The 55,540-nt window shown below is 39.3% G+C and overlaps 3 protein-coding genes across 5 annotated transcripts; all 3 read left to right on the forward strand.

Annotated features, from left to right (window-relative positions):
- The first annotated feature begins 12,472 nt into the window (after positions 1-12,472).
- Positions 12,473-14,783, forward strand: LOC134628674 (homeobox protein MSH-C-like). The gene is made up of 2 exons (XM_063475421.1): positions 12,473-12,960; positions 13,534-14,783. Exons 1-2 carry the CDS (start codon positions 12,540-12,542, stop codon positions 13,944-13,946), a joined length of 834 nt encoding a protein of 277 aa, XP_063331491.1. The 5' UTR covers positions 12,473-12,539; the 3' UTR covers positions 13,947-14,783.
- Positions 14,784-15,924: 1,141 nt separating this feature from the next.
- On the forward strand, positions 15,925-20,920 carry LOC134628675 (ATP synthase subunit d, mitochondrial-like). Its single transcript, XM_063475422.1, has 6 exons — positions 15,925-16,011; positions 17,273-17,403; positions 18,147-18,243; positions 20,244-20,315; positions 20,587-20,649; positions 20,736-20,920. Exons 2-6 carry the CDS (start codon positions 17,282-17,284, stop codon positions 20,865-20,867), a joined length of 486 nt encoding a protein of 161 aa, XP_063331492.1. The 5' UTR covers positions 15,925-16,011; positions 17,273-17,281; the 3' UTR covers positions 20,868-20,920.
- Positions 20,921-21,497: 577 nt separating this feature from the next.
- Positions 21,498-53,057, forward strand: pnpla6 (patatin-like phospholipase domain containing 6). 3 transcript variants are annotated; one of them, XM_063476602.1, is made up of 36 exons: positions 21,498-21,558; positions 25,549-25,637; positions 28,878-28,931; positions 29,271-29,358; positions 29,469-29,551; positions 29,688-29,779; positions 29,901-30,041; positions 30,553-30,712; positions 31,140-31,220; positions 31,647-31,775; positions 31,986-32,066; positions 32,511-32,646; positions 34,314-34,382; positions 34,859-34,959; positions 35,309-35,488; positions 35,970-36,047; positions 36,229-36,434; positions 37,521-37,652; positions 37,813-37,936; positions 38,168-38,281; positions 38,371-38,446; positions 38,961-39,110; positions 39,267-39,330; positions 39,625-39,793; positions 40,911-41,093; positions 41,475-41,593; positions 41,862-42,018; positions 42,142-42,258; positions 42,369-42,438; positions 45,386-45,502; positions 49,042-49,190; positions 49,551-49,703; positions 50,226-50,342; positions 50,470-50,557; positions 50,840-50,985; positions 51,334-53,057. In XM_063476602.1, the coding sequence occupies exons 2-36, from the start codon at positions 25,590-25,592 to the stop codon at positions 51,406-51,408; spliced, it is 4,047 nt and encodes a 1,348-aa protein (XP_063332672.1). In that variant the 5' UTR covers positions 21,498-21,558; positions 25,549-25,589; the 3' UTR covers positions 51,409-53,057. The 3 variants fall into 3 exon arrangements, with proteins under 3 accessions (XP_063332672.1, XP_063332671.1, XP_063332673.1); XM_063476601.1 differs by lacking the exon at positions 45,386-45,502 and adding an exon at positions 47,195-47,311; XM_063476603.1 differs by lacking the exon at positions 45,386-45,502 and adding an exon at positions 47,195-47,311 and having other exon boundaries at positions 32,511-32,634.
- Positions 53,058-55,540: the final 2,483 nt, after the last annotated feature.

Genomic DNA, 55,540 nt, shown 5'->3' on the forward strand with positions numbered 1-55,540 from the left:
CCACAAGAGGTAAGTAAAAAAAACAACAACAAAAACCAAGCTCATATGCACACTGTCATTTTGGTGAACCAACCAAAGTGAATTTTCCCAAGATTTTTCTGAGGTGAGATACAGTAACACTTACTTATGCTGGCTTGACTCTGTCGAGTCTGTCAATCAAAGAGTGACAGACTCGACATGAAAAGGTCCTGTGCATACATCAAAACATCCAAGTCAAGGAGAAGTGGGGACCCGTTGTAAAATAGCCAATAACACATGTTTCAAATTGGCCATTGGTTATAGATTGGTTTACAAGGCTGGCTGGTTATCGGCCCAGTGGCGTTTCCCTGTGTTGATAAAGCACCAGGGAGTTGTGGGTCAATTAGTTTGCCAAAGCAGAAATTCCTGCAGAAAGCCAATTAAAGTTGTTGGCCTGTAGTCATGAAGCACACTCTTCCTGTTGACGACTCACGCAGTTATTCTGAGCCCCTGGCAGCTCCACACTCTGCCAGTGTAAAACTTTATACTAAGTCCAGTACCATTAAGACAGCGCTTCAGGAGATCTCTATAGTTAGCTGAAATTACTTTGATAAAGTTAAAGCATGTGTGTTTGTGAGAGACTTCCATACAATGCAAATCAGTGATTGAGTTGCTTTATTCTGTTCCTTTAAGTCACTGGAAGGGTATACATAAAGATAAACACAGCATATAAAGAAATAAACAAAATCAAATAGGGTTACAAGAAGTTCAGCTGTTCAAAGGAGCATTTCGTAGACAGATGATTGGAGTGGAGGCCAAAGTGCTGCAAAGGATGACAGGAGATGATTGCAGGGAATCAGTTTTCCACTCTGCTCAGTCTGTCTTTGTCACAATCTCCTCTGAGAGCAAACCTATCTTCTGCAATGAGGAGGATAAACTTTTTAATCTTCTTCCCGTTGCTTCTGAGTGAAAAAAGTGCTCTCTGTCACAAGCTTTTAATATGAAGTCTTTTGTTCGCATACAGGCTGTTGTTTTGGTGACGTGACGCAAGCGGAGCATGACAGTAAACACTGGTTTGTTGTCGGTGGAGGTTTGGAGATCACCAAAGCCTGCACTGATGGAGCGTCTCTGTGAAGGGCAGGAAGGTCATCAGCTGAGTCATGAGCTGAGTGAAACAGAGAGAGGATATTACTAAGTAGCGCCGAGCTCTTGTTCTGTAATTCTTCTTTTATTACTAACAAAAGCATGAAAAAAAACCCCAAACCCACACCTGTGTAGCTGCTTTTGTTTACTGTGAGGTCCACATTAAATCAGCACAATCATCAATTTAGCAGAAAGTGTAAAACTTCAAAGGTGAATCATATAATTGGATCAGATTTAGTCACGCACCTATGAGGGGGATGTCAGTCTGTGTCTGTCTGCGTGTCAGGGGCCCGACATAAAAGAGAGTTGGGTCCTAGGATTTCTATCATCCCTGCAGCTACATACATAATCAATTCATGATTACTTATAAAAAGTCTATAGACATCAGCTGATCCACGCAGACAGGCACAAGAAGTGGCAACCCAGGAGAATACCCCTTTAAAACCCAATTATCCCGTGGAGCCGGTGTCGTTTCAAAGGCCAACAGGAGAAGATTCTGGCCCCCGATAAAGGACACATGTGTTCCATCACACTTAATTGAAGCAGGGTTTCCTGAAAAAGAAACAACCCTGGAGCAATATGACAAAACAAACAGATTTAAGGACATAACAACTGTATTTGTAATAGGAACGTTTTTCATGGTGCATGGAAATTGCTGTTGTGGGGGATATTTCTTTTTCAGAAAGACATTTTCTCATAGTCTAGCACAGCATGTTGAATGTGTGCGAGAGCTTTTCTTTTCTTTTCTTTTTTTTTGTTTCACTGGACATCATTCTGTCTTGGAGAGCACACCATGACGATAGGTTTCCAAACCTTCCCAAATTTGATTACAGGTCTGCAAAAACCTCAAACAATGCCGTGGCAAGCATGTCACTTACGGTCACAAGCCAAAGTCCTTCTCTGTTTTATTTTTCCTTCGCTTTCCCTTCTTTTCATCCTTATGATCTGAAGTTAAGAATAAAGACACAAGTCATGTGTTTTAACAGGAAACACGCACAACAAATTTACGGTAAAGAAAAAAAACTGCATTGGGAAAAAAAAAACTTGGATTCTGATTTATGTGTAGTGTACATTGGAATATGGTGGCTTTCATTATGGAATGAAAACGTTAAAGTAGCATTAGCACGTCTTGATTTGGAAATTTTAATCATTTTTTCATCTTAAAAGTTGGTCAAACTCTTCAAAGTCTGTTGCTCCCAGTGTATTCACATCATCTCTAGGATGTACTTTGCATTTACAATTTCTCATTTACAGGAATAATATTTCCTCTCTGGCACTGGGCCTCATTTTTGGAATCTGTCCCTTTACGTTTAAATCATGTGAACATTAAAGTCTTTCCTTGACTTACAAGACATGACATCTCTGGAAACATACAACCTAGGTCAAAGATGGAGCTCATTAAAAGATTGCACACGACCACAAATTCACTGAGAGAAAAAGGGACGAAGAAAAAAAAATGTTTAGTTAAGTCAGACTTCAGTCATTGGGGGGGGGGGCTGCTGTAACTGGCTGCTGCAGATGAGAGACAAAGACAGTTTTGTGCAGACCGCTCATTGAGGCTCTCCTGTCTTACTCAGTTTATCACAGAAAAATTGCGTTTGTTATCGACAATGGCTTTTAACAAGCACCACAAGCAATGAGGGGATATGACTATGAGGAGATAAAACCTCACAATAATGCACACTGTACTTTCCTCCCTCTGATGTTAAATTGAGACCACATTTTTAAAAAGGTCACATATAATTAAAAGCTGGTGGAGCTATTTGATCATAAACTGTTTTTCCCCTGTTCTCATTTTTTAATCAGCAAATCATTCTTTTCTCCTCATGGCTCAGGTATTTGTACTCAACCTTCAATTACTATTAAACAAACTCATCTAAACCACTCATAATACACACAATTCAGCAAATGAGCAGCACCTACAGAGTACAAACAAATCTCAAATTGAGTTGCTCAGTCTTCAGAGCATCTATAGCCAACACTCAGCCGGGCATAATTACAGCTAACTATTTGTCTCATTAACTGCAGTTTGTATCCCATTAAACCGAGCCAGGGAGACACTTAATGACCCCACAGACAAGCAAATTACAGAGTTATTATTGCAAACTTTAATTAGTCTTTACTAGCTGCCTTCAGATTTAGATTTTGTTATTTTTAAGTCTTACTTTTCCAAAGAAATCCATTAGACAGAGGTATAGCTTCACGAGACAATTTTACACATCCCATAAGTGCTCAATAATCCCGTTCACTTCATTTGGAGAGCTTTTTAGACCTCTGCTGAATTGCCCAACATCATGATGCAATTTGGGGTTTTTAATCGCCGTTTTAGCAGTTACAGCGTGGCTGTCCGATTTCCTGCAACAAAAGTGTGTAGTGCCATTAGTGCGAGTAATTCCACACAGCAGGCTTCCAGTTGTGGATGTGATCGGACCTGAAGAAAACAACATGCTTCACAATGGAAAACCTGAGCTAATGTCTTCGATCGTCCCAACTTTATTGTGTTTTTTCTGGGGCAATTACACTTTTTAGACATTACGAGGGAGAAGTACCCACAGATGGGATATAATCCCTTGGCTCTGTTGTTCAGTATGTTTATGCAAACTTGCTCTGTTTTCAGGTGTGTTTAGTGTTACACCATGTCATACTGAATACCGTGTCCCTTAAGATTTTCTAAATGGGGCTGGTAGAGCGCTGGAAAGTTATTGCAAGGTCAGTGGTGAGTCATGGACCTGATGGCAGGCCACTGGGGAGTGTGGTGTAGTGCTGGGATGGTTTGCTACTGTGTCATTGTTACATTAAGAGATGTCAGGGTCAGACCTTTTAAGTACTTCCACAAAGAATCCCCTTTTCTCTCTGGGCCGGCCAGCACAAGTCATCTTGTGGGCAACCACGCACCTATAGTTAAGTGTATTTTTACATATACCAAGTGCCATATGTCTGACGACATGGAGGCCAACCTCTCCATTGCGGCCCACTCCAAATTTCAGTCCAGTGTAGAAGTCAAACAAGCAAAGCCACGCAGCGGGTCAGATATTGAAAATTGTGCACTTATAGAGGGAAAAGCAAAACAGAGAGACTCCTTGTACTGTTTAAAACTTTGTCTTATATAAACGCAGCCAGAGCTGGGGTGATATCTGATAAAATAGATCAAAATTACATTATTGGCTTTTATAGCCCACTGAAAACATAGCCCAAAGGTATGCTATTTGGCAGAGAGCAGCTCGTAATATGTCTAAGAATTGTTACCATCTGGCTTGACTGCAGGGAATGCTTCTCTCTTAAAAACCTCAAAGTCAAAATGATACAAGTAAAATGCAGCATTCATAACCAGGTTGGCTTTTTATGGATGCCTGTCTACATTGATTTGGCTCCACAGTGTCTTGAAGATAACTTGCGCTATTTAGAAGTAATCATTTTTCTTTCTAAAAGTAGGCCTCGTCATATCGCTATAACGGTACAGAGTCCAGATAGAGTGTAAGATTTGAAACATGCAATTCCTGCGTTAAAGAGGGATTGTCTTTTGTGAAATTTGTTATTTTTGTGCTAAAAAGTGATTGCCAATAATCCTTTTAGTTACAGCCTGCATGGATGATAAGGAAGAAAACAGAGCACCTTTATCAGCTTTGGGTTTGTCTTCATTGGTGAAACCTCATGAAAAACACAAACGTGGAGTACTATATGCCTCTGCCTGGGCAGGAAATGTTGTCCTCTGACATTTTAACCCTTTTTTTCTGAACTACACCCTTCTAATTGCACTCCTGTACACAGTTTCAGTCCTCCCATTACCTTATTATGAGATTACAATGTCAATGTGGTCAGAACTGTGACAATTACAGTAAGTGGTGGAGTAATTTTCAGCGTTAAATGGGGTCTTTGTACTGCGTTGCCGCATATTCCCGCGGCCCATCGTGGGTTGAAAGGAGGCGAGTCAAATACATTCTCATGTCTACAATGAGGTGAGCAGGTACACAGATGCATGTGTATGAGCACAGGGTCATATAGGTTATTGATTTATATTAGCAAATGCATATGCACTCACAAGCTTCTGTGGACTAGGAATGTGGGTGTGTGTGTGTGTGCGCGTGAGGCCAGTGGCATATGAAACATGAATCCCTGTTTAGCAGTGTGAGCCATGGGGGAGACTGAAGGGGGAGGCTGTTTTCTCAATGCCTCCTTGACCTGTCACTAGTGATGATGTGTGTATGTATATGCATGTGCATGTGAGTGTGTGAGAATCCAGCAGACATCTACAGGGGACAGCCATCTTTCCACCCCCTCCATCTCCTCCCCCGCTGCCGATATCCTCTCATGCCGCCACCACCACCACCCTCCCTCCCTCCCCACCTCTCTGCCTCCTCTCCACCCCTCTCCTGGCGCCCTGGTATGAGAGAGAAAGCTGTTGTTAATAAAAAGTTTTCAAAGAATGGGATGAAAAGGGAGGTGAAATTGAGCGGCCCAGGCCGTATTATTTCTTCTCCGTATGGGAGCTGGCCTCTCGCGGTCTCTTCGACGCTCTCGGACCAGGAGGGGGTCGCCAGCTCGGTGACCATTACTGCCCCGGGGCCAAAGCAAATGATTTGCCTCTTTGAGGCTTCAAAGGGGAGCAATTACACTTAAGTAACCAAATGAATAGATAGCCCAGCTTGGCAGCAGTTTGGAGGAAACAGTGGAGCCCTTTGAGGGAAGAGGCACCACACCTTAGGAGTAATATGTAACAGCTCGCATCTCAGGGAGAAAAAAGAGAAGAAGAAAATAAACAAGTGAATATTCTGCCACTGAAATCTGAAGAAAAAAGGTGCTGAAACCTGCCCAAACCAAAACAACAACATCATTTAGAGTGGTTCACCAATCCAGCCGATAGCTCTTAAAGTAATTGTTGCCTTACAGAAATAGAGACCCAACCACTGGCCACTTTGGCTAGCATATCACATAAACACATACTGTATGCAGCATCATAATGTGGCAAATTTGGGAGAAATTAGATACAAAATTGTTATTTTTTCCTTTAAATATGCTGTGCTGCATTTCCATTCATTTGTTTTAGAGCGTTGTTTATCTGAAGTAAGCCTCAGAAAAAGGTCCACTGTCTGTGCCACCGAAACAGCGTTTGTTTGCGTGCTGCTTATGTTTGTTTTTTCCTTGGATGTTGTAATTGCCATTTACACAAAATTTCAAAAAGACCTACATCCAAGTGTGCTTGAGTAGACGATGCTAAAACAAGATATAAATCACCCTGGCGTTACACAATGAGCAACATTAATTGCAATCTTGAGAACCATGAATTGCAGTTATGTGAGGGGCACACACATAAAGTCAGCCTCTCCCCACTGATAAAAGGCTTGAAAAAGGCCCTATTGAGTGAAGTGGAGACTGGGAGTTTGGTAGGGGAGCTCACCTGTGGAGAGGAGTCTATAGCTGCATAGAAGGCCCAACAGCTGCCAGGGTTGTAAGTCTAGGCACCTAGCAGAGCTGCAGAATGGGAAATGCAAGAAGCTCTTTCAATCCACTGCCACTTAGTAACAGAAGGCATGTGCCAAACTTGCAGAATGAGAATGAAAACTCCCCCTTCGGAGTTCACTAAATATCAGCAGCGACTTTCTTTTTATCCCCTCCCCTTCTCTCCCCCTCCTTTCTTTTTCTTTTCTCCTTCTACTTTAGTCTATTATAATTCCTCCATAAAAGAACAATGGTTGACTGAAAGACCCCAAACCACAGAGATATACCAACAATCGGCAGGGAGAAGGAAAAAGGGGGGACTCGGCTGAAGTGTGGAAGCCATCAATTACTGAGGGCCTAAAGTTAACATCCCAGCAGGATATGTGCATTAGAATGCAGCTACGGGCAGCAGATGCCTAGCGGAGCGGTCAAAAGAGCATCTCGAGCTCATAAGAGGACATATGCAATGTGGGAGACTCGCCTCCGCTGCCTTGCCTTGGAATCTACAAAAGAATAGAAAATTAAATTGAATGATGATTGTAGTAGTGGCTGAAAAGGAGCCATTGTGAAGAACTAAATGGAATTATAGGTTTAAATGTGACGAACAACTGACATCTCACATAATAGATGCCATTACACATGGCTGTGGTGCAGTCTCAATAAATCACACAGATCGGCAGTGAGATTGTATGTGATTGCATTTGAGATTCACAACTGCGGGATTCAACAAGTGGCCCTGTGAGCTCCAGTTGGGTCAAAAACGCACCGTGATTCCTCCGTATGCACTGCCCTAACAGGATTTTCCCCTCTCACCACATCTCTCTATTCTGGCTACTCAGCAAGACTCAGCCCTCCAGGCTTCCTTGCACTGCTAATTTACACTAGCCTGCAGGCTACCTTCACAGCCAGGACAGTGCAATTGTATTTTCAGGCTCATTAAGCAATAGCGCAAAAAGGGGGAGCTCTCACCCCCCATCTACTTTCTCGTCCATGGTCTGTTCAGCGGGTGAAAAGGGGGTGAACAGAAGTGATAAAAGGTGGGATAAAGAAATGAGCGGGGCAGTTAATTATAGTTGTGAGACTCTATCAGGTTTACTGATGTTTACTACATGAGTGTGTTTGGGAGTTAAGTGGAGGAGGATGAGAAGAAGAAGGAGAGCGTGCACAGTTGCTGCTCTCAGTCTTCTGAGAACCAATCCGGCTGCTGGGTAGCAGCCCTATTCAGGACCGAGGCATGCTTATTTATTTGAAAGAGACCCCGCTTTTTAAACTTCCCACCCTCTCCTTTGTTCGACTTCTCATGGGGAGGACTTTGAAATTGTAATCTCAGGATATTCAAACACACATATTTGTTCTGACCTTTGGTGCCTGCAATAACATTATTACTATGAAACAAGCCTTGCCAGCTTGGATCTACAGTGCATGAAACCGCTTTTGACTGCAAAATCTTTGACTTACAATTAGATTCAAAGCAAGATTAGCTAGTAAAGAAAAGCTAGTGATAGACATTTTAAATAAAATAATGAATGGGGGCATTTTAAATCCACTACATTTACATGAATTTCACATCAGTTATGGGGGATGGTTTGCTTGTAAAACATACCGTACACTGACAGGAAAAAAATCTAAAGATTCTCACCTGGAAGCAATTGTCAAAAAGAAAATGTGACTGTGATTTAGCTTTGTGAGGAAAAAAAAAATTGTCATCCTTTCTGACATGAATTGTTTTGAACACTTACTGTTTTATTGCTGTGATTATGATTATTTTCCAGTTCAGCGAAATGTTATACATACAAATTGTTCCTAATTTACTATAATTGGACCATATGAGTACTTTAAATGTACCTGCGTTCAGCCATAAGGATCAAATAATCCTCTCAGTTACACTTCGTGGAAATAATTTGAAAGGAATTATCGATATTTCATCTTACCCTGCTTAAATATCAGCCGAAGCTTTTTTATTACATAAAACAGAAAATATAATATCTACCAAATTGCTGTAATTTATACAATAGTTACTGGTTTTGGCCTCTCTGGGATTTCAAGCCAGCAGTAAAAGAGAAAATTGATGCTGCTGCCTTAGTTTTTTTTTTTTTTCTTCTTCTTCTTCAGATATACTGCATCACAGCTTTGGCTGCTAAGAGCGTATGAGATTGTGGTGACATTCTTTGGTTTGTGAATGAGACCGCAGAGTAGCCACACAAAGTTCCTCGTCCCCAGTGCTCAACCTAACTCGCCCACTTGCATTGTCTCTAGACTTTCCTCAAGAATGTGGATTTCTATGGCCGATGGAAAGCCAGACGAAATTGCCAATTGCATTGTCACCTCTTGAGGTTTTTCTCCTTAACAATCTCTATTGGCAAGAGAGCTCAGGAGGAACCCTCTCAAAGAACACAACTGTTTTTGAAGACACTCGAGCGAGTAGTAAGCAGTGCTAGAGCTGCTGCTTAAAAATCTAGCCTGTATCAGCTCATGAGCAAGCATTAATTTAAAAGCCGAGTTCAAAATGCAAAATCCCATACCCACTGATGTATGAAATAAACCCTGCTGTTATTTGGTTTGAGTCAAAAAGAGCAGCTATAACACTGCAGGGCACTCCGTCCCCTGATTGCTTTTTTACAGTCCAAAAAAGAAGCCATGATGGAGGCAATTTGCTTCCTTTCCTTTAGCACGGCAAGAATATTTCTCTCATTACCCGACATTCAAACACAGGGCACTCTGATGCCACAAGAGGAAGTGGCTTTGGCAGAAAATGTCAAACTAGCGTTTAAGTGCAGGATTGAAGCCAGTCTGATGTGGACTGGATCAACTTGTTAAGTCAAATTAAAGGTCAAAGATATTTTCCGCAGCACGGAGCAACACAAATAACTGCTTTTTAAACTGCTGTTAAACAGAGAGCGCTGTGCTGGTTGCCGTATGTGAGGAAGCTGAACGGATTAAAGTGTTTGCAGAGGTAGAAATTTTTAAATAATAAATAGTTACCTCTTGGTTTCATGGAGAAATGATGACTACATCATTACGAAGAATTTTCCATTTGATTACATGAAGAGGGTAGCTTTGTTAAACTTCGGCTCAGTATTCCGGTTTTCTTCAGCTAATTTCAGACAAGAAAAGCCAGAGAAAGCAAGATTGGCGTGTTGGGATGTTGCTGAGAGTAACATGCTCCCATGTCTCCATCTGCTCCACACGCTGTCATGTCAGCAAAGTGTCCATCTCGCTGAGGCCTGTAGCTACAGGTCTTTGTGCCACTGTTGACACATCTCACAAGGATTGGGTTCCACGGCTCACTCACTCCTCATAAATGATCTGTTTGTTAGAAGGCCTCGCTACAGTGGGGAATAGACATATTATTGATGGAAGACAGATATCAACTCAACAGGAATAACACAGAATCTGAGTCCATAGGTTTTTGCACACTTCAATGTGTCTGTATATGTAAAAAAAAATGTTGAAAGAAAGGAAAAAGAAAACTGGTTTATTTGGCTCTATGATTAAAAAAAAGAAAGTTTGACATGAGAGTGACCTTAAAGGTCTACAGCCCTAAACTGTTTTCTCACATAGTTCATTGTGCCATCACCACTTTATGAACTGGATAAATGGTTTCACCTACACATGAGATTGTTGGAAACGGCCCCCCTACACATACATGTGAAAAAGTATTCATTTCTGGTGCCAGTTGAGGGGAAAGTGCTTCCCATTGCGCTTGCATCGACCTTGAAGAACAGATCTGCTTTCAAACTCACTAACACCTTCTGACACAGTTCACTCGCCTGCATGCTGTTACAGAAATGTCTTTTGAGGTAGGGGAGAGGGGGCCCAAAGCTAAATACACTGCACCAAACACCAGGGGAGGAGAGGTAAGTGTACTTCTCGTGTAGATTTATCTTTGGATGTACCTGTATCAGATGAATCAGCCTGTGCACACCACGGCCCAACTCTCATCCCCTTCTTGCACGACAGTATGGCAATGAGCAAGAGGGAAGGGGTACACATTTAAACACATCTAAACACAAACCAGCTGGGTGACAAGGGGCCACGGTGTGTGAGGAGACAGAGGACTAGTTTTGTCAGATAGGAAATGAAGGAGCAGACTCGACATCAGGATTTACTCAAGTTGAATGATTAAGCAGGAGTTGTGCCTCTTACCTGACGAGAGGTAAATTCTTACACCTGAGGGCGTTCAGGGGGTCAGCCATCAGTGATCTCAATCAAGATTTTTGTCAGTCGAATAATGGTTCTCTGTTAAATTTTTAAAGAAATGGCTGCTAATCATGTGAATTGTATTTAAAGTCAGATGCTGAATCCTATGTGAGGTTCAGCTGTGATACACGGATATGTACAGGGCAGGTCAAGTCAGTTTACATACCACTGTCATCCAGTTAAGCAACTAGCCTTGGAGGGGGGCTATTAAAGTAATTTGGGGGAGTAAAAGAGGATGGGGAAGTGGAGGGCTTAAGTTCTTGGACTGACCACTAGCTCAGTCCATCTTCACACTAATCCTCTTCTTGTGTATTTGATAGCATTGCTGACTGTGTGAGTTCTCAGTGGGGTCTTGTGTTGGCTTGGAGGCGCAGTGTGCTGCTGACATGTTTAATGTGATATCAGCTTGGACATGTCAGCGGAGAAGAATTTAGATGTTAATCTTTATTAAATTTAAGGGATTTATACTGTAGTTATTGTTGTGAGCAACAAATCAAACCATGAGGTGTCGCGCTACAAGTATTTCCATATTTATTCAGCTTCTAGCTCACTACACATTTACTGTGCTTTTTATTCTATTTATTTATCCTATTTAAAGCACCCCACTCAAAAATGGATTTATGACAAAACAGTTATAAACTCAGTGATGAACAGAAATTAACTTTATCAACTACAATGGCAAAAACTTCCAAGCTAAGAATACTCATTCAGTATCATGGGTATGTTTCTCATTTTATGAACATTTTCACATTAATAATAGTTTCAAAAGGTTTCTTTCTTTTTTACTAATTTATTTTTTGCTGTAGTTTTTTTTTTCGCATAACAAAATATGTCCAGATGACTGGAAAAATGAACCCAGACGTGAAACAGTTAACTGTCAGCGCCTGTTTCCACCCAGCTCCATGCACTGGACTATGAAATATTCGGAGGACAATTGGTTAAGTGGAGTTAACCGTTGCCTTTTCTCCCCGAGGTATCTTCCTTTTTGATCCTGCCGAGTCTGGCGCCTTGCAAAACACAACTTGTCTGGCTTATTAAATAGTATGACCTGGAGAAAGAAAACGCCTGTTGCTTCTCAACCGAGGCTATTGTTAAGGAGAAGAGCTCCTGACAGGCCTTAAATTGCTGCAATGCTGTGTGACCAACACTCATACCTAATCAATTTCTATCCTGGCTCCGCACTCTTTCTGATTGGAATTTCTGTTAAGCTGCTTCACTTACTTTTATTTCTATAATATACACTTATACGGGCAGGTTATTCATTGACAAATGGATTTGCTTTTACTATATTTAATTTGGGGCACGAAATACATTTTAATGTCTTTGATAAAAGTATGACTTTGATATCGACACGTAACTCATTAGCCCCTGCTCAGCTTTACAGTAAGAGAGTAATTAAACTAATAATACCGATGGAAGTGCTCTGCTAATGGATGTAAATGGTCAAGAGAGTCCTCCCCACTGGTTAATTGCACTAAAATTGGTCTAAGCTACTTTGTGAGAGCCATCAATAGTCCCGCACAGCATGGGGTCTGTATGATTAACGTCTCCTTCCTTTCAAAGCCTTCTTGATGTTCTCTTGGAAGGCTACAGGCCAATCAAAACCACACTCTGAGACGTCACGAGGCCAACTTGACGAGATGATTGGTGGAAGCAGGGAGGGGGGACAGCCCCTGTCCTTTTATAGACGACCCCGTCCAGCGCGTAAAAAGCTACTGGGCACCGCTGACAGCGCAAAGACGCACATTGGACACCGTACCCCTCAGCCACGTAATTCCTCTAAACGGGCCGCACGGAGGTGCATGGCCCCATCCCCTTGTATCATGATGAATCCTGTGCAGGGGTCGCCGTCCCAAGACGCCAAACAGCTTCATCAAAAAGAGGAGACGGATACGGAGGGCGAGGAACTGCAACCCAAAGACATGACAACCGAGAAAGGATACAAACTCCAGCGGAACAGCCTCCCGTTTAGCGTCGAGTCATTGATTTCCAAGAAGACCACCTGTCGGACTTCTTACTCGTCCTCAGATTTAGCTCTGGTCCTTCCGAAGCCCGTGGCTGGGCAAGGCGAACATCTCTCTCCAAGGACTTTTTACGCGGAGAGGAAGATATCGGCTGAGAGCTCGCAGGGTGTTTCCAGTAGCTCCAGCGAAGACAGTCCACAGTTTTGTGAGAAAGATCAGAGCACTTGGTTCCAGACGTCCTCTTTTTCTACACCTCCCCGTAAGTCCGTCCCTCCGCAGTTATCAGAAACAAAAATAAACTGCATTTATCCACCTCTCTATAGAAGCTGCATAACAAGTTTAACTGTGAGACGCCTTTTTGTTTCCTAGACACGCATGATGCGTAAATACTCTTTTTATTTGGTCATTTATTAGGTAAATAAATGCATAACAATGCAAATAGGTTTTGCATCTGAGCTCATGAAACACTCGCTTCCCTGCTGCACCGACCCTTTACCATTTGATGCCATATATGTCTTGTTATCTACAAAATAAATAAATAAATAAAACAACTTTTAAGCATTTAAAAAGTCATAAATGAAAGCAGAAAATCTGAGTATGTGCTCAAGCCTTTGATTCCACAGAGGTGTGACAGTGTGTGATGCAGGTTATTTTGTCAACATCAATATACTGCAGTGTATTTATCAGTGTGTGTGTGTGTAAGCTGCGTTATGCTGGTGTTTGTATCCAGTGGCGAGGGCTCTTACGTTCACCTGCTGTGACAATCCCGCTTCAGTTAAACTCCGATTTAATCTAACCTCAGCTTTTTCTCTTTGCAATTTCTTTGTGACAGGAAGCTCAAGTCCAACTCAGTGTACTTTAAGGAAGCATAAAAACAACAGGAAACCTCGCACGCCCTTTACTACCTCCCAGCTCCTGGCGCTGGAGCGCAAGTTTCGCCAGAAGCAGTACCTCTCCATCGCAGAGCGAGCCGAGTTCTCCAACTCTCTCAACCTGACGGAGACTCAGGTCAAAATCTGGTTTCAGAACAGGAGGGCCAAAGCCAAGAGACTTCAGGAGGCCGAGCTGGAAAAGTTTAAGTTAGCCTCCAAGCCCGTCCTGCCTGCATTCGCGCTGCCTTTCCCCCTCGGAGCGCACATGAGCTCTCCATCCTGGGGCCCTTCAAACGCCTTCCCGAGACCCAGTCTGCCTGTGCCAGGACTGTTCAGTGGACCCGTCACTTATGGGATGTACTATTTGTCTTAATAATGTTCCTGTGTGTGCGCGCGCGCGTTTGTCCGCTCTTGGCCACAGCACACTTAAAAATGAGCCCACATCTCGGATAAACATTGTTTTACTATTCGCAATTTGGAGTTTAGACTATTTCCCCCCCAACTCCAAAACCGAAGACAAATACGACATGTGGCGAATATCGGTGTATAAACGTGTGCGTAATCGTTCCGAGTGCGGTCACTTGCTCTCATTTTGTGTCCACTTCTGAGACTCGTGGATTCTCGGCCTTAATTTTCTTAAGCAAAACTCCATAAGCAGATGTCATCTACTCACACAGTAGATGACATGCCTTAAATATTTCATCCCAGCCTGTCCTCCGTGCTCTCCAGTAGCAACTGGGCAATTAAATGTGTCCGGATCTAAAGGCAATAATCCTCTAAAGCTGGGGGACATTATTAAAAGCAACAGAAAAGTACTTAATTGGTGTCAGTGCCTTAAGACCCCGAAGTGTACTCTCTTTATCATCACTTGAATTCCTCATTCAAGATATGAATATTTTTTCTGTTATCGGGTAGCGTTGTCCATTTTTGCTGTGTTAATATCTGTATTTCTTGTCACGATTTCTATCATTCTTTTTAAAGAACGGAGACAGAATTATATTTTAGGAAAAAAATACATGTATTAGTTTTTTTAACCTTCACAACGTGGCCTTTATGGGAGTGATATTAGATTTACTTTGATGAATTTTGCTGTAAATGTAAATAAAATTTGTAGTGTTCTTAAAAGTCCTGCAGTCTCGCTTAAAGGGCAGGAGAAGTGGTATTTATTGAATATCTTTGTATCTGTACTGTGTACATACATGAGTCTATCAAAATGTGCAGTAACTTGTAAAAACTGATTTTAGTAAATAAACATTATCCAAGAATTGATAAGTGCTTGACTCACGTTTTTTTTCTGTTAATATCGCCATTGACCTCTGGAGCCTTCGAGTGTTCTGCGGATTTTTACTGTGCAGTGCAGCGGAAAAGCTTTGTTAGTAATTTTATTTAGATATTTTATTATGTGATTTATAAGTGTGCAAAACGTTTACCTGACAATCTCATCGCATTCACACGCATTTGATTATCTGATTTGGGAATTACCACATTGCTGTTTGATTTTCAGTGCAGATCCACTTACTTTTACCACATTGTGCACCTTTCGTAATTTATAAATAAAGAGCATAGCGTATTGTTTTGTTTTATTTCCTTATTTACATTTTAAAGCGAAAACAGTTTGGTCTGTAAATCCTAAAAAGATTACTTAAATCTCAGTTTGTCGTGATGATACAGTTTATTGGAGATAGTACACTTTTATTTTACTTTTAAATATAAAAACACATTTTTCCCACGACCGACGCAAATGAAGTGGATTTTTAAGGATAAAGGAAACCTTTTATCTTTGCTGCGCACATCAAGTAACCAAGTGACATTCATCTGTCTATGACAGAAACCTACAGGTTGCACCAATTGCGCCACGTTTCTGGGAAAATCTCACATTTTTAATGATGGCTTTGGTTTTGGAATTGATGCATTTTATTGTTTCCATTTATTGCCTGGTTACACTTGTGGGACACTGGTAAACTCTTAAGGCCAATATAATTACCTGGAATATAAAGTTAATAGACACATTTCCCCCATAATTGAACCAAACCCTCAAAAGTTCCCGTTTTTCTTCAATTTTTAATTTGTTCTTGTTAATCTGCCTTCAATTAAATTAGTTAGACCCTCCTTTTTTTCTTTTTTCTTTTTTCTTCTTTCTTTTTTTTTTTTTTTTTACAAAAAAGAAACAGAAACAAAAGGCTCAGAGTTAGTGAGATTTAGGGTTTATTTATTTAATAATTACTCACTGTTAAAGCCCACAGTTCTAGAAGTTGGCTGGATCGCATAATTGCGAAAGTTTGCAAATGAAAAAAAGAAAAGAAAAGGAAACGCATGAAGGCAGGCTGTGATTACTCAGCCTGTCCAGCAGAGGGCGGTGGCGCCGATTTGCGGCTCAAGGCGCTGATGAAGAAGGCTCTTCCGTTGGTCCGTCCTGTCACAGACAACACTGCAGCGAGGTGAGTACAGAGAAGGGGTGACTGATTGAAAGAATATCTGATAATAATTTCTTAAATAATGGTGAGTTGGGGTCATGCATGTGTTGGTGGATGGAAGATGGAAAAGTAGCCTGACCGGCCACATTCGTGTTTTGTCAAAGTCCCGGCGTCATAGACGGAGTCCTCTGACCTTGGCTAGCAAGCTAACAGAGTTAGCTGCCTTTGGCCGGTTTTGAGTGTTTAAATTGAGCAAAATGTCACGGACGGTGCCACTGCAACTATCTTTAAAAAACATAAAACGCGCTACGAATAACTTGGGTGTATTTCATCAAGACACAACAATTATTTAGCTTCAACAGGCTTCATATTGTCTGACCGTGACCCAGAGGACCGGGAGAAACTCTGGACCTCTGGGTCCAGCGAAATGAGGACATTGAGTTGAAGTATTTTATTCATATCTCGGCGTACATAAACTTGAAAGTGAACATGTAATATATATTTACTGTCTGAAAGTTATTTCATTTAACAACGTAGGGTACTCCTCATCTGTCAGTTTCATGTAAAAGCAAATGTCTTTCCATATGCTGCAATCACTAGACACTCAATTTTATATTTTATATATTCCATTCAATCGGGTTTTATACACTGAATGCCACGAACAGTATGCAAGCATAAATTAAGGAAACATGAAAGTAATTGTATACCCGTTCGTTTCTTAATCATATACATTCATTCTTTATTTTTTGAGTGAGGAATATGCCTTTCACTTGTCCTTATGTTTAACCTACGTGATGCAAATGCATTTGAAATGTATATTAAAATTTTAGGCTTACATATTTAAGTTTATTCTGATTTTTAGTCTAAGGAATTGGTGAATCTTAAATACCTGACCTGGGGTCAACCAACCAAAGCAACAGACAGTGTGCAACAGACAGTGTACACTCTCTTGTACACTGTACAAGGGTTGGTGGTAATGTTTGGCAGAAGGATGGCAGCAGGAGTGAAAGACGAGGTTCTCAGATGATTTTTCTGTATAATGCTTGCGTAAGTTTTGAAATCCAGTAGTAAAATAAAAGTACTCTTCTCATTGTGGTGCCTCAAACCATTTATGAAGGTATCCATCTCATCAACAGACGATTTTACTGTTTTCTGTTTGTTTCTTAACAAACAAACTAAATATTGACCAAAACACATGTTGACAAGATTTGTCTAGATGATTGTTGACATTTTAATTCAATACTTAAAAAAAGAAAATAAAAAAATGTGTCCTTTCTGATTTCAGACAGTCGAGATGGCAGGCCGTCGTGTAGCCCTGAAGGCCATTGACTGGGTGGCATTTGCCGAGCGAGTTCCACCCAACCAGCGTGGCATGTTCAATGCCCTGAAGACTCGCAGTGATGGCATCTCTGCCAAGTATGATATACACCTCTCACTATGTTATACATCATCATCTCCAGTGTGTGGAAATTAGGCTGCAGCTATCAATTATTTTAGTTATCAACTAATCTGTCGATTACCCAATCAAGTAAACTCTTGATAATCAGATTAAATTAACAGGTCATCTGTATGTTTTAATTCAACTTCTGGAGGATTACTGCAGATTTCTCCCAGTGTAAAACAAACGTTTGTGTTTGTGGGAGGCTTAAGGAGTTGAAATGTGTTGGAACAAGAAACTCTTTTTAAGACATGGCTTAATAACATGGAGAGCAGCAATAACAGTGACTGGGTCACCCAGCCAGTAGAAAACAGATTGATCAAGTTGACATGTCATCTTGTATAACCTGCAGACTAAGGCCTGGGTGAATAATTTCGTTTTAATCTCAGTTATTATTTTGGTTTCCAGTGATTATAAAAACATCAGAGAAAAAGAAAGCATCACCTTAGTAACTGCACGACATCAAGTTAATGAATAAATGTATGTTAGAGATTTAATAGAAAATTATGCGGCTGTCACATTATTCTTTGCAGACTTTAATTTATCACTTTGTTATTATAGTTAAAGTGTGCGCTTGCATTAATTTGTCTCCTAGAAGCATCATCACTGAATTTTACATTTGTATCAACTTGTGAACAGTTCTGTTGTCTATTTTATTTGCTCTTTGCACCTTAAATATCATCTACTTGGGTTTCTCTTTTGCTCTTCTCCTCCCTACCAGGCTAGCCTCCCTGCCAGAAAAGCCTGTGGCTATTGACTGGAACTTCTACAGGAGTGCAGTGGCCAAAGCCGGGATGGTTGATGAGTTTGAAAAAAAGGTGAGCTTTTCTCAACAGGTTATTAGTCAATATTAAAGCACCAAATAGAGCATGTGTAGAATGCCATTTTTAAAAAGTTGTTTGTGGCATTTTTAATGTTGTGTCTAGCTGCTCTGAAAATTTTCCACATAATTAAAATCGTGTTTTCATTTTATGAAAGAATGCCCTGTAATGCCCCATTGTAGTGGCTGTACAATCAAATCAGTTTTCACACAACTACATGTATCCCTGTGAAAAATTAAGTACACCCTTACAACTTCCATTGAAATTAAGAGGGTAAGTGGCAGTCAGGTGCTGCTAATTCAAGATTTAAGATTTACTTTCACTCAACAGTACCTCAAAGACGCAATGCAGAACAAAATTACGTTGCACAAGCTCACATAAAAACATAAAAGACATCAGTACAAAGTTTAAAAAGAGGCAAGTATAATAAATAAATGAATATAAAGTCAGTGGTCCATATTTAAAAACAATAATAAAATAAATATTCAATTATTGCACAGGAGAAATTTTGATTGCACTGAAAATATTTTGTTGACAGATTTATAGAGTATAATCAAATGCGCTTGATTAACCAATCATTAACAAGTGTGACCACCTCGATTGAGAGTTCTCATACATCATGCGCAGTCATTTTCCCGGTGACAGCCATCAACTTCCAGCAACCACTTATTCCTGGTAGGGCACTGGTGCTTGCCAAGTGGTTAGCAGACCAGTCTTTAGATCTGTGTGATTGGAGCCTTATTTACTTGACTCTGCATTGTCACAAGTTAAGTCACATGGTTGGTGGCCACATATCTTCAAAACCTCGATAAAAGCAGAAGTTTTAACAGTTTTAAGACTTCAGTGTCATATTAACACAATCATACTATCTTCACAGGAGTGGACCAGCAAATTCACTCTATGTTCAGACCGTGCAGTGCGAGAAAACGCAAAAAACCTAACAGCTACATGTCAGACTCTACAGGCCTCACTTAGCATGTTTACATGTTAAAGTTCATGACAGTACAGTTAGAAAAAGACCAAAAAACTATGGTTTATTTGGAAAGGCTGCCAGGAGAAAAACTCTTCTCTCTAAAAAGAACAGCTCAGTTTGGAAAGTTGCATCGTAACAAACCACATGACTCCTGTCTTTTATACAGAGGAAACCAAAGTGGAGATGTTTGGCCATAATTTACAGTTCCACATTTACCAAAAACAAAACACAGCATATCAACACAAACGCCTCATACCAACTGTGGAAGGCTAATGATATGGACTTGCTTTGGTGCCACAGGATCGGGATGTCTTACAGTCATTGAGTGTATTCTGGAGTCAAACGTGAGGCCATCTGAAAAAAAAAAAAAAAAAAAAAATCAAGGCTTTGGAGTGACCCAGTCAAAGTACAGGCCTCAAAATGATCAAAATCCTGTCAGTGGGACATTAAGAGAATTGTGCATTAACAAATGTAAAATGATTACTTCACCTTATTACTAATAAGGTGGCTCTACAGGCTATTCAATCAATAGTGTACTTAGTTTTTCACAGCATAGAGTATTTTGAAAACTTTCTTTTACATATAACTGTGAGTTAACAGATCACGAAAACGAGTCAGGACCCACTACTTTTAGAAAGTGTTTTGTTTTTGTTTTTTTCTCCAAAGCTCATGTTCCTTGTTTGCAGCACAATCCACTCAAAACCGGTCTCAAAAACAAGCGTGTTGCAGGCACAAAATAAACCTGTAATTGAAATACCATAGTTTCCAAGTTTCATTGATTATAATTTTAAAAAAAAAAAGAAAAAGCACATGCTTTGCCATAACATGGGGCTCCCAACTCCCAGTTTTTGTTTTTTTGTTTTTTACCATGGGAGGAAGCGTTAATGCTTTATCCATTTTTATGTGTAGTCTGACAGTCTCAGACCAGCTTTGAGTGGGACACAAAAAGTAGAGCTTAAATTTCCTGTGTTATTAAATTCTATCTTTTACTTTTTTATTACTTTTTTATTCTTCCTTCACACAGTTTAAAGCACTGCAGATTCCTGAGCCCACTGACACACAGACAAGCAACATCAATGCACAGGAGGCTGAGGCTGTAAGTGGCTAGATCAAACAAATTAATGTATTTGCATGTTTAGCTTGAAAGTAAGAACATTTTTATCTGGAAACTGTAATGATGAAACAAGAATTGGCAGCCATACCATGTGTATATATTTTAATAATAAGAATTGTAAACGTGCAAAGAATTTTCCAAAGGTCACAAAATTGTTTAAACACAAATTGACATTTAAAACAGAGGGAGCTCCATCCCAAATCTCTTCTTCTTTTTGCTCTTTCAAATTCATAATTTCACTCTTCTCCAACAGAACAAAAGTGCACAAGCCTACATTGAAGGATCCAAGGCCCGCATTGCTGAGTATGAAGAAAAGGTGAGACAGTAGTTGGCTTATTTGCTGAAATGCACCATGAGTGTGTTATGGTGTTTAAAAACTTATTTTCTGCTTTGTGTTTTCAGTTGGCTAAATTTAAGAATATGATCCCCTTCGATCAGATGACCATCGAGGACCTCAACAGCGTCTTCCCCGAGACAAAGTTGGACAAGGTCAAACACCCGTACTGGCCCCATAAGCCCATTGCAGAACTGTAACTTCATTACTTGACACTGACCTCACAATAAAGATTATGTATTCTAAGGGAGAACCTTTGCTGTCTTCATTGTTTTATTAGTGTGTGGAAAAAAGATGTGTATTTTAGTTGTGTCTCTCTTAAAGTAGCACTTGGTTAAATTGCAGGTTTTTCCCACGAGAGGGCAACGTTGCTTCAGTTTTACTTGCAGTAAAAGGTATTGCGTGAAAATAACTGCCGTCTTGTTTCGACATGAGGTACTATATTTTAATGTCAAAACAGAGAGCGATTTCCGAAAATGACATAGCTGATGACAGATTTAAACGTAACGGAAGTGACGCGGACATGAGAGGAACTAATTGAGGTTTGATTATTAACACTTTTATCAGTCTTAAAGGTGTAGCGGTAACCCGCGGTAAAGGCCAGCGATTGTTAACTTATTGTCAATCATTCCAAATATTATCCAATCATGGGTCGCCTGGTTAGTTATTCTAAATTCTCATTGGACACAGATTTTTTATTTACATAAATGTGGGCGGGAGATCTGGGCCAGCGCCCAGTCTTGTATTTTAATTGGGCCGACTTGACAACATCTCCAATGTTGATTGGATGGAGGTCTAGTGGACTTAAACGAGGAGGGGCTACATTGAAGATGATTTCCGTTGCGTTTCACTTGACTGTACGTGACGATTGACCGGAGTGTATCAGCTTAGGTAAATCCTTTTATACCTATATTATTTAAAGAGATGAATTTTGTATATGTTTTAGTAGACGACTGTAAAATTTTACAAGGCTTTTACCTAATGATAGTAGTGAAAACCGGAGATAGCTCTTCAACTGTGTCACTAATGTTAATATTATAGCTCTGTCACATTGCTCCTTTGGAGGTCAGAAAAAGACGAACTGTAAACCCAAGCCCGTTATCGTATTTACGATGGTTAGAAGTTATTGCACCCCCTAGTCATTAATGATGGCCGGAGAAAACCGGCAACGACAGCTAGCTAACATTATCCCGTGACAATAATCTGTCAGGTGCCCTCTGCCTTAAAGGTAGCAAAGATTTTTCTCCTTCCAGCTTATCGACTGTGTCCCAGTACTTAGCAATATCATAATAAACGGTTCTCCAAGTTGAAAGAACTAAATGAGGCCTAACTATATTCTAATCTGTGTAGCCACTGTCGCCTTCGGGATTGGTTTCATGCTTCATGTGAGTGTTTGCTAGCTAACGGTACACTACTGCGACAAAATATAAAATAAAAACACCATCTGCTGGTGTGTACTAGCTACCTAAATGTCGTAAAGCTTACTGTAAAAACTCCACTTTTTTTGTAATGTACTGAAGGTGAATCCTCACCACCATGGTCTGTTTACAACGCAACCAAATAACCAGAGTCAGCAAACCAGCGCCGCTTGGGGCGCAAATTATGGAGAGCAGTTTTAGCTGGATGGAAACACGAGCTAATGTCATCCTCACACAGTGGGCAGTGATGTAGTCAGAAGACGCCCCCTGAAGAGCAGGAGTGTAATTTAATATGATATTTATGTTTACAGGCTGTAGACAGAGCACAATAAGGCTAATGTGAACATAAAGCCGTGCAGCTGATGAACAGTTTTTGAACAAAATTCACAGTCACGTGTAGTTTTCCTGCACCTGGTTAGCATGTCCACAATTTAACAGAACACCTCCTAAATATATTATATTTTGTGCTAGAAGGGCTTTAATGCTCAAATACAGGCAAAACACTGGACAGATCGATACAATATAACCAGCTGGTCACTGCTTTGCTGCAGTTTGCATGTGTCAGGGCTCTGTGCTGCCTGTATTTTATTTAAAAAAAAATAATCCCAGTTTGGGCTGAAAGTAACAACCAAAGAACTGTTTTGTTTCCCTTTACCTGTCTTAAATACACTATTTAACCATTAAGATACAGAGTGATAGTGCAGTCCATTTTGTAGTCTTTTTATCATCTGTCAGAGTTTCCAACCATACACATCACAAGACCTTGAAAGCCCAAACTGTTGTTATTGTTACCATGAATCTCATGGTATAGTCGGTACTCTGTTAACAGTCAGTCCAGGTCAGACCGTGTATAGTGGGTTAAACACTGGCTTCATTGTTCCTAGAGAACAATAGGAGTAGGGCTGCATGGAGAGGGGCACTGCTTGGAGGCTAGAGGGTGGATACTATCTCCTTTGGGTCTACCATCCTGTACTCTTCTTAAAGGTGCTGTTGCCACACTTTAAAACTATGCTGAGTGAAGTGTCAAGTGTAACTCTAAGTTTCAGTTTTTATTTTGTCTGGATTTACGCAAGGTTTGATGCATTGGCTGCTTCAACAGAGGCAGAAAAAAGATTTTGCAACACATGGGACTACTTTATCAGTCCATTCTTAGCTCGCCTATTTGTCCATTCTTACATTAGGCCAGGTTACCATGGCATCCTTTGTTGTGTTCCTCCAGTTCTTGAGTAGTTGTTTTCAGTATGGAGGGCACGTGGGGGTGTGCTTGGTCTGCAGCAAGGTTTCGGTGGCTGGTATATGTAAAAGTAACATCCAGATAAATGCCAGGACCCAAGATTTGTGCCTTAAAGGAAATGCTAAAGATGTTCCTTTTTGGTGTTGTAGCTCTATGGGTCCTTTGCAGCAGCATCCTGTTCTGTGGTTTTGTTTATGATGCACAGGGTTACTTCATGTAACACAACACTCCACTCTGTTTTTCACAGATTGAATTTCATCCATGCATCAGTCCAGCCTCTCTCTCTCTCTCTCTCGCTCTCTCCCAGTCACCAATCGCACAGGAGAAAGCTGCTGCTGATTGCAGCTTATGTTGTATACATCCTGTGGAAACCTTTAGGCAGTTGCTGATAACATCGAAACATGGTGTATGTTGCGCAAATTTTAACAGTCAGTATTTGTAGAAAAATATAATCCAAACTCGGTTTAAAGGTGTGTTGAGTGTCTAATTTATTATTATAATTGTTTTTTTTTCAAGTAGGAATCCAAAACACACACACACAAAAACAACAGTCATTCTCAGTTAGGATGATTTACTAATGCTAGTGTTTCAATATAAACAAAATTTGTTGCAGCTCTTTATTATTATGGAAAATAATAAAAGGCTTTGGTATTTCAAAATTGTTTTTATAGTCCTGAATCAGTCACATTAAAAATTATCAATATATTTTATAATTTGTTAAGATATAAAGATATTTTCTTTTTCGTTTTCTCAAAACTTCCAATAACTTCCACTGTCCAATAACAAAGGATTTTATAAAACAGAAAAAAGGGTCAGCATTGTTATTGTAATGTCTTTTCTTAGCCATAAGATGCTTGCTTCTTTATAGGCATCTTCCTCTTTGTGCAGCAGCCTAATTTGTATGCCCTTAGCAAACATAGAATCTGCTTGTTTAACCTCCAGCATCACTTTCTGCTCGAGGCTTGGGTAATCGGTTGACCTCAGTCAGCTTCGCTATTTATTTGTCTGTAGACAGTGAGGCTTGTTGTTTTTGCTATAGAATAAATGCCCGTGTCAGCTGAATCTGTCTGTACTCTGGCAGACGTGGGCAGTTAGGTGGTATGTGCCTGGATAAACTTGTACATCTCCTACTGCTCAGTGTGGATCTCTCTGGGGAGGTAAAATACTACAGTGTACAATGGCAGTGGTTAAAGGGAAAATTGTATTTGCAAAAGAATAAACAGAAAACAACAAAAGCCTCTCCACTTATGCAGTCACTCGTAAACACACAAAAACTAAGATACAAACCCAACAAACACGAAGCTGTTGTCAACCAGCATTTCTGCCTTTTTGATTTTTTTTTTTTTTTTTTTAAATTTCATCATCGTGTAATGTCCTGTTAAAAATGGCACAAATTTAGTGGAACAACAAGAAAATCATCCCTATTTGGATGAATGGGAAAGGATAAAAAGGTGAAAAGGGGGGAATGAGTTACCACCTGTGTAGTCGTTTATCTGTTATCTAGCAAGCCTGCCGTGTTTCTGTGTAACTAAGACAAAAGCCTGGACCAGTGATCTCAGCAATATGCTGTTGTAGGATGCAAATTTTTGGATCCATTTTCTTCTGTGCATTTGAAGCAATTTTTGAAGAATAGATGCAGTTAGACAGCTAATCCAGACACTTTAGTTAGGGACTGAGAAATCTTCTTCTCTTATGCAACTGTGTGTGCTAACAACTGCTTTGTCTTTGAACTACATTTGCTTGTTCTGCCAAACTATTTTTTTTTCTGCAGCTGTGAGCTATTTAATTTGTTTGTGTGGATGCACGTCCATAGTAACACTCATGCTCTTGATAGTACAACCTGTGGTTTTCTCACTCAGCTGGGCAGCATAGACTACCAAACTGTAACATGTCAAAGAATGCTTTATGTTGAGTTTCAGCAAGTTACATTAAACTGGCATTCTTCATGAATGCCAGTTTAATATCAGGAAAAACTTTGCTCTGCTAAACATGTTGGCTCATGAATGATCATCCTCCTTAGATCAGCCTAAGAGATATGTTTGACTTGTGTTAGCAGGAAAAATCACAGGTATGACAGTGAGCCAACATGCACAAGAGCATTTCCCTGACAATTAAGCAGCTAAATAGAATTTGCCTCTCCATAATTTGAAAGTTTGTACCTGTGTTTTTCATACCGTGCCATGTCAAAATAGCTTTTTGTTGAGTATGCATATCTATCTTTGTTCTCAGTGGCTGTTGATGGACCATCCCTATGAAGAAACAGGGTTACAATGGGACAGAGTACCTCCGAACAAGAGGGTCAAGGTCACAGCCAAGAGGTTGGTTTTGACTACAGTATTTATTTGTATACGTGTCCTTGCTTCAGCGGATGGACAGTCTTTCACAATACTAATGTGGAAACAGGCTTCAAGGTCATTAACATAAGCCACAGCAACCTGCCAGTAGAAAACGGTGTGCTGGTGACTTGTATTAGCACATAACTTTGTGCTTACAAAATATGAAAAGCTGACTTTTAGGTTTTAGAAAGAGACCTTGAAACAGGTGTCCATTTAAAACTTCTCATCCTCCTCAGCACCTCAGCAAACGAGCAAATTACATTACTTATCTTTTTTTTTTTTTTTTATCACAGCACTGCATTTTTCCATGAATATAGTGTTTCGGAAATGTTTGCAGCTATGTTATAACTACACTGCATTTAAAGTGGAAGCATAAATCCACTTCTAGAAATATTTCAAACCTCAAATCAGAACATTGTTTGTGCAGTTAAACATGAATTTATGTTTACTTGCTGAGTAAACTTAGTGCATTTAAAAACAAAGGCATGTACGTTTGCTTTCGTCCTTGCAATAATATGGTTGACATTTCTTGCTTTGTAAGAGAGGATGTAACTGAATCACTTTTGTCCATGAATGCACCATCCATTTATACTGCAGCTTCTGTCCTACTGACATCACTTTTGACTGGGGAAATTTTGCTGACTTTTAGCTCATGTATAATGAGCTGAAAAGATTACTTTTCATGTTCTACTTCTCTCTACTTCTAATTTTAAAGCTAAAACTTCCCAGCTAGTGCAGAATTTGAGCTTTCATTTGAAACAAAGTTAGCTTGCGAGTGTGTTGACTACATTTACATCACTAGAGCCATCTGCTTGTCCACCACTAATATGTCCAGTTGGTTAGCCATCACCAGTTTGTCTGTCTCTATCTGGAAATCTCACAGGATTTTAGCTTGGGCATTCTTGACCACCCTAGTGGTGCACAATTTGAGCTTTCATTTGAAACAAAGTTAGCTTTAGAGTGTGTAGACTAAGCTCCTCTTTTTCTATTTTTTTTTAAAGCTAGATATGGTTTTTCATGCATGCACAGTGACAGATTTGTCCTAGTTGTCATTTTGAGACAAATGCACATGCATGTACACTTTCCACACTCAACTCACTGATTTCTAAACTATATTTTGAACTCTTATTCTAAGTCTGCAGGTGTAGTGCATTTCCATGTGCACATGCTGTCCACACACGTACCGTCTCTAATTTCCACTATCAAAGTGACGTGTCCTACTTAAGACACTTACTGCTTAATAACCCTTAGCTAAACATACAGTAATCAATAATGACTGATAACGGACATGCAGTCTTACTGTCTGGCTGTCAGCTAAAGCATCTATTACACTTTCTCTTGCAATATGGTATCTGATGGATTGTTAGTGTCACACACACACATAAAGACACATAAAGAAGCTTATCTTGGCCACAAGATCTTTGCACTCTTTTCAAACTCTTTGAACTGACAGTCTTTATTTGAAAAGTAAGTGCTGAGTTTGATATTACTTAATTTAATAAGTAATAAAGATTTCCTTAGTTGAAAGAAAAGCCAAAATATATTGCCTGTGAGCCCAGTAATTTTATATCTGAAATCCAGAGTCTATTAATAGTATCCAAAACTGTGAAACTCTGTGTGGTAATCAGTTTGTAACCGTGTGAAACATGGTAAGGGCAAAGTGTGAAGAGGATCAGATGAGTTGCTGCATTCTCATCTCCTTTGACTGTTGTTTCATGTGCATTAGGCAGTCCTTCCGCAAGGGCAAATTCCGCATTCTCACATTCCAGTGCACTTCACAACTGAAGCCTGCAGGCCCGGGCTTCATACTAGGAGATTAAAAATTCCATCTCGCCACTTGGTTATGGCCTTCCACGTATGCCCTGCCTGCTAGCATCTTGTATCCTGCTGTTATATGCTGGATTGTCAGGGGCATCTTTACACAGCCTGCACCTGGGGTCTTACCTGGTGTGATAGACCTTTATGGATTTTGTCCTCAGAGCTTGTTCCTGTGCTGCCATGATTAGTGCCTCCGTGCTGTCTTTCAGTCCAGCTCTGTCTAGCCACTGGTAGGATTTCTGGATGCCAGCAACTTCCTCTATCTGCTGGTGGTATATACCGTCCAGGGGCCTGTCCTTCCATCATGGTTCTTGTCCTTGCTCCTCTTCTTTCTTTGTGTTTCCGCTGACTGAGATATTTACTAAGCAGGCAGTCATCATGGATGTTTGTTGTCTCATCCTGGATAGTGGTTCTGAAGCTCACTAGTCCCCAGCCTTTTTTTTTTTTTTGCTTAGCATAAACTCCCAGGGTGCTGGATTTGGGGTGAAACCCTCCATGCATGCTAACAAGCTTCCTTATCTTGATGTCCATGGCTTCTGTCTCCTCCTTTGGCCAGCTTAGTATCCCAGCAGGATATCTAATCTCTATCAGGGTCTAGGTGTTGATTGCCTGGATCTTCTTCTTGCCATTCAGCTGACTCCTCAGGACCTGCCTTACTCTCTGCAGGTATTTTTATTAGTTGTGGTTTTCCTACCATCCTTCTCATGGCTTTCATTTGTCTGTGGGATTCCCAGGTACTTGTAGCTGTCCTCATTGTATGCAGTGCTGCTTTCTGGTTGTGCAATCCCCTCAGTTCTGACTACCTTCCTTCTCTTTGTTACCATCCAACTACACTTCCAGTCCGAATGACATCCAATGTCATTGCTGTAAATCCTAGTGGTGTAGATAAGCGAATCAATATCTCATTCACTCTTGGCATGCAGTTTGATGTGATCAATGTAGGTGAGGAGGAGGTGGCTGACAATTGCTCTGTTCCGTAGTCTGTATCCATATCCCCCTTGAGTTCCCAAGGAAGACTCTTAGGAACCTGTTGATCTTGTACAGCTCTAGGTTTCCAGGATCCAGGTGTGGGGCATTGAGTCATAGGCTTTCTTGTAGTCAATCCAGGTGGTGCACAGGTTGGTTAGACTGTCTTGCAATCTCAAGCGACTGCTCTTTCTACCAGTAGCTGGTGTTTCGCCTCTCTGCTAGTCTTGCCAATTCCTTTCTGTGCCCATCTCATATATTTAGCCATACGCCTGTTCATGTTAGCCACTATGATGCCTTAAAGGAGCTTCCATGTGGTACTGAGGCAGGTTATTGGCCGTTAGTTGGTTGGGACCGATATCTAAAACATTTTTTATTTTGTTTTGTTCTTCATTTTGTGATTAACTCTACTGTTTGTATCTTCTCTTGTTACGTTAGGACGGGTTTGATAACATCAAGACTTTTGTGGAGGAGGAACTACAAACGAGCATGGTGAGCATCCAGTTTGATTTCATGTCTTAGCAAGTCTCATTCAACAGCTAATTTGTCACACAGGTAAGGGAACTGTAGATTTATACACTTTGAAATAAATTGGAAAACTAACAAACTACCAAATACATCTCAAGTGGGTGTAACCATGTTTACTGCTGGTAATATATATGCCTCGATATTAATGAACAAATGATGAAAAACTGTACAAATACTTTAACTAAAATTTTACTTGGGTAACATCTTTAATATTAAAATATCCAAGTAAATAAATGCTTTACTGTTGTAAATGCTATAATGTATACCACTGACGTTCTCCCTCTTTGGTTCCTCCTTATTCAGATGGTGGGGATGGTAATTGGTGCAGGTATCGCCATAGTCCTCATCGCCATCCTGATCTTCTTCATCTTGCGGAGGATCAAGCTTCGAAGTCAGTAGTTGCTGAAATGCATTTCTCACTATACATCTAAAACATGTAAGGATAGTCATGAAGTCAGTAGTGTGTATACCTGTGGTAATGTCATTTATTATGTTTAACAGACTTAGAAGCTCAGGAGGCTCCCAAATACCGCTTCCGCAAGAGAGACAAAGTGATGTTCTATGGGCGAAAGATCATGCGTAAAGTGAGTCAGCCTGTGTAAAAGCTCATGCTGGCTCTCACACACAGAAACACGTCATTCTTGTTGCGTTTCAGTGTATAGTACATAAAAAAAAAAAAAAAGGGCAGAGTAATATTTAAACAAAACTATGTTTTATCAGGTCTCCCAGTCTACCTCGTCCCTTGTGGGTACATCCTCTTCTTCACGGCCACGCCTAAAGAAGAAGCAGAAGATGCTCAACATTGCCAAAAAGTACATCTGAATGCTAACTTTCACCAAGCATACACTATTTTGACTGTACTAACATTCTTTATGTAGCAGCTGCTTTCCTCTTATTTCCTGCTTATTATCTTCCTGCATGTGACTTGTGTAGGATCCTGCGCTTTAAGAAGGAGGTTCCCACCCTTCAGGCTAAGGAGCCCCCTCCCTCAGTGCTGGAGGCAGACCTCACTGAATTTGATGTGGCCAATTCCCACCTCCCCTCTGAGGTGCTCTACATGCTTAAAAATGTCCGGTAGGTTTAATGTCTGTGTGATTGTGTTCTGTAGTCCAGACTACATAGATCCAGGTGCTTGGTCCTCCCTAAACACAGTTTTGCTGGAGGTTTCTTCCTGTTAAAGGGGAGCTTTTCCTTCCCACTGTCACAAAGTACTTGCTCATAGGGGGTTGCTTAATTTGATTTGTTGGGGTTTTCTCCAGAATACTATAGGATCTCTACTTTACTATAAAAAGCCCCTTGAGGCAACTGTTGTTGTGCCTGCTGTTATTGAACCATCAACTGATAAATTCTCATGTCATATACTGTATTATAATATTTAATTCACCTTTGCATATTTTTTTAACTCTATGCAAAGTGCTTTGTAACTTGCTTTGATAAACACTGCATCACTGAAGGCATTGATAATATATAGATCCAAAACTAAACAGAAAGACCACTTTAATTGTCCTTTGTACAAACCAAGTACAACTGTTTGCAATGAGTGTAACTCCTAATCCCCAAGCTTCCCTTTTGTCCTTTCATCCAGGGTGCTGGGTCACTTTGAGAAGCCACTCTTCTTGGAGTTGTGCAAACACATGGTGTTTTTGCAGTTCCAACAAGGGGAGTATGTCTTCAGGCCAGGCCAGCCCGACAGCAGCATCTATGTTGTTCAGGATGGAAAACTAGAATTGTGCCTTACTGGAACGGTATGCAGGCTCTGTGTCCCTTTAATCATGTTCACCTCTGAATTTTATGCAATAAACTGTTGTTTTTAATTATGACCGTAGTTCAATGTATGTTTTGTAAGTTTGCACAAAGACTTTGTGCAAACTTATGCAAGCAGCAAAGTGGCTTACCAAGGTGCTTACCCACAAGAACACTGGCTTTACAAAATTTGTAGCTAATCATGTCTCCTTTAGCCAGTGTTAGTGTTTGGATATATTTACCAAGTTTTAAGTCCTGAGGGAGATGTTAGTGCAGGCTTTATCTATATTGATACTTGATTGTGTACATCTATATGTATATTGATTGTGTGAATCTTTATGTACACACTCAAGTTGAACTTGAGTATAAGTTCTTAGAAAACAACTCGATTGTTTACATAGATATGAACGCGTTACTCCTGTCTTCCAGGATGGCAAAGAAAATGTGGTGAAAGAGGTTTACCCAGGAGACAGTGTGCATAGCCTCCTGAGCATTCTGGATGTCATCACAGTAGGTCACCCCCACTTCTTACCTCACATAAAGGCTTCGTGCCACACCTACATATACAGGCCCTGCCAGTTCTCATAACAGTCATTTACACAGCGCTAAATAAGATAACATGACTTTGTGTCATTGTGTTGGCCCACACCTACATACTACAGCACATTCACCTGCTGACTCACTTAACCTTTTCTCACTGAGATGACACAACACTCTTAATTAATTATTTGGTTGAAACCCAGCATTCATTTTTTTTCTTTTTTCTTTTTCATTCATTTCTTAATCTGTGTTAATTGAAATTAAGTAATTTTTTTTGGGTCATTACATATAAAAAAACAAACAAACTGCTAATTAGAAACATGCCACCTGTAGAGCTTCTGTAAGTACAGGTAGACTGAGAAAATGTAAAGTATTCTTTTGGATATTTGTGTGCAGGGCCACCAGAAGCCTTATAGAACAGTGTCAGCACGGGCTGCAGAGGTTTCCACTGTTCTCCGTTTGCCTGTAGAAGCCTTCCTGTCTATATTTGAGAAATATCCCGAGAGTCTAGTGCGAGTAGTACAGGTGAGTTGTAATAAAGTTGATTATTCCTCAGTGTTTTTGTGGAGTTTTTTGCCCAATATTTATTCTTTGTTTCACTTTGTAGATGTGCTTAAAATTAGAGTCTTATTTATGGATTTGTTTTCCACACACTGTATTTCTGGCTCGACGTCTGTAAACTAATTGTTTTCCTTTCATGCTTGAAATGACTAGCTTTCTGTTCTGCCATTTCAGATTATCATGGTTCGTCTCCAAAGAGTAACAGTGCTAGCCCTGCACAACTATCTGGGGCTGACCAATGAGCTCTTCAGTCATGTGAGTTCATCTTATCAAGACACCAGGTTGAAAGAAAGTCTTAAACTGATTAATTGCCTTAAAAAAAAACTAACCCCCCCCCCCCCAATTATATTCATCAAAGAGTTCAGAATGGTGTTAGTCCTGAGATCAAATGTAAGCCAATATAAATATTTAGGACGAGGAGTAATGTGTGTTTGCCCATTCAAATGCTTTTAAATGGTCCACAGAATTACTGTAATATGATATTTATCACTCAACCAGTAAAGTTACCAGTAACATAGAGTCGCAAGTGCTGTAACCCTTGTGACGTGGACCTCATAGTCCTCATACACATCCTGCTGTTATCATGATTTCAGTGCCTAAATACTAATACCATGCTGTACTTTCCACCTTGTGAACACACACTCAAATGAACCGTCTACCTCACTCTCATCCATACACTACTTATACTTGTTTTTACAGGAAATGCATCCCTCACGTCTGCCACCGCAGTCACCCCACCCTACTCGCACCAGTCCTGTACGCCATGGCAAACGCTTTGGCAGCCTGACGGTACCTGAGGAGCACCGAGAAGCAGCTGTTAAAGGTGAAACTCCAGGTAGGGTGTCAGCATACAGATTAAGTAACTCCCAGTGTTAGAGAAGCTGAATCTTAGTTGAGGTGTACAGAGTTGCTTTAAAGCTTCATATGCAGGGTTCGTATGGGTGGCTGAAATCCTTGAAAATTCATAAATTTTAATATTGTCTTTTTAAGGTTCGAAAAGTGCTTGAATTTTAGATGTGGTGCTTAAACGTGCTTGAAACTGTATTTCATTCACCAAAAATAACGATCTGACCGAATAGTTTTCTTATCAGATAGAGAAATAAAATGAGTCGCAAAGTGTAAAAGCAAAATTTCCCTGCCTGGGCTGCCTCGCACCTCTGCATGTCAGTCTGTTTCAATGTGTGACCCCGCCTCTCCCCCGAACAGTTGGAAGTCTTATATGTTGAATTGAACTGAGTATGTCATCTGTTCAAAGCCTCTCCCAGTCAGAGCTGTTCTCCATGCCGGTATTACTGTACATGATGTTATAAGCACAAACACTTATGACTTTAACAATAATACAGACAGCAATGTAGTCAAACATCTCACAGTTAGTTTTACTGGGAATTAACTTTAACCTGTCAGGCACCGAGGGGTTTTCTGAGCTTCCTGCTCGAAAATGAAATGACCAAAATAAATGGAGTATTTCTCTGCAATTACAAACTCTGTGTAAACAGTCTTGGTATCAAAATAAAGCTAACACTTGTAAGGTGTCATCAGAGGTGTAAATATTACTGCAGATGTTACTATGTAAAAGTTAATGTGACTCAAACATAGAAAAATTGGTCTCCAAAAGTTGATTCTGTTCATCTGGATTGGGGAAACCTGCAGTCAGCTGAGACTGAAGAAGTCACTTGGATGAGTGACGAAACGTTTCTCCCACAAAACGCTACGTCCAGATGAACAGAATCAACTTTTGGAGATTTACTTTCCTGGATGATTGAGAATGCATCAAGACATAGAAAAATTGGATTTTTTTATTTCCCTCACCTAAATTAGTAATTTAGTATTTAGTGACACTACTCATGTCGGCACTTATATTTCTCGTGTTATAACTGATTAAACTTGATCTCCTCCCTTTTGGCCCCATTTTTCTGGGTGTGGGTGTTTTTAAAAAAACAAACATCTGTCTCTTATTTTTGTGTCACATAGGAAAGAAGCATCAATATCTGATGAGAAGACTTATTAATTTGGCCTTGCTGTGTATTATTGTGGTGTTTGGTGCAGTTTTCTTGTTTTGTAGAGTTCTTGTTTTTTTCAAGTGGAGGTGAATATCTCCAACAAGTTGATTTGTTCACATTTGCACATCTTAATTTTTAAGAGAAATGTGTTTTTTGAGTTTGTAAACCAGATGCATATAAGGCAACCATTTCTTTTTTTCAGTATTTTTGTGTGGTGCATTTTTCTCTGTTTTAACTAAAGGGGAACAAAGGACATTTAAGTCGATCTAAGATGATTTGTTTACATTTTTACATGGTCTTACTGAGGTGATGCAAAGTGAAACATACATTGTTTTTTTTGGCTATGTGCTGGAAAAGCTTCAAAACGGACCTTGAAAGTGCTTAAAGTGCTTGAATTTGACCCTGAAAAATGCGTATGAACCCTGCATATGTCTTCTCCGGTGCTATTTTTGCTTTGGGGTGACTTAGAAATGTTTTAAATTGTATTTATTTTTCACAACAGGAGAACAAGGGAAGGATGGAACAGTGCCAACTCTTAGCAGGACAATCTCAATGCCTGTAGACATTGCTGGTGAGGGATCTTTCTCTTGTTCTGACAGATTATGTTGTCTTACTGTTCTTTAGTTTTGTTGATAGTCAGACACTTTCTTCCAGTGCAGTGTGATATTTTAAACATGTTTTAATGTAGAATGATTACTGAGAAGCCAGCAGAGAATGGGTAGCTGAAGTGTTATACTGATACCACAAACTGTTCAGCTCATCCATCTACAATATGCTATGTACACCTAATGTATACTGGTCATATTAAAAAGTTTGCCTATTGCCCACTTTAACATATATGACCAGTTGTTAATGTTACTGTTTTAGAAACGCTTGTATTTGTAAGAAATGTATTTTAACAGTGCAGGTAAATAAGCAGGCAAAACCTTTAAAAAAATGACAATATATTTTGCCTTTTGCTTGCACCATCACATTTTCGTTTGTTCTTTTTAAACATAGATCAACCTAAGAATAATAAAACCACTTAAATGTTGACCTTTTAAACAGGTGTACAGAAAAGTCTAAGATCAGACTTTGACATGGCGTATGAAAGAGGACGGATTTCTGTCTCGGCAGAGGAAAGCAACACTCCACCCACTTATACTCGGGTCAGTACACTGCAGACTGTCATTACAAAAATGAGAAAAGTATTAAACCCTCCTTATATGTATACATTACATTGGTTAATTACTTAAAGAAAACAGAAGTATTTCAGAATGGAGAATATTATAGGCCACAGTTTCTGAATAACAAAGATGTAATTTAGTATATGATTCATAAGCCAAAAATATTTAAAGATAAGCTAAATATAAGATATTTGAGAAAGTGTGGAAAAAGAGTAGTGCTGTATCTCTCTGATAATGTTTTTTTAGAATTAGAATTCCTGATTTAACAGCAGGAACACCTATTATAAATTGGCAAAGTATGCATTTTACATTATCTATTACATTATTACAGTCCATATCACAGGAACAGCGTGAGAGGAAGGTGACAGTAGATGAAGTTCCTTCAGGAATCTATCTGTATCCAGAGGAAGAGCCAGTTGTGGACAATATTTTTACACCTGTGTCAAATCGATCCAGTGCCGCTCTCTTTGAAGAAGGTCAGAAGGAGGTCCTAAAGCTTATGAGGATTGAGGTTCGTTTTACTTTTTTTTGATTGTTCAAGGATAGTATTTTGCTGTTGTTCTATGCCGGGTTAAACTCCTACAGGCTGTGATCATAATACGACGAACAATTTGTTTTGACAAATAATGCAAGCAAATAAGTTTCCATATGATTGACTGTTGCTTTAGAAAAAGAAAAAGTTACTGAGTCTGTGGTGACAAAAAATAAACGCAAGAGTTCAGTGGTGCTTTAGGGGGTTGTGTAATTCATTTGATGCAATCTGTGCCTTTGTGCAGGTGTTGCTACATTTAAACTTTCCAAATAAATTTGTGTAACTAGATCAAAGTGTGAGTGAAGAAATAAATTATTGCCTGCAGCACGATCTTCCTCCAAGGCTCCACAAAGTGGAGTAAAAGCATTTCATCCACTGTCTTTTTCCACTTAGCTTTATCGTTTGTCACTGCTCAATACATTTTTGACTTTTGCTTTGCTTTCTACCTTTTGTTATGCAGGACGCATCTCTGTTAAACAGCAGAGTGACTCTGCACCATGCAAAAGCAGGAGCTGTGTTAGCAAGACAGGGAGACCAGGTATTTTACACATTGTGAAACCCTATGACCTTTTGAAAACTTACAAATTACTCTTTTAATTGTATTAATAAAGCAGAAATAATTGGATGTAATAAAGAAAGAAAGTACATTACTGCAACAGTAAAAGTTATTTTTGTATTTGTATTTCTTTTTTCCCTCCCTCCTATTTTCACTTCAAAAGGACGTGAGTTTGCACTTTGTCCTGTCTGGTTGTCTGCACGTCTACCAGCGGATGATCGGCAAGCAGGAGGATGTCTGTCTGTTTGTCACCCATCCGGGAGAGATGGTGGGCCAGCTTGCTGTACTCACTGGAGAACCCCTTATATTTACCATCAAGGCTGTGCGAGACTGTACTTATTTGAAGATCTCAAAGTCTGAATTCTATGAGTGAGTCCTGCGGCTTAGTGTGGATAAACTTTTAAGTGCAAGAGATGCAAATAACTTTAGGTCACTTTCCCTTATATTTAAGGTTATTATAAATTAAATTTAAAAAAATAAATTAACCTCCTAAGACCCAAACTCTTTCATGGCATGCATTTTTAATTTCTCTTTGCTATTTGGCTTTTTAGTGTTCGATAGAAGACTATTAAGTCACAATTGAGTAATAATATGCAAAACTCTTTATTTGGTGTCTGAACACAGCAGCAAAACACAAAAGCAAAATGAGAAACAACAATTGTGCCTCTTTGAGCAATACGGCCCATTTGAAAGAGGAAAATTTAGTATTGTGGTCTAGACAACCCAAAATGTGATGTCCCCATATGTAGATGCCAGGTCCCAGGAGGTTAACTTAAAAACTACATTTTTGAAAAAATTGAAACCATCTGAAACAAATAAAAACTAATTAAAATACAATAGAAATGTGGGAGAAATACCCTTAGTTTTAGCATCTGTTAATTTTATAAAATTTGTTATCACAACTTGCCGATGAGGCACTGGTGGACATGTTAATTGAGAATTTGAATGTGATTCACCTGCTTTCAAAAACGCCTGCGTTTTTTCTTCTTCTTTTTCTTTTTTTTTAAATTATTATAATACATGTGCTGATTTTCCTAAATTTTGCCTCTAACATTTGCGCTCCATACAATAATAATTAAAAACACTAAAACAACTGAAACTAATAAACAGTAAACTAAAACTAAACATTTTCAAACAGTAAAAACTAGACTGAAATGAGCAAACCCACTCTGGAAGCTAACTGAAGCTAAATTGAGTTAAAAACAAAAACAAACATGCATACACATTTACACAAAGCTTGTATCACCTGAATAAATAAGAAAAAGCCAGCTTGTGAAATTCATACATACATCCAGAGAATATGAAAGCTTAAAATATAAAAAAAGTAAACTTTTAGTATTCTTTTCTAAAGTAATCTCCCAGTTTTGAGTTATCTCTCTCTACTTTTGACCATATTCCAGTGTGAATTATTCAGTATTTGTTCTCACTCTTTCTGTTATATGCTTCCCCCTGCAGGATCATGAGGGAGCAGCCCAGCGTGGTGCTGAGTGCAGCCCACACGGTTGCAATCCGGATGTCTCCTTTTGTCAGGCAGATGGACTTTGCCATTGATTGGATGGCTGTAGAAGCTGGCAGAGCCCTCTACAGGTACTCTGCTCTCATCTTTACTTAGACAAAGAAATGAAAACAATCTTTGCATCTATGTGAAAACAATACTTGGTCATCCTGTTACATTTCTTATTATTCAGTCATAATTATAATGGTAAATGTAAAATATGCTTTTTTCCTGTAATCTACACATCAACAGACAGGATGACAAGTCAGACTGCACCTACATTGTTCTGAATGGACGTCTGCGTTCAGTCATCCGCAAGGCGAATGGCAAGAAAGAACTGGTGGGGGAATATGGTAGAGGAGAACTCATTGGAGTGGTGAGAACAAGGCATTTTTGTCTCGTCCTACCCATGTGTGAATAGATACTAGTTAGTAAAATAAGCTCAAAACTATTAAGTTAAAAACAGCTGTGGTCCTGAGCTAGGATTGGGACTAGAGCAGTGTGCTGCATTTTTCCACATCTGGAAAATTTCGATAAGATTTCTTCTCATTTCTTTTTTTTTTTTAAGTTTTAAGTGAGGGACTAATCCAATCTAACTATGTATCAGGTGGAGGCGCTGACCAAACAGCCAAGAGCCACAACGGTCCATGCTGTGAGAGACACTGAGCTGGTTAAACTGCCCGAGGGAACCCTTAACAACATCAAGCGACGATATCCACAGGTCTGTGACTTTGTCCTTGAAGTACTATTAAATGGCTATGTACTGTAATAACACAGTTTCTTTTCAATTTTCTCTACTGTTGTGTTTAGGTGGTGACAAGGTTGATCCACTTGTTGGGTCAGAAGATTCTGGGAAATCTGCAGCAGGGTCGTGGGCCATTCTCTGGTAAGTCCAGTAAATTGAGCAGAGGAAAAAAAAAAAAGATCAGGCGACCAGATTTAATGAAATGAGCATGCGCTAATGAGCAAGGTTGAGAACTAATGCAGAACCACATGAGACCATTATTCACTTTATTCAAAAATTAAATGGTATTCTAAATATTGCAGATGTTGCCGAGAAACACACATATATATATACTACTGTTATTATTGCACGTTATCCCTGGGACATGTGGCTGCACATACAGATTTAGTTTGTCATACTAGTTTGATTAGTGTGGCTAAAGTTAGCAGTGTTATATTCTTTTCAGGGTAACGCCCCCATGCCTATGCAGGATGGCGTTATGCGTCATGTAGTTGAATGCTAATTTATCTTGACATAGTCTAGTTCATTTTGTAGATTCAAGTATTGACTAGTGAGGGCAGTAACACACACATGCGTGCTTCCTCACCAGCCAGCTGTGCTTTTACAGCCTTCAGTTTCTCATTCACTCCATTTGTTCACTGTTTTAATCTTTTAGGTTCAGCCCTCAGTCTTCCCAGTATGACAACAAGTGCTGATGTCACCAACCCAGCAAGCAACCTCTCCACTGTCGCAGTGCTGCCTGTTTGTGATGAAGTGCCAATCAATGCATTCAACCTAGAGCTCAGCCATGCACTTAGTGCCATTGGTAAACCCACACATTTCAATTTTGTTCGTAAAAATCCTTTTTTTAGTGGGATTGCTTGACTTCTGTGTAGCTGTGTCTTTAAATTAAAGCAGGTCGACAAACAAATGCACAAGTTCTTTACTTTTTTGTGATATACAATTTGTTTGACTCTTGTAGGACCTACATTACTTTTAACCAGTGACATAATTAGAGAACGTCTGGGTGCTTCGGCTTTGGACAGGTCAGTCTGATAATCAAAGAATCTTGTCTTTATCACAAACCCTGTTTTCTTGTTGCTTGGGCTTTACTTGAAGCTATGCATTTAGCTTGTGTGTTATTTTTTCCTTACTTGTTTAGATGTTACTGAGTTTTGTATTTTTGTAGAGACAGGCATTGCAAATAAGTCCTATAAATGCTGTAGGCGTGGTTCGTGTTGCATACCTATAATGTATTAAAATGTAAACAAATTACCTCTGCTACATTTCATACCTCCAAGTCGTTGTCTGTGTCTCTGCTTTTCTTCTCTATCCATCAGTATCCATGAGTATCGTCTCTCTGGCTGGCTGGCCCAGCAGGAGGACATCAATCGGATTGTCCTCTACCAGACAGACAACAGCATGACCCCATGGACACAGCGCTGCATCCGACAGGCTGACTGCATCCTCATTGTTGGTCTTGGGGACCAGGAACCTACACTAGGAGAAGTATGTGTGTGTGGGTAAAGAGATGGGAAGAAAAGAAATCTAATGGCTAGGGATGGGTATTGATAAGATTTTCACGATTCCGATTCTTTATCGATTCTCTTGTCGATTCTTATTTTTAAAAAAGGAGAACACTAAGGTCGTTTAGCTTAGAACTTTTATATCTTCTCTTTGAACAAGATAGAAATTTAGGAGTAACATGGCCTTACAAACCCAACAGTGACATCTTAAGAGATCCAGCCTACGGCTCTTCAATGGGGTGTCACGGGGTCCCCAGGAAAAAAAATTGTAAATGTAAAATAATAAAATAAATATTCTTCTGTAGCAATAACAAAGTATAACATAAATTATTCTGTAGCAATTACACAAGAATATCCAGTAATGTCCCTGCCTACAATTAAACACATTCACTTACTGAAAATCGGGGGCATCTGCTGTGGCAAATGGGTGCAAACGTTTGACCACAAACTTAGTCACTGCTCGGTGACATTCGTCTATCCGGGCCTGAAAGGAGACGCTACCGGTAGACTGCAGTGAGAACTGCCAGCATCTGAGCCAGCCAGACTCTGTCTCTCTCATCATGGTCACCTAAATGCAGCGCACAGTAATGGCAGGTTTTGTAATAAGGCAGATCGCGCTAACATAATATGCACTGTTAGTTGATTATTTACCTGCCGCATTAACGGGAGAGGACGTGCGAACGTTACTGCTGCTGCTGGGTTGAGATTCACGAGTCCGGGGCGGAATTAAAAACACGACATTCATTTAAGGTCATCGCGTGTTTTGTGAGCAAATGCTTTTGCATATTTGTAGTGTTTCCTCCCTTAAATGAAATATCTACTTTGCAAGTTGCCCTGTTGTCATCCGTTCTCGTAAAGTATAGCCAAACTTTTGAGCGTTTGAGCCGCTTAGGCGCCATGTTTCCTGCCAGGTAAATGACGCTCTGCAACGTGGCGACGTCATTCGGGGCGACTGGAATCGATAAGGGAATCATTTGAAAAAATGGCAAACAATTCCAAGGAATTGAAACAGTGGGAACCGGTTCTCAACAAGAACCGGGTTTCGATACCCATCCCTACTAATGGCAACAGATAACTTTAACTGTCTCGTCTTCCTTCAGTTGGAGCAGATGCTGGAAAACACAGCAGTGCGAGCTTTGAAACAGTTGGTCCTTTTGCACAGAGAAGATGGACCTGGACCTTCCAGGACAGTCGAGTGGCTCAACATGCGCAGCTGGTGCTCAGGGCATCTTCACCTCAAGTGTCCCCGGAGGGTCTTCTCCAGACGAGGTCCCAGCAAACTGGTACAGAGTCAATTTTTTATAGGATTTTTAGATGCTTTCAGTTTATTTACATTTAGGGGTGGACAGAATACCAGAGATATCACTACCATATTTTCTAGAAGGTACAATATTCTAGGAGAGTATAAAAGCCATATTTTGAATATTGAGTATGCTCGATTGATATTGACTACAGTCCACATGGGTTTGAGCCTCACATTTTAACAGTAAACAATACACAGTTCTCTGCTTTTTGCTAATTAGGGCACATGCACACACATTACCCTTTCACATCTGCAGCTTTTCACATTGTTAAATATATATTTTGATAATGTTGTTACACAAATTAAAATGTAACCCCTGTATTTAATTTTTTGTGTGTTTTTTCTTCCTATGCTTGTGCAGAGGGAGGTGTATGAGAAGGTATTTGAGAAAACGGCAGACAGACATAGTGACTTCTCTCGGCTGGCCCGAGTCCTCACCGGAAACAGCATTGCTCTCGTGCTTGGAGGTGGTGGTGCTAGGTGAGCAAAGTCGATGAGACTTTCTGCACTGATAAAGTTCACAAAAGTTCAGCAGTGCTAAACAAATGTGCAGTTAATGTCTGTGTGGTAATGTATGGAAGGATTTCTAATGTGGAAACACTATGCTGTGCCTGTATACAGAGTACAGCAGCATTAGGAAAATGTGTCTGTCTTTTAGTCTAAAAGCCATTTCAAATACTGATGTTGTAAATGTACTCGGCATCGTGCGTACTTGCTCATTTTCAGACAAATTGTCTCCCTCTTACAGAGGCTGCTCTCATGTGGGTGTAATTAAAGCTATGGAGGAAGCAGGGATTCCTATTGACATAGTGGGTGGGACCTCAATTGGCTCTTTCATCGGTGCCCTTTATGCAGAAGAAAGGAGTGCTGTTAGAACAAAACAGAGAGCAAGAGAGTGGTCTAAGGTAGAGTACACACATCTAGGACTATCAATGCAATCATTTTTTGGGTCATATCTGATGACGATTTAGTTTTTCACAAAAATCTGACAAACATCTACTAATTTCCTGCAATTCTTTGTTTAACAGGCAATGAATTCGGTGTTTAAAACAGTTCTGGATCTTACCTATCCCATCACCTCCATGTTCTCTGGCTCTGCCTTTAACACCAGCATCTATAAAGTGTTTCAGGACAAGCAAATAGAGGTGGGACTGTGGTACAAAATGTTTTTTTTCCCCATTGCAACAACCTTGCCATAAGACAAGAGGGTTTTGTTTTTTTCTATCATTAACTTTGAAATAAAATGTTTTCCCAGGACCTGTGGCTGCCGTACTTCAACGTCACCACTGACATCACGGCCTCAGCTATGCGTGTTCATCAGGATGGTAAGTGAGCGCTGTTCTAACCGCTGGGGTTGTTACCCCTGTAGCATTTTATTAGCTTAAAATTTAGTCGAGATTACTACAGTACGTTTGTATTTCACATTATGTTTACATGGAGTACATTTACTAAGATTTAAGAATAGTTCACATTCATGCATACATGTAAGTGGAAATGAACAGTTGCTTCTTTTTAAATTTAACCCAACTTAATCCATTTTTACTGCCCTGAATGACAGAAAACTAATGTGTGAAATTGGTTTCATATGTAATTAAATGGTTGCAGCAGTCAGTCAGAAATAATATGGTACAGTGATCAAAGCTCTTATCTAAGTGAATATACTGGCATGTTGTTCTACTCAGGCAAGTGTCATGAGGTACTAAAGGGATTATAATGTCTCGTATTCTCTAGATGGCAAGTCTGTAAATGTTGTACGTTTAGGCTTAAGCTGATGCCACAAACAAGCATTTAGCTGGCTAATGCATTATGAGAGTGGCAGGATTGCATGTTCTCAGAAGTCTCAAAAGTAAGGTTGGAGGTGGGTGTACGCCAAACTAAACTGAACTGGTGTGTTTGCAATCTCCACATAGACAAATACTAATATGGTGGATATATGTGTAGGTGGCAAATTGTATATTTGATTCATCCCTGTGAGCCACTTCTTCTTTTGAACTGTAAATTATGCAAAACTACTAGAATAGCATCCAAGGCGTGCATCTGGAAATGGGCAAAACAGAGGCCCGCTTTTACTGTGTCCACTACCCGTGGGAGGATACTTAAAGTTATTCTGAAAGCAGGTTTAAGTTCCTCATATCAAAAATATATGAGACTGGGAGAAATACTAGATTGGATAATTAAAAATGTTTAAATATGTGATTACAATGCAGTTATCAAAGGTACATGTAGCCTTTCATTTGCAAACCCATTTATTTGTTCCTACAAAAAGCATGCCAGTTTCAACCTTGTTTGGAGTATGCCTCCATTAAAGTGTTAGGAAAGAGATTTTGCTAAGTATGTACAAAAGAAAGGACGTATGTTTTTATGCTTGTGTGTGTATTTGCTGAGATGTGTGTTCTTTTTGACTTGCTTAAAAATGCACCATCACTAACAATAGCCAAAATGGATCTCTGCAATCTAAAACGACTGTGGAAAAAAACAACCCTCAAATCCAGTTTACCATTTTCTGTGTAATGCTCATTTCTAATATTCAGTCTTGTACATTAAATGAAGTTATTGTAGTCTTTGATGTAAAATCAGTGTTTTGAATTATTAACTGGCTGATTGCTGGATTTGAGGAGTTCATAAGCTTTCAGGTCTCAGTCCTGCAGCTAAGCACGCTGAATGCTTATGTTTGCATCTTGGCATGTGGATGAACTAACTGCTAGAGCTACGCCTTCTTACTTGGTTTCATTGTTGCCATCTTTTGCCTCTTATCATGTGTCTACTTAAATTTCATTCTCTCTCGCTCTCTCTTTTCTTTTCTATATCTGGATTTTCCTCTCTTACTATTGCCATGTGCTAATATTAAAAAAAAAAACAAAAAAAAAGCTGTAGGTTTTTCATTGTTTAGTGTCCATCCATCCCGAATTCACCTTAAAAAAAAAGGTGTGTGTGTGTGTGTATATATATATATATATATATATATATATATATATATATATATATATATATATATATATATATATATATATATATATATATATATATATATATATATATATATATATAAAAAACTTTATGTCTGCTCTTTCTGAGCACGGAGAGACATTACAGATGCTAATTTATAGTTTACAACAAAGACAAAATAACCTGTGTAGTCACTCACCTCAGAATACTGAATCTTCTCCTATGTCAACATGTAGGATCCAGAACACTTTACCTTACCATTTACCTCATTGCCTTTTAGTGGTTTCCATCCCATGTTGCATCCATCACTCCTTTATCTCCATTCTGTGCTTTCTCTAGTTTTGAGTTTTTTTTTGGTTTGCTTTTTTCCAGCATTTCTAGCTTGGTGCTATTGTTTGAGTCACTGAAAGGAAATAATAACTGTCATTTTGATGGTTGTTGTAAGGCAGAGAGTTTGAATTACTTACTTTGGTTTTTATCCAGTGAGGAACACAGCCAAGGCACAAATTTAAGAATAATATGAAGCTAAATAGAAATTGCAAATCTTTTACAGAAAATTTACCTAGTATTTTTTTCCCTTTTTATATTTTTTAGAAGCTTTAGTTGGAGGCCTAAGACTCTCTGTCTGTCTCTCTTTCCTTGTTTCTGTCTGTTCATCTCATGTCTCTTACAGTTATCCCTTGTCGTCTTGTCTTTATTGCACCTTGCTGGATGAACCAGTCATCTAACAGTGCTAATACTATTTCTCTGACATGCTTAATGAACACATCAGATAGCATCACTGTTCTTTATTTTCTTTTCAAATTTGTACTCTGATTCTTTGTTCTTTCTCTTTCATTTTCTTTCATTTACATCACCATTGGCTTTTAATATTTATCCTAAAAATAAACTGTTCATGTCAGATCATATTCTGTTCCTTGAATTAAATTTTACTTCACAAATATTTTGATATCCTGTTAGTATTCTGAACAAAGCTCTGAGCTAACCTCTTTTCCCTCAAATAGTTACATTTAAAAGGTTATAGAGTACTCCTGCAGTTTAGCTCTCTATATAAAAGTTGGATCATATTTTCTTAAAATCACAGGCATATAAAAGTAATTTTGATGAGATTATACTCCCTTTTCTCTTTTTAGCTACTTGCGGCTACTTACAGTTTGCTCACTATCTTGCAAGCATTTCTTTCTCCATGTTCCTCGCTCTCTCTCTCTCTCTCTCTATTCTTCTCCTTTCTTTTACTGTCTTTCACATTTCTTTTACCCCATCTGTGATGTGGAGTCTGGCCCATATTTGATGTGTTGCTCCTTCTCCATCTCCATTTCCTGACAGGTTGTGTCTGGCGCTATGTTAGAGCCAGCGCCTCCTACACCCCCTATTTACCTCCCCTGTGCGACCCCAAGGATGGCCACTTGCTTGTGGATGGTTGCTATGTTAACAATGTCCCAGGTCAGATTTTAAACACCCGCTCACCAAAACCTCCCCCCTCCCGCCTCCATCCCCAAATCGACAATCAACCACCCGGCTACCCTCCTCTTCTTTCGTCTCCCTCCCAAGTTCTCAATGTAACTAACCCCACCTTGACTTGGTGGATATTGGGAGCCCATGGTTTGGAAGGAAAGACTACATCCTACATATATCTAAGCCCAGAGTGCATTATACTGTCTCTCCCATTGACTTTGTTATTCACACAGAGAACATGTTTTATCCATTTAGCTTAGTGTCACCTAAAAAAAAAAACCACGAAACCCACTGAACTCCACTGTGTTTATTCAATCTCAGGATTTCTCCATGCATGTTCGGATATCTGTCGGTCATAGAGAGCTGCATGATCATCAGGCTTCATCTGAACACATCTATTTGCTAAACTCACACTTCTCTTATGACATTAAGGTTGAGGCATGTCTTCATGCACCACTGTACTTGGCTTTTTTTTTCTTTCTTCTTTGTCATTTTCAATTGAAGTCAACCTCAATTTAGATGTTGGCAGATTTATTAGCTCGAGATCAAGCATAGAGAACAGACAGTATTCAGTGTTGAACTGACGAGATGGTGAAGGGCTGCAATCTACATGAGATGTTGACATCACATGTAAATCACTGTGTGTTCCAATTCACCTAAATGTGTATGTCAAATGGACTGAAATGCAATTTGATTCCCTGCTTCTATTTTATTTCAGTCATCTCTGCCTACAGGAGCATGTTCAATCCCTCCTATCCAGCTGTTGTCCTCTCCCCTGGCTTTGCTTGCTTTTTTATGCATGCCAGTATGTTAGTTAAAGCCATCCCATCTATATATCTTTCATAAATATATAATGATGGCAAATATCATTATTATTATTATTAGAAAATATGTGTTCTGGATCCTGCTGTTGCACATTGCACCTCCTATACACAGTCAACGAAGCCCTTAAAATGACAAACAATCAACAGGGATGAAAATCTGCAGGTGGTGTTTTTTCTGAAGTCACATTTCAGTAATGCAATTCTGTTCAAGCATTCACATATTCTCTATGCATAGTAGCACCCCTCACTTTTCTCTGTGGTGCTCCTTATCCTTCCAACCCATGCAGCACTTTGTCTGCTCCTGCCCTCTGCTGACACTGAGCTGTACTGCAGGACAGAGTAGGCTGGTTGCTTCCCTGTAATATTCACTGTGAAAAATCTCCAAACATTGTCACATCAACATCTACTACTGCTCCGTCCCTACACACAATTGGCAATAGGAGTAAAATTGGATTCTACTGCTTTGGTTTATTCATTAACGTTGCAATACGTCTGTAGATTTTGAGGAACTTATAAAGGAGGATCATATGCAGTGAAGCACTGTTTTTGGGACATAGTTTGGAGATGAAACAACCTTGATTCTCTGTGATGGTTGCCATTTACTTTTTTACCTTTTGCACAAGCCACACAGGATCTATGTGCAAGGTAATGAGGTTTGCAGTGGTTTACAGCAGAGTTTAAAGGTAGGCAGAACGACAGTCCTAGCCTTTGCAGGGATCGACTACCTTCTTTTGTCTGACCTCGCTCTGGTGTTTGGATTGCGGTCTGTGTCGACACTAATCTGAAACGTATAGCAAACATTATTGAGATGTTATCCCCCCCTTCCTCCTCCCTCCTTCCCTCCTTGGTGTGCCAGGCTCACTGTGGCGCTATGTACGGGCGAGCATGACCCTCTCAGGGTACCTGCCGCCTCTCTGCGACCCCAAAGATGGCAACTTGCTAATGGATGGTGGCTACATCAACAACCTGCCAGGCAAGTATAGGTGGTAACCCCCTGCTCCCCACCTCACCCCACCCCGAACCAATCCAGTCCTTAATTTCTATCCAACTCCTGTCTCCCAGAGGAGGGGGAAGGTGGAATGGTGATGGGGGATGCTTTGAATGGTGGTTTTTAGGTTAGCAATATTGAGAGGTTGTGTTTTTAAGTAAGTGGATGAATGCTTAATGTTAATGGAGGAAGGTCCTGTGGTATTGCTGAGCTTTCCCCATCTGAATATTAAGCCGGTTCAAATTTATATAATAAGAAAATTCAAATCAGTGGACTGAACTGAAAAGCCCAAATTAAAACAAACTATACTTTAGATCAATCGCTGAAGTAACCTGGTTTGCCAGATGGGGGAAGATACAACATTTAAAGTTTATTTAAATTTTATATAAAGACAAGGCTTTTTCTACAACTAGGAAATATTGCATTAAACAGTGGGGATGTATTTGTATGTGAAGCAGCCTGGTGTCAGATAGGGATAGAATTAAAAATGTTGGAGAGAAGTTTCTAGTAAATATACATTTGAAGAAAAGGAAACAAATCCTCTTCTGACATCAAAACCGCCATGCATAAGACGCCAGTCTGCTCTGAGATTACATTCTGATTCTTCTCATGTTGAAACTGTACTTATTTTGTATGATTGGCAATAATTTTAATTGGCTTGCAGCAAAATTGTAATTGGTATTATAATCATACAAGTGTTCCACACATTTTCAAAATTAACTACTTCAGGCAAGTTTACATTAAAACAAACCAAAAAAAGCTGCCTGTTGAGGTTTCTGTTTAAGCTGTAAGAATAAAACGTAAGTTTCGTTTGTTTGTTTTTTTAACACGTGCTTTCAACAAGAGGAAAAATCAGTGGTGTGTGTTCAGACTCAGGGGAACAGCTTTTTTTGTCTGCAGACTAGTAAATGGATGATCATTGCTTAAAAGCAACTGCACAGAGCCAAAGGTACATATTCCTGAAATGTTTGTGTGATGAAAAACACAATTGAGATGCATACTACTTGGAGTTTTCATTTTGATGTGGCGGTGAAAATTCCCCTGAGTCTGGGCTGATGTATTTATAATAAAAAAATATTCTCTGTACTGAAGAAACAGAACCATATTTCACAGAGACTGGCCTATTGCAGTTTTCTGCTCTGCATTTAAATCATTTCTCATTGTGTCCCAGCTGATGCTTTGTGAAATATGGTGCTGCCTGGGCCTAAAAGATTGATCCAGTGGAAGGGAACTTTGTCAAGTTAACATCCTGCGTTTGTGTTTGTTTCACTCTGCCTTCTGTGTAGCTGCTTTTAAAGTTGTTCTTGGGATGCTGGATCAGTGTTTCAGGCTTGTGGGTTGTCTTCCACAGACTCAACACCACAAAAATGCCTACTATTGCAAAGCTCCTTTTAATAAGGGGATAAAAAAGGCCCTGCGCTATTTGGCCAGGAAATATGTATAGTTTACATATATACATATCATTTAATTGGCTGTAAATTCTCTAAAGTGAGCTTAAAACTTTTATGTCTTAAAAGTTTTGTTTTTGTGGTGTACGTCTGTTAGAACACAGTGCCTCTAAAAATGAAGGTTTCTGGAGGCAAACCTGAAACAAACTTATTAACACCGTATTTATTATCTTATCATCCCTGCTGCTGGATTTTGTGACGCTATGGTTGTTCGTCTGCGTGATTGTGTGCTTGTGTGTGAAAAAACTGGTGTTAAACGTCTAACAGCGGACATTGCAAGGAACACGGGTGCCAGAACAGTCATTGCCATCGACGTGGGTAGTCAAGATGAGACTGACTTGTGTAACTATGGCGATTGCCTGTCGGGCTGGTGGTTGCTGTGGAAACGGATCAATCCCTGGGCAGAGAAAGTAAAGGTACTGGATGCAGGAGTTTTCCTGGCTTAGATTGGGCTAACATAAATGTCTTTTGTAACTGTTGCAATGCAGAGTCCAACAATTGTTGGAGTCCAACAATACTGGTTACAAATGTTTCTATTTGGCTCGAGCTAAAACTTTCTTAGAGGGTGCCAAAATTTTTCTATGAAAACTTCTTACTTTCTGGGAAAAAGCCCTTTATGGGTTGGCAGTATGAGGCAGTGGTACCTTTTGAGTCCATCTGATCAATGTGTAGCATATCCAATTCTGCTATGGGATCAGCAGATTCATCTTTATTTATTTATTGTGAAATCTGGTAGTGTGTTGTCTGAATAAGATCTATGATACTCCCTTCTGTAGGTGCCGGACATGGCAGAGATCCAGTCACGGTTGGCCTATGTGTCGTGCGTGCGACAGTTAGAAGTGGTTAAGAAGAGTGCCTACTGTGAGTACATTAGACCACCCATTGACCGCTTCAAGACCATGGACTTTGGCAAGTTTGATGAGATCTATGTGAGTTACTTACCCAGTATGGGGTTTTTAATTGCACAAAAATACAGTTTATTTGTGTGAACCTGAAATAAGGCTACTTCCTAAATATGTGTAATCTCTTTGAAGGGTGAGAATCTAAAAAACAAGTACAGTTGTGTAAACCCCTAATCTCATATTATGGATCAGCTTTAAAATTCGTGTGTCTATCATCTGATTGTTGGGCAAAAACGGGAGAAGTACCACTTTGTTTTCCAGCATAAACAGAAACCAATGTGGCCTTCTTTGAAAATGGAATCGACAGCTAATTTTTTAAATATTTCTTTAAGTAAAGCTACAAGTTTTAGATAGTTTTTCTTATATTGCAACATACTATCACAGCTTTAATTAGTCAAGTCTCGGTTTAACATCCCATAGTGCAAATAATAAATGTTGATTATTACTCTAAATACACCACAGGATCCATCAGTGTTTCAGTCTGAATTTAAATCAGTTGCTCTGTTTCTAAACACTTACAGCTTTCATTTGAACTACTGTGTATTTCAGGATGTGGGCTATCAGCACGGCAAGTTAGTGTTCACTGGCTGGGCTCGGGGTGACATCATCGAGAACATGCTGAAGGACCATCGTTCAGCCGACTACAATGACAGCAAGAGAACAGATGTGAGAAGGGCACATACGCACACTTAAACTATTAATCCTATCTTACATGGCTGCTGTAACTCGTGTCTTTAAAAGTTGAACCTGCAAGTTCCATATGTAATACTAATAATAACATGTTGTCCATCAGTCCTACACGTGTCCAGGAGCTGACTTCACTGATCTTGCAGAGATTGTATCGAGGATAGAGCCAGTCCAAACCTACCTTGCTGCAGAAGGTAAATAATTACTAATTCATTATTGTCTAGAAAGAGTTGCTCTTGATGTTTTGTTGGAATATATTTTCCTTCTGATTTAGAATAGTAAAGACAGAGCTTACAGCATTCTCCTTTGTGACCACGTACAATTCAATAAGTGTAATAAATAAGGAATTGTATCCTTGTCTCTTTTCTTGAATATATTAGGGAGTATTTCTGATATTTTATGAGTGCCACCTTAAATGGATGGGTCAGTCTCAATAAATTCTTTCTATAATATCTGCTCTAAATCTTTCTGATCAGCGGAGGAGTCGGACTGTCTGACAGAGTATGAGGAAGATGGAATGGACACGGTAAGAGAGGAAGAAGGGGAGGAAGAGGAGGATGAAGCAGAGTACCCTGAAGACCACTCTCCTGGGGAGTGGGGACAGAATGGAGTTTTTCAGACGGTAACACTACAGTTTTGATTCTCTGAGCTCCAGCAACCATTCTTTGTTCCAATGAAACGATAATATTTTACCCTATTGGATGAAAAGCTCTCCAGAAAATCTTCAGACCCTTAAAATGCTTTAATGTTTATTACGCTCCACATTACAAATAATATAAAAAAACATACAGTCACCATACGCTTTATTATGTAAAACATGCTAGTACCAAGGTTCGGGAAACCTTCCTCAGACATTTTATATGTTTGATATCTTGTGTCCAAGATGAGATTTTGTCAGGCGAGAAACGGAGGATCTCTTGGCATTAGATTTAAGTTGCACCAAATGGTTAAAACACTGTCTTCTCTACAGGATGAGGAGAAATCTGTGAGGCAACGTCGGAAACTTGCCAGTGACTCCAACACCTCTGAAGTCTCAGACTGCTGACAGTCGGCCACGAAGGAGTAGGAGGATAAGACAGGATAAGGGTCCATAAATTTTCAGTGTTAGAGATGTGGGCGTCACACTCAGCCCTTGCATCTACTAAAAACTCACAAAGTTTTCTTTCTGGAGCATAGCCACTTATTGTCTAAACTGCTGAATCTTCTTTGCATCAAGTGACTTTCTCCTGATTTATGCGGTTTAAGAACAGGCTTTAAAAGTTTACCCCACCCAGAATCTGTCTCTTCAGACACGTCAACTTTACCGTAATTCCAACCATAACAAAAACTGAGACTCTAAACTTGCATTTCAGCAACTGAAATCACCTGCATGTTCCTTCTGTTTCTCTAAATCTTTATGTACATCTTTAATGTCATTGTGTCATTGATGATCTGACATACATAGTCCTCAGTTCTCATGTGTGCTTGTTCAGATGAGTGTGTGTGGGTTACCTGTGTGTTGGAATGACTGGTTCTGATGTGTAAAGCTGAGAATTGTTGAAATAGTAACTGGGCACTAAAAAGAAAAGTAAGGAGCATAGACAGAGCTGTAATTACTAATAATGTAATTATGTTAAGATTATCCTAGATACCATGTAGAAAGTCAGTTAGGGAATGCTACAGGAAGAATGGCAAATTGTTATCACCAAAGTGGAGTGGTTGAATGAGCAGAAATATTTGTGAATTAATGCAGTGGACGGGTTTCAAAAATAAATTATTGAGATAAAGCTGGGTGGATGGGGAGCAACATGGAATATGGAGTGTGCGGTGAAAGTTAGGGATGAATGTGAATGGACGACATTTTGTCTGCGTGCTAAAAATTTGCCATTTGAGTTGTTTTGTTTGAGATGATACCAGATAAAGATGATGCCTTTTCTACCAGAGTTCAACACACTCAGAATGAGCATGACTGTGGAGCGATCATTTGACTGACACTAAACAACAAACAAGTTTGCGTCTGCCTATGCTTACGCAAGGTCACACGCACAGTACTCAGGGTTCCTGCGTATGACTTGACATTTATGCCAATAGTGTCCTCTGGCGATAACAAGGTGTACATAGGAGTGCATTGCAAATTTTGGAGTAATGATAATCTCCAAAACGAGCCAACATTATCTATAAAACCCTGAAAAAAATATCAACAGACTGTATGTGGATAATACGCAGAAATCCCGAGTAATCCTAAACCTCTAATGCACAGAAGTTCACCTAATATAATATTTAATTCATATGGACCTCTTGTAGAAACTGTAACAAGATTATATTAAAATACACACAATGTTCATATTAATATATGTATATGAGGTGAGAATTTGTAAGTTGATGCTTTGCTGCAAACCAAGGGAACTTACACTGAAAAAAAGGGGGGTTTGTTCTTGTAACATCAGTTCAGTTATTATGGACAGTTGCCAGACTTGTTTTCTTTTATTTATACATGTTAACTAATTCATTTTTAAACTCGAAGACAGGATCGTATGTTGTTTTAATGAACTTGGCTTGAGCTCTTTGCACTGAAACTTTTGAGTTTATTCCTTTTCTCTGAAGATGGTTGTTTTAACGATTGCCCTGAAACTTGAGATGCCAAGGGAATCTAAGGTATAAAAAGAGGTTAATATTTAATATGCATATTGAAAAATAAATATAATATGCATCCAATTATGTGTGACCTGTATTGTTTTATCTATCAAACTGTTTTTATGAGATTTTGTTTTTATGAGAGGAGCATTTCATGATAAAACTGGCAGATCTATAGTATCCTATTGTTTAAAGAACTTTTTTTTTAAGTGAGTAAATAATAATTAAAAAAAGTTGATCAGACAAAAAAGGACAAATATAAGTCAATGACAGTGGCATCAACAAAGTCACAGGTCAAGATTAGTTGAAGGCAGTCTTGCTCTAGAACACATGCAGGTAAGTTTCTTCCCTGCAGTTCACTTTTTATTTGTTTGCTTGTTTTGTTAAAAATTTGACAAACTTTGGAGACTTTAAATTCGTCAAAGTTTTGAGTAAAATTTGGATATGTAAGAGTCAAGAGTAGGGAGCAAGAGATGATAGCAGCATGAAACTACTGACGACAATCAGTGTTTTTTGGCTTTTCTGTGTTGAAAACTAAGGAAAGTTAACAACCTGTTGATAAGTCCATGAAGCTATAAACTCATTGAATCTACTTAAAATACTACCAGTTATAGCTTCTTAGCTTAGTAGAATCTAAGGATATTTACCACTTTGTGCAAGTGCCATGGTACAAATAAAAACTAAATTCTGAAAATGTTCATAAATTTAGAAGCTTATTGTTGCAAAAATCTGCAGTTCAAAAAAAGCGCCCCTCCGACAGCCAAACCCATCTGTTCTCTGATTGGATTGTTACATTTGTGATTGACATGACATTGACCAATCAGATGAAAGGAAGAAAAATAGGGTCAAAATTCATACTTGTAACTTGCAGGGGTTTTTTTTGGCTAAGTCCACACACAAATCTTTTTACACATACAAATCTTTTTTACGCACACACAAATTCTTTTTACACATACAAATCTTTTTTACGCACACACAAATTCTTTTTACACATACAAATCTTTTTTACGCACACACAAATTCTTTTTACACATACAAATCTTTTTTACACACACACAAATTCTTTTTACACATACAAATCTTTTTTACGCACACACAAATTCTTTTTACACATACAAATTCTGATTTACAAATACAAAACTGATTTACAAGTACAAAATATTTATGACCACATTTTGAGCCCATACGGGAGGGAAAGACAGAGAAAGAGAGCCAGGGACAACAACGTCACACTAGAAAGGTATAGTAATCATCCACAACTATTTTCAGTTGCGGATGATAAAGGATTCAGAAAGTTTATTCATGCAGGCCCATATGACAGAGAATGTGCATCTTCTTTTTGTTTTCATATTTTAATTGATATTTAATTGTGTTGTGGTTTGCAGTGTTTTGTGTTGTTTCACTTTAAATTTGTTTAAAAGGAAAAAGCTGAAAATTTAAATAATTAAAAGTTGAAATGTAAATAGCTGTTTTTTTGTATTATATGATTTATTTATTACATTTTATGTGGAGTGAATGAATAAAAGTATATTTACGGTGGCCCCTAGAGACAAAGCACGTACAAACTCCGAAGCACGTACAAACTCCAAAACACGTAAAAACTCCGAAGCACGTACAAAACACAACAGAAGTGCTCCAGGATGCTAGGCGCAGTGTTGAGCTTTTGTTACCTAGTGGCTACACAAGCCAGGAAGTACCAACGACCGGATTTGGTGTGTGGTAGTAACAGGTAAATGAACATTTTTTTTAATTATTTGAATATATATGAGTGCTTGTGTATAAATACACAAACAATACACATATGCTTTCATTTGTGTAATTTAAGTGATCTAGGTAGCTCTGTTTTGGAAGTTCAGTTAACGCTAGAAATGTGTTTTGGAGTTTGTATGTGCTTTCTGGAGTTTGCACGTGCTTTGTCTCTAGGGGCCACCATATATATTTATATATATATAAACATATAAATAAAACCACGTTTGTTTGTTTTTTAACATTAGTATTTCCTTTTGTGCATAATTTTATATTGTTGTTAATAATAAATTAATTAAAGCAACAAAACAACCTGAAGAGCCGGTTGGGAGCCGAAAGAGCCAGCTCTTTTTAGTGAGTCGAGCCGAAAGAGCTGGTTCTCTAAAAAGAGCCGGAAATCCCATCACTATTGGTGGCAGCTGTTTCCATTTGACCCATATTCTGAATGGTCATGTAGTGGGGGTTTATCTGTATGAAGGTTTCCCTTTTATGTAATATGTACACTTAGTAAATCTTTCTGCAATTATACTATATATCAAAATAAATAATAAAAGTATTAAAAAACAAACAAACAGACGAGTAGTTTAAATTTAGATTTTGACCTGTCCTCTTTAATGTTCCTTGAAGCGACTGTTGTTGTGATTTGGCACTATATATAAAAATTACATTTAACACTTTTTACAGATCTCACTGTTTGTGAACATAATTTTTAAGCTGATTCCCCAGACATCTTCCTCATTTATTTTTCAACAGGCATTTTAAGATCATTTAATCATGCTGTTATATTAATGCCACTTGTTATTTATATGAAATTTAGC

Source organism: Pelmatolapia mariae, linkage group LG6, assembly GCF_036321145.2.
Source record: "Pelmatolapia mariae isolate MD_Pm_ZW linkage group LG6, Pm_UMD_F_2, whole genome shotgun sequence".
Lineage (NCBI taxonomy): Eukaryota > Metazoa > Chordata > Actinopteri > Cichliformes > Cichlidae > Pelmatolapia > Pelmatolapia mariae.

Excerpts from the sequence above, each read along its gene's own strand:
- pnpla6 (XM_063476602.1), top strand. The coding sequence starts at position 25,590 with ATGGGACAGAGTACCTCCGAACAAGAGGGTCAAGGTCACAGCCAAGAG. Across the intron at positions 32,647-34,313 it reads TGTTAAAGGTGAAACTCCAG|GAGAACAAGGGAAGGATGGA; the intron begins GTAGGGTGTCAG and ends TTTTCACAACAG. Across the intron at positions 50,558-50,839 it reads AACCTACCTTGCTGCAGAAG|CGGAGGAGTCGGACTGTCTG; the intron begins GTAAATAATTAC and ends CTTTCTGATCAG.
- LOC134628675 (XM_063475422.1), top strand. The coding sequence starts at position 17,282 with ATGGCAGGCCGTCGTGTAGCCCTGAAGGCCATTGACTGGGTGGCATTT. Across the intron at positions 17,404-18,146 it reads AGTGATGGCATCTCTGCCAA|GCTAGCCTCCCTGCCAGAAA; the intron begins GTATGATATACA and ends CCTCCCTACCAG. Across the intron at positions 18,244-20,243 it reads TTGATGAGTTTGAAAAAAAG|TTTAAAGCACTGCAGATTCC; the intron begins GTGAGCTTTTCT and ends TCCTTCACACAG.
- LOC134628674 (XM_063475421.1), top strand. The coding sequence starts at position 12,540 with ATGGCCCCATCCCCTTGTATCATGATGAATCCTGTGCAGGGGTCGCCG. Across the intron at positions 12,961-13,533 it reads CTCTTTTTCTACACCTCCCC|GAAGCTCAAGTCCAACTCAG; the intron begins GTAAGTCCGTCC and ends TCTTTGTGACAG.